The sequence below is a fragment of the Boleophthalmus pectinirostris genome, unplaced genomic scaffold (genome assembly GCF_026225935.1).
Source record: "Boleophthalmus pectinirostris isolate CB_2022bp ecotype Guang Dong unplaced genomic scaffold, ASM2622593v1 HiC_scaffold_20, whole genome shotgun sequence".
Classification (NCBI taxonomy): domain Eukaryota; kingdom Metazoa; phylum Chordata; class Actinopteri; order Gobiiformes; family Gobiidae; genus Boleophthalmus; species Boleophthalmus pectinirostris.
The window spans coordinates 10,680,902-10,751,601 of record NW_026571153.1 but is presented as its reverse complement, the minus strand read 5'-3'; the positions used below and the strand labels follow the sequence as shown (position 1 = coordinate 10,751,601).

The 70,700-nt window shown below is 39.9% G+C and overlaps 5 protein-coding genes across 7 annotated transcripts; 3 read left to right on the top strand and 2 right to left on the bottom strand.

Annotated features, from left to right (window-relative positions):
- Positions 1 to 738: 738 nt before the first annotated feature.
- Positions 739 to 3,593, top strand: nat16 (N-acetyltransferase 16). The gene is made up of 4 exons (XM_020936518.2): positions 739 to 954; positions 2,143 to 2,367; positions 2,603 to 2,946; positions 3,365 to 3,593. The coding sequence occupies exons 1-4, from the start codon at positions 739 to 741 to the stop codon at positions 3,591 to 3,593; spliced, it is 1,014 nt and encodes a 337-aa protein (XP_020792177.1).
- Positions 3,594 to 10,801: 7,208 nt separating this feature from the next.
- acox3 (acyl-CoA oxidase 3, pristanoyl) lies at positions 10,802 to 26,721 on the top strand. Of its 3 annotated transcripts, none has more exons than XM_055156601.1 (19): positions 10,802 to 11,219; positions 11,767 to 11,907; positions 12,540 to 12,637; positions 12,704 to 12,839; positions 12,951 to 13,025; positions 13,523 to 13,612; positions 14,355 to 14,498; positions 14,635 to 14,723; positions 18,410 to 18,506; positions 18,604 to 18,786; positions 18,895 to 19,017; positions 19,238 to 19,358; positions 19,498 to 19,620; positions 20,303 to 20,416; positions 20,500 to 20,612; positions 21,699 to 21,873; positions 22,694 to 22,761; positions 23,970 to 24,056; positions 25,629 to 26,721. In XM_055156601.1, exons 1-19 carry the CDS (start codon positions 11,217 to 11,219, stop codon positions 25,746 to 25,748), a joined length of 2,100 nt encoding a protein of 699 aa, XP_055012576.1. In that variant the 5' UTR covers positions 10,802 to 11,216; the 3' UTR covers positions 25,749 to 26,721. The 3 variants fall into 3 exon arrangements, with proteins under 3 accessions (XP_055012576.1, XP_055012577.1, XP_055012575.1); XM_055156600.1 differs by having other exon boundaries at positions 10,803 to 11,156; XM_055156602.1 differs by lacking the exons at positions 22,694 to 22,761; positions 23,970 to 24,056; positions 25,629 to 26,721 and having other exon boundaries at positions 10,802 to 11,156; positions 20,303 to 20,412; positions 21,699 to 21,871.
- A 5,107-nt stretch (positions 26,722 to 31,828) lies between these two features.
- On the bottom strand, positions 31,829 to 48,512 carry htra3b (HtrA serine peptidase 3b). The gene is made up of 10 exons (XM_020936457.2): positions 47,887 to 48,512; positions 39,959 to 40,058; positions 38,236 to 38,368; positions 37,140 to 37,229; positions 33,727 to 33,921; positions 33,619 to 33,651; positions 33,414 to 33,528; positions 33,274 to 33,331; positions 32,774 to 32,869; positions 31,829 to 32,694 (listed from the first exon to the last, which is right to left on the bottom strand). The coding sequence occupies exons 1-10, from the start codon at positions 48,335 to 48,337 to the stop codon at positions 32,526 to 32,528; spliced, it is 1,440 nt and encodes a 479-aa protein (XP_020792116.1). The 5' UTR covers positions 48,338 to 48,512; the 3' UTR covers positions 31,829 to 32,525.
- Positions 48,513 to 51,873: 3,361 nt separating this feature from the next.
- Positions 51,874 to 63,059, bottom strand: LOC110170734 (SH3 domain and tetratricopeptide repeat-containing protein 1). The gene is made up of 19 exons (XM_020936426.2): positions 62,889 to 63,059; positions 62,293 to 62,364; positions 61,597 to 61,727; positions 61,027 to 61,132; positions 60,659 to 60,799; positions 60,354 to 60,552; positions 60,151 to 60,227; positions 59,851 to 60,043; positions 59,656 to 59,780; positions 59,328 to 59,360; positions 57,919 to 59,253; positions 57,652 to 57,792; positions 56,082 to 56,303; positions 55,517 to 55,697; positions 53,846 to 53,996; positions 53,647 to 53,769; positions 53,419 to 53,569; positions 52,721 to 52,917; positions 51,874 to 52,226 (listed from the first exon to the last, which is right to left on the bottom strand). The coding sequence occupies exons 1-19, from the start codon at positions 63,010 to 63,012 to the stop codon at positions 51,972 to 51,974; spliced, it is 3,957 nt and encodes a 1,318-aa protein (XP_020792085.2). The 5' UTR covers positions 63,013 to 63,059; the 3' UTR covers positions 51,874 to 51,971.
- A 1,680-nt stretch (positions 63,060 to 64,739) lies between these two features.
- Positions 64,740 to 67,194, top strand: znf16l (zinc finger protein 16 like). Its single transcript, XM_020936425.2, has 3 exons — positions 64,740 to 65,562; positions 65,648 to 65,839; positions 65,930 to 67,194. Exons 1-3 carry the CDS (start codon positions 64,851 to 64,853, stop codon positions 66,733 to 66,735), a joined length of 1,710 nt encoding a protein of 569 aa, XP_020792084.1. The 5' UTR covers positions 64,740 to 64,850; the 3' UTR covers positions 66,736 to 67,194.
- The last annotated feature ends 3,506 nt before the right edge of the window (positions 67,195 to 70,700 follow it).

The window sequence follows — 70,700 nt, the reverse complement described above, 5'->3', positions numbered from 1 at the left end:
ACAGTTTAGCATTACTGCTGTTGTAGCATTGCTTAAAAGTTTATCTGACCCCCTACCTACTGAAAACGCCAGGCCAAGATTAATTGGAAAATGAAACTTAAGACAAAGCAGCTAAAAAGACACCTATCTGGTTGCACAACAGCATAATGCTGACTCTACAGGGACATCCACTCATTCATTGCAACACCTCAAGTTACATTTGTTGCACTTTCTGGACCGACCCCAGTGTGGACTAAGTTTTGGTCTGGGACATCGCCCCAGTGTTTACATCACCAGCCGCCACTGCAAACACAACTCAGTAATGCTGTATGAGCAATTTGACATTGTATTAATTATCAAAATCTATAACAATATAATAATAATAATTACATCACCACTTTTTGTTGAATGTATTTGATTGTCCAGGCCCTAAAAAGACTTGTATTGACAACAGTGTCCACACAGGGATCATGACTGTGACCATTGTGACCGTACAGCTGTACAGCTGACACTGGTTTTCTGTTTCTTGATCTCTCTTTGTGACATGAACTATTAAATATGTGCACCTGATGTAAGAAAATGATTCATGTGTTCCATACGGATAGAGTGTTCTGAATCATGAGCCAAACCATTGACAAATGTGTAAAGAGTCAAACACAGAGGTTTTGCAAACGGTGTAATAGGTCATATAGCCTGCCCAGTGGTGTAGAGTTTGTATAATAATCAGATTGTGCTTTATATCCCATCAGTTGGATAAAGATGAAGATTGACACAAGCCTGAGCATGCCGCAGCTGCCCGAGGCACTGTCTCACACTGGGCTGCAGTTCACTGTAGCCACAGAAGAGGACTTTGAGGACATCATGGCTATGAGCCAGGACATCTATGGAGGTCTGGATTACCTGCCCACACGATACACCAGCTGGCTGCAGGAGACCAATCGCATCGTAATCCTGGCCCGCAAGCACGGGAAAGTGGTGAGTTACTCACATTAGAGAGATAACCTTACAGGTGTATCCCTGTGACCTTCAGGAACAGCTTTGTCTGAAATCTTCCTGAGAAGGACACATACGTAGAGTACGTGTACATGCACATCAGTATCCCAGTTATTAGCCATATCCGGTTATGGCAGTATTTGGGATATGTTGTTTACATGCGCCCTGAGAAACCGGGATTCTCATATCCCTGTATACACAATCAAATGTAGTATCCTGTTTTTTTTTTTACATAATCTTATAAATGCGCAAGAGCAAAAATTATGGATGAAAGGAAGCATAATTGCCACCATGACTAGGACCATCTGATCAGTAAGATTAGGAAGGAGTAAGGAAAGGAAACATTATGCTTCCTATCATGGCTCCTTTAGCACCTGGTTAGATATGGAAAAGTGCTCAGATATTCAACTGTTAGGATATGAATCACAAACACCACAAACAGGACAAGTTAAAAAACAGATTTGAAATGCTGCCATCAACTACCATTAATGGAATCTTGGAATGTTAAACTGATGAAAATGTAAAGCATGTCATAAAAATATCGTTTCTTGTTTATAACACCTGGATTGTGTCTTGACACGACACAACTGTTAAAATAATTGACAGATTTACAGTTATGTACGGTAATAACTGCTTCTCACTCATCACTAAACCAACAACAATAAAAACAAGCACAGCTATAATAATATTTGGGATACTGAAACTGGGATACAGTGTATACATGCACCATGATGAAAACCAGGATGTTCAAAAACCCGATCATAACCGGGATACTGATGTGCACGTGACGCACTCATATCAAGAATGATATAACTAAAGTTTTTAGTGGGGTTTGAGATGGAATGGTGACTCTTTTATCCAATTATTAAATTGTTGATAAGTTCACAAAATTTTCTCATGGGGATCAATATGAAAGTATAGGCTACATTAACATAAAAGAGGTATAGGTCAACACAACTTTTCATAAAATTATATCTGTGAAATATAATTTATATTTTACCTTTGTAACATGAGCCTTTCTTCAGGTTGAATAAAAACAAATTGCAGAGATAAAACTGGCAGACAACTGATTGACGGAGTTTACATGGATTAATTGTAGCATAGTAAGAAATGTTTTATTTGTCAGAACTGAGTATGAGACATAATGATGTGTGTGTTGGTCTGTGGCAGATCGCCCTGGAGTCCGTATGTGTGATCGATGGAGGGGAGACAGTGCTGGTGGAAGGGCTGCGGGTGGCCCCTCAGGAGCGAGGCAAAGGGGTGGCAGGAGTCCTGCTGCGCTTCTGCTCAGAGCTGGTCAAATCCAGGTTTCCTGAAGTGAAAGTAACCCGTCTGACCCGGGATGACCAGCTGGGGCCTAAAGACTACCAGAAGTATCGCATCATCACCAAACAGGTTTTTATCGTAGTCACCACATCAGCACACATGACGATATAAAACATGTTGCTTATAGTACAAGAACACAAGGCCTGAGTGAACACAGACTCTGAGCAAGGCCTCTATAGGCTTCAAGGTGTGACCTTATGTACATCCCTCATTATAAGACAGACATTTGATAAGACATTTGAGGTGAATATAGTTATAGGAAGACAACATGGTTGCTAACATTGTGTTTACTTGATCTGCACAGGGGATTCTGCTGGTGCGCTTCAGGGCTGAGGATCTGAAACAGCGTCTGTCAGAGTTGGGTGTTGGTGAAGACCTGCACTACCCTGTCATCAACTCCTCTCAGCACGCAGCCCCTCTGCGCTTGGACCACCCCACCATCCAGCGCCTGTTCCTGGGTACAGACCTGATGCAGCCCATTCTGCCTAATGCCACCATCATCCAGGACTGGCAGCCCTTCAAGCTTCTATCCAGCAACATGGCCATCCTGTTCAAGAAAGACATCGACTGGATGGTGGACGACCTGAGCAACCCCAGTGTGGCCAGCCTGTGCACCTTCCCCTTCAGTGTGCCCATAGGAGACGACTGGTAACTCATGTCCTGTTTCACTATATTTAACTGTCAGTGTTTACATTATATTATGGAAGTTTCACCCATAAAACTATTGCCTAGGAGGTTAAATACCAGTTCACATAAAGCAGCTATGCCCATTATTGATGTGTGACAAGCCAATCGCTCACCAACTGGGCTGTGCAATTAATAGAATTTGTATTGAATTATAGGGAGGGCCAATAACAGCCTTTCCAGCTGCATAGTCAGATTACGTAAGAGTAACCAAAGCTCTCCTGGTAAATGAAAGAATTGCATGCTTTCAGGTGACAATATCAGTGCTTTGACAATAAATTTATATTATGTAATATGTAATCCCCAACAATACAATAGCAAACCAACCTGTCACTGAAAAGCAGACTCTCAGGCGTACTATAAAACCACTGTGTGTGTGCAGGTACTACCTGAACATCGACATGTTTGGCAAAGACGTGGGCCTGGTGCGGCAGCAGTTCCTGGGTCACCTCCAGAGGCACACCTCTTCTCTGAAGGGTCATGTGATGTGCCAGATGTTCCTGGAGCCGCAGCTGTGGGAGAGCATGGCCCACTTCTGTCAGCACACTCTGGGCGTGGAGCTGGTCAAGGAGTACAGGGAGCAGTGTGTGGTGGAGGCCGACATAATCTAGTAGTAATAGTAGTTGTTGTAGTAAGCAAACACAGGCCTCATACATACATACTATATACACACAAGTCTTAGAAACTAACACTTGAAGAATCCAGAAACATTCAGTATATTAAGAGCAACAGACTTAAGTGACCCTTTGGGAGCTCCCTCCTTCATTACAGTTAAGGGTTCTGGCATTTAGAAAGTCATTTAGTTTATTCAAAGGAAGCTCCAAAACCCTAACAGATATAGTAATTACTTTAGCCAGAACATGTTTTTGAGTTAGTAGTTGTTAACACTCACCATAGCTATTTTTAGATGACCTTAAACAGACTGTTTAAAAGAAAGTGGATATAGTCTGCTGTGCACACCACTCTACTTGACTCATGTCAGTCTGATAAGAATTAAAACAAGCATGTGAAATGAGGGGCCATGGAGGGGCATTACAAAGGGTCATTTAGATACACATATTCTCTTAGTTTTCCATTGCCACTGGTGATATCTGATGCTTCCAGTGTTGAGTCTAACTTGTACTTGACAGAGCATAAACCCTCATTTAGGCAGGATCCTGGTCAGTTATACCATTTACATATGAGGTTATGTGTGTCTTCGGATTGTCCTATATGACATGGACCTAAGTGATGGCTTCAGAGAAGCACTGTCCACCATCCAAAAGTTACAAATTTTTGGTTCAAGCATAACTCCTGGAGAATTTGATTCTATATTGGGCATGTGTTATTTTTGTAAATATGAAAATGAAATATGTAAACAAGCAGAGTTGGGATTTAAATTCTGCACAACTGTAAAGGCACTTTATTAAAACCTCATGTAACAAGGAAAGCCAACAGTATAGTCTTCAGTCACACATTCCATTATTCCATTATCAAGATGATTCCATTGCAACACTGTCAACTACACCACTCAAGCATATGGCAGATACATGCACCGTCACACCATGGCTGACTATCCTTGGTCTAACCTGTATGTCTTTTTCTTTGTTTGTACATAATATGTGTTTTAAATTAACATTTTTACATTTATGCTTTTAACTTATACTAATGTAAGTGTGATGTAGGCACAACTTTTGTAGACACCTGCAAAAGCAAACTTCTTATGCTTATAATATTAGGACTACTGACTAAATGTAAATACAAACAAAATTTAATGCAATCATTATTAGATTACAGTATACAGCTCTTTTTTTTCTTTTTTTCTTTTTTTTTTTTTTTTTTTAAGTAACAGAACTTGAATTAATAGCTGCTTATGACTTTCCTCTAAAGGAGAGGCATTCTTACCTTACCTGAAACCCTAGAGCTAGAGATAGACAATTATACAGTAAGCACAAGAGGAGCTTTTTGTAACAGTATCTCAAACACACTTCTCAGTTTTACTGAATATTTAACAGACAGTGTGCTCATATAGCAGATGTAACCTGACATGAGCTTGTGAACAGAAGTCGGCCTCTTGCCTTGGTTAATCTTTTGACGACCCGTATGCAAATCCGATGATATAATGTCCCATAATGGCGCAGGGAAACTAACAAAGAGCAGGACCTTGTTTCTAACCAAAGAGAGCGTCTAAGTTAGTCATTAAAAAGGGATTTTAAAATATTTTTAATACCATCTGGCCAACAATTAGAGTAACATCAGTCCAAAAAAGAAATTGGCCACAGCTCATGTAGGGCTACTATATAGATTTTAAACTTGATTGCCTTTCATTAATGACCGTGTCAAGTGCCCATGCAGTTACACAGCACACTGATTACAGCGCTCGATTTCAAATACATCCTCTGGCAAGTAATTGGTCAAAATATTATTATATTTATTGCTTTACTTGTATTGTTTTTATTCATCGAACTTAAAATCATTGATGCTGCTGCAGCCCAAGAGTACAATGTAAAAATTAAAAAATTAAATAAACCACTGTTTCTACTTCTTTGTCCACTTAACTTGTATTAAAATCATAACTGTTCACTGTATGTTACTGTAAGCTGGTCTTGTACTGACCCAGTGCAGAGGACGTATTTGATTATTGGGCCGTCATAAACACACATTCCACATCTTTCTAAATCCCAGGGTGAATCTTCTCAGATGTTTCTTACAAAGGACATTTTAAACCTCATATAAAAAAACAAAACAAAGTGCACAACATTTTCAAATTTGGTTTGTGGGACCTCAGTTTGAAAAAAGTGCCAAATGTTCTGAATGCTCTTGTGTTATTTTCTACCCAGTCTCCGGGGCCAATATTCCAAAATCCTTGTTTTATTACGCGTTTTCTAAGATTGTTGAAAATACAACATCGAGCCTATTTCAAATCCATGCCTGGCATTAGCATGCATGCTTTTTTGTAAAAACTGATTTCACATCCATATATAGGCAGTCTATAATGTTATGATCCAAATGCATGCACTGACTGAATACTGAATTGTAATTGAACAAAAATGAAATAAGCAAGTGTCCCTTTAAATCATGGTCTTTGTGGACCATGTTTTCTGAACAAGAGCACCAGCAAATCACTGGGAAAAGGGTAACACAAAAGCAACAGCAACTACCAACCCAAGAAGAAGAATGATCACAAACACTGTGGGACAGTGTCCTTTGCTTTATCCCCATTAATGTGACTCAAAAGTTGTATGAAAATATACTCAAGTAGGACTGATTGAGTGTGGGGAATGCAGCATGCACTTTAGTTGTCTTTGGCAATAATAGTATAAGCTAACATCTTCTGGTTATTAACCCATGTTTTTTAGATAACATCTCAATCATAAGTACTAGATAGTTTGCTACAGTAGTTTTTAATGCAGTAATTGTCGCATTTTGTGGGACGTTGTAAGCATTTTCCAACGTTTTTCCATAAAGAACTGCAGAGCCAGTAAACAGCTGAGTTAAGACCATGCAAAATAGATAAGAGTTAGTGGAATAGTCTCAAAAGACATGCCTATTTTAATATGCACCTGTGTATACATTGAGTGTTTTTGTGTGTAACCTCTTCTTCATTACTGTCAATGTCCTGAGCCTCCAGCAGGAGCAATGTGAACAAAACCTCTCTGCTACTTCAGTGTTCAGTAAAGATATAAAGCAGCTTCTGTCCCCTTCGTTCTTTCTCTGAATCCTGGTTGAAGCATTGGCTTAGTAAGTCTGATTGTGATCTAGAATGCTCTATATTAAAACTGAAGGTCATTAAAACAATGATCACGTACACACACACACACAGACACACACATACACACACACACACACACACACACACAGACAGACACGTAGTACAGGTTTATGACTTTTCAGAAAACGAACAAACAAACAAAAAACAAACAAACCCAAAACTATTAAATAGCCTATCCTATAAAACAATCAAGTGGGACTTAGTAAAGAAAACCTTCATTCTGTCCTTATCAACTTATTTAAAAATAAGGGACTGAGACTCAAAAGTGAAATCAAAGGCAAATTAAATTTAAATTTATTAGAAATTTCAATAAATCACAAATCTGGTCACAGTCATCAAAAAGGAACACACAGTAAAAAAAAAAAAAAAAAAAAAAAGCAATGTATTTTGTAACCGGGGATTTCTGTTTGTTCTGTGTTTGAATAGCGTGAATCCGGAGGTCTGGTTCTTGTATTCCTTCTCCAGCAGATGGCGCCACTGCTCTGAGCAACGCGGAGTACTTGGATCTTAGGTTTCCTTTGTAAAACTCAGCCAAAAGTCAAAAATCCAAAAGCAGCCAGATTTCCCCACATTTCATAATTTTGTTTGAGAAAGATGTTTTTTTCTTTCTAAATTCTACACACATTACACATTCAACATTACAACATTTACCAATTTACAGAATAGTTTACAGATGTACTTTTTATTCTAGCGGTAAAACCTGTAAAACCTGGAGCAGGAAAATATCCCTGTAAGATCATGTCGGTCACAAACCCAGCGGTAAAGGGTCAGAACTATTAATAAGATTTCACTTTTGTGCACAAATCCCATTAAAAAAAAGTTTCTTTGCAATAATGACTTTAGAATCCTATTTTTTGTTGTTTCCTCCTGTTTTTTCTTAACAACACATGTCTCTCTGTCCTTTAGTGTTCAGTCCAGGGCTGTTGGTGCAGTTTGTGTTCAGGATCCTTCACTTCTGTTCTGTCCTGTTTTAATATTTTAGTGCTTTGACTTAATAGTGTCTTTGGTTCTGAAATTGTTACACTTCAGTGTGTATCTTTTCTTTGGAATGGGTCCATATCTGAATTCCTCCAATGTTACAACAATTCTCATTCATTTCACATTTTTGATTATAGCCTTTGAAAATGTTCTTTCTTGATAAATTCAACAATTTGTCTCTTGAGGTTTTTACATTCTTGGGTCCATTTGTGGCTTTGTATTCAGATAGAGCCAGGGCAAAACCCTGAAAACTCAAGAGCTAGACAGTTACATATTACAATTGTGTTTATCTTAGCAGTACACAACTAAAGGTAGCATGGTTTAGCTTAGCAATATTAAACATTACAAAATTAAACAGGAACAACCTGTGAAACGGTTTGGATTAGAATGTTTAGGTTAGACATCATCCTTAAACCTGAAAACTGAAGAGTTAGTAACATGACAGTCATCACATTTTAGCTTTAGCTGTTTTCAAATAAAATAAACTAACATCTGCTACAGTTGTCACAGATGATTTTCATGTCTCACAATTGCAAGAAATGAAGTAGATTTATCTTAGATTAACTATGAACTAATTAACAATGGTAATAATAAAACTGAGACCTGTAGAAGGGTTACCACACAAGGACACCACACAAACCTGCAAACACAAAGGAAAAGCTAAAACAAATTACAAACTACAAGTGTATTTCAGCAGAACAGTTTTATATTCACCTTTGGGTCTTTGAGGGAAAGCTGATGGATGTTCAGCCCAAAACACACAGTTCAGGTAAACTCTTCTAGTAAGGTGGTCTGAGTGCATAACAATTTTCCTTAATTATGCACTTGTTTCAGTTTTATTATTACCAACCAAACTGGGAGTATTTCAGTTTTTGAATTAGAAAATCTGGTCACACTAGTTAGTTTATGCACACCAAATGCAATGCAAGCACCCAAAACCCACTGCCACCTGTGTAAATTAAACATTAAAATCTAGTCCACATTTAGTCCAGATCAACCCACTTTGTGACTTTGTTTCGATATTATACAAGGGTCAGTGTCAGTCATGTCTGACATGTTAATGAATACAGGTTTTATCATCTGAGGGGATCTTAGGGGGTAACTATTCCTTACATGGCTGGTGTTTCTGAAAAACTATAGAGGATTTTCAGACAACATGAGATCTCGGTCTATTTCAAACCTATGAACACTCTAAGAAAGAGACTGGTCCACCCAAAGGACAAAACACCGAGCCACAAACAAAGCAATGTGGTCTACTCCATTCAGTGCAGTGAAGAGTGCAGTGAACACTACATTGGAGAAACTAAACAGCTACTTCACAAGAGGATGTACCTACACAGACGAGAGAGCAGCAGTGGACCTCAGTCTGCTGTACATCTCCACTTAAAAGCCATGGACCACTCCTTTGAGGAAAGCGAGGTACAGATTTTAGCCAGAGAAAAGAATTGGTTTGAGAGGGGAGTGAAAGAAGCCATTTTTGTTAAGAAAGAGAATCCTTCTCTAAACAGAAATGGAGGCCTCAGACACCATCTGTCTCCTATTTACAACTCCATCCTCAAACCTAAATCAAAACAAACAAGAGAACAACAGGTGTAGCCAGGTCAGGTCCAGAGGTGTGGAAGCTCCATTATGACCATGAATTGTTATGCTAATTAGACCCCACACCCTGTACAGGTCAAAAGGCCTAACTAACGAACAGAAACTGTAAACAAGTAGGTGTGTTTGTTTCAGTTAGTTAGCTCCTCCCTGCAGACATAAGGAAGTGTCCACCAGCATTCTGACCAGAACTGAAGAAGCAGCTCAGATAAGCTGCAAAACGTCTTCAAACCAACTAACTTTTGTCCAGTCGGTAAACTGAATTTTCTCCTCACCATGGATTCTACCTGGACGACTGAGGGATTCTTCACACTTCTTAAGAAAATGTAATCAGTCGGAAAACAGCAGTGGTGGAGGGCGACAGTAGAAAAGTAAAAGTACTGTACTTAAGTATATTTTTAGTTATCCATACTTTTCTTAAGTTAATTTAAAAGAGAATGGTGTTTACTTTTTCTTGACTATACCTTTTAAGGACGGTATCTGTACTTTCTACCCCATTATTCTGAACTGCACCAAAAAGCAGCAAGCACATTTCTCTATGGCAGGCATGTCCAAACTATGGCCCGTGGGACAAATGCGGCCCTCAGACAATTTTTTCTTGGCCCTCAGGCTTCCAAGAGAATTGCCCCAAATTACCTTGCATTAATGATAAAATTAACTTTTTACTGCAAGTTTTTTGAAAATCTACCTTGATAAAGCCATTATTGAATATTTAGTGTGTGGTTTTAAGGATCTTAGCGTGAATAAAGGACTGATAGCTCATTCTAACGTGTTAAACATGCACATATTTCAATTATTCACTGTACTGAGCACCGGTCTACGGCCCTCGATCAGCCCTCTGCTTCATCTGTGTTTAGATATGTGGCCCTTGATGAATAAAGTTTGGACACCCCTGCTCTATGGTGTGTTGAGACCTGTTTAAATGGCTGAGAAGTTATCTTTGAGGCTGTCCATGGTGACTTCCTGCCACACGAGTTTGAATTCAAGTCTGAGCAAACATTAAAACAACATCTAAAATTGAGGAGAAAATCTGCTGCTGAGTTCTTTAAAAATCTAACCTTACGTTGTGTTGTAATTCTTAAAATAATCGGAGGGGGCAGCAATAAGCCACAAGGCATGTAGTGTGCCGAAAGCCAAGAAGAAGATAAAGAAGAAGACGGACGTAGCACATGGATCTATACGTAGCACCCAAGCCCCCAGGTTCCAAAATGGCCGTCCATTCAAGTCAATGGGCTGAGCTCAATGGCGCATGATCCCAGCTTAGCCTAGCATGGCTAGGTACTTCCGGTGGCCGTGGGCCGACCGAGCATGCGCAGTAGTGCTCTTTTCTCCCACGGGCACACGCGAACGCATGCAACCACACGCACGGAGCGCGGGCTCGTGTATCACGTGATCGCTTTGACCAATCAGAGCGAGAGGAACAAGAGCGGAGCAGTGCGTAGCCGAAGCTAACGATTATAAAGCGTTTTTTTAGACAACTCAAGGATTTTGAGCGAGAAAAAGTTTATGATCTAAAAATAGGTAAAAATCGCCAACAAATCCGATAATTTTGAAAGCTGTAGGTGACCTGTCAGACGAACACGAGCAGTTTGTGATTATATTGCGCTCTATGATAAAAATCTTGTCTCGGCCCACGGGACTTTTTCTGCTGAAGTTCCAGTGAGTGACCACTACGTCAACTGGAGGCAGCTACAAGCTAGCAATACTGTATCCAGTTATTTTAATAGATCCATGGTAGCACCGTGGGACTGAACGTGGCGTCATCACGTCGGTGCCAAAGGACAAACATGTATCACAGGGATCTACAATAAAAAAAAGATTAACTAACTAAAAGTGGCGCGGCTCCATGGTAAGGATGCGAGCATACGCTTTGTCATTTCATTCATAAACAAACGTTTTGGAAAGGAAAATGGTTAGTAAAAAACGACAGTTATTTTTGTAAAACTGACTAGCTAAATCTTTGGAAGCCAGTTTAGATTTATGAAAACGGTGAACAAATGTGCAATGTCTGAGGGTTGTTATAGTCGACTTTATTAGTAGTATTTTTTCTGATGACAATTAAAAGTGCGCTCAGATCGGTTCAGATTTACACCTTAACTGCTAACGCAACTAGACTGAACTTTGCACAAATTTGACACCACCAGCAAAACTAATAAAATTAAATAAGAAATTAATACGATGTTCATAAACAATGGATTATATTTAATTACATTAGCACGTCACGATCACTGCTTTTTCTGTTGGCCCCTTTTGCCTGCCATGGGTAAAGTTCAATGTCCGTCAGATGAACTGAAGTGAACTTTGTCCTAACAGCATTTCACCTTTTAATTAATTACCGGTGTCCGGATTGGATTGTACTGTTGCTTAAACTCAGATGGGGCATAATAAAATCCACAATAGGCCACTTATGTTAAAGTAATGTATTCAGGCTCTGTTTAATATTGCTGTTATACTTTTAGTCCCTTCTAACCTCTTCCAAGATGAGTGCTGCAGTGTCGGACCTCCCCAGTGGCCCGCTGGACATCTACAGGAGCAAAGCCTCATTCAACTGGAAGGACATGGTGCACTTTATAGAAGGAGACGACATTATCATTTTAAAGGTACATCTATGGGTTATTCTGTAATTAGGAGTATATTTCATGTCTACTCACTATACTTATCAGTTGCACAATTATTTCCTCAAAGCAATGATAATTTTTACATTGGACCATCAGCCCCTCTTGGGACAAAATTAGGGGGCCTGACAGCATTATTGATTTTTGCAGAATCTGTCAATTTATATTGTAAAAATAGCATTTTTTGCTTGTCTGCTTTTCAAATTTCAAAGTTAATCACTAAATTTATAAGCACCAAAATCCATATCTGAGTAGAAAATTTTGTCTTATATAACATCCTAAATGTTAGAAAAGACTGATTTAAATGCTTTAAAACTTTTGTGCCCATTATTTGTATATTGAATACTTTCATATATGCTCTTCCAAAATTTTTTGTCAACTGGCTAACGCCTTGGATAATGCCTCATAAAACTGCAATGGTTCACTCTACAGTCACAAACTGTGAAGGCTCAGTGTTTGTGCAGTGAGATATTAAAAGAGACTGCACAGGTTTGACTTGCTTCTTTGAAAGAATCATCCTGTTTTTGCGGCAAACCCAGCTTGAGAACTTTTCAAATGTCAACTGGATAATGCACATATTTTTGTAGAATTACCCTGAATTTTGTTCTGTTTTGCAGCAAAAGGTGTTTCAAACTTTAGAAAATGACCCTTTGTTTGCTCGTTGTCCTGGAGAAGATTTGCCTGTGGAGAGGATGAGAGAGCTTGCATTTCTCAGGTATAAACAGCTAACTACATTTAGCTAATTATAAAAGGGCAGTTCAACTAAAATTCACATTTACAGAGTAAAGCAGCTTTTCCGCTATGACTTACTGCCTGAGGATGAGTTTTATGCCAACCCATTTAAATATGTTATCCTGAATGACTGCCTTGGCATGTACGACTGGGGTGTGTCTGCCAAGTTCTTCCTCAACAAAGGGGTACGTTTCCCATATTTAAATTCACTCACTGGCAAAATGTACCAAGACAATTAAGTCATAATAATGTTGTCTAAAGTGTCTAAGTGACTTTAATATGAAGTGTCTTTACAGATGTTTTATAACACCATTGCGAGTACTGGATCTGAAAGACACAGCAATTATTTGGAGTCTATTAACAACATGATGGTAAGTGTGGATTGTAGTAGTGTTAAAGAGGGAGTAATGGATATTAAAGACTGCAATTGAGAGTTCTAAGTTAAAGCAGGACTCACGTTGCCTTTTTGAGTGTTTTTAGCTAGCTTGATTTAACAGATATTTATAGTGTATTTATACTCAGCACATGCTTTTACTGGGCGACAATAGCTCAGCTGGTAGTGTTTGTCCACTGATCCAAATATTGGCAATTTGAATCTCACTCTTGACACAAAACATCACTGACAGAGCAGTCATCCAGTTACCCGTATGTTGGCGGTGTGATTCCAGCTCTCACAGATGAATACTGTCATGTCCTTAGGCAGGACACTTCACCCACCTCGCCCCTCCATTGTCTGCGTACACCAGTGTATGAATGTGTGTGTGAATGGGTGAGTGGTTCCTTGAAGTAAATTGCTTTTGAGTGCCTTCAAGGTGGAAAAGTGCTATATAAAACTCACAGTTTGACCAGTTGACTTTCTGTGTTGTAGATCTTTGGGTGCTTTGCTCTGACTGAACTGAGTCATGGCAGTAACACTAGAGCCATGAGGACCACAGCCACATATGACCGCAACACTCAGGTAAGTACAAGGATTGCCCTAGGTTATTTATTAATCCTACTATACCTCCCTCTTGAACTGCCATCTTATCATGACTTAATCATGGTTGGTTTCCAAAATAAACAAACAGGTATTAGGTCACGGGGCAGACTAAGAGCAGTTCACAATACCCTTATGAATAGATCAAAATCAAGGATCATGATGTCCAGGTGGGCCCCACCAGCCAGGCCTTAGATTAGAGCTCAATGGCGAGTACCTGGTGGTTGGGCCCTTTCCCACAGAGCCCAGTTGGGCTCAGCCCAAAAGGATGATGTGGGTCTGTGCTGAAGTGGCTGGGATGAAAATCAGCGTCTAAATTTGAGGCCATGGTTCTCGACCAGAAAAAGGTGCCTTGCCCTCCGCAGGTGGGTGGAGAGTCCCTGCCTCAAGTGGAGGAGTTCAAGTATCTCTGGGTCTTGTTGGGGGAAGGATGGAGCATGAGATTGACTGGTGAATCGGTGTAGGTCACTGAAGGAGCTGAGGAGGAGGAGGCAAAGCTCTCGATTTACCTGTCAATCTACATTCCTACCTTCACCAGTGTCTGGAGATGACCCAGGGCACGCTTGAGAGAGTATGTCTTTCGGCTGGCCTGGGAACGCCTTGGGATGCCCCCTAAACAGCTGGAGAAACTGTGTGCAGAAAAGGAAGTGTGGGCCTCCCTGCTCAGACTGCTGCCTCCGTGACCCAGCCCTAGATAACATGGAAGATGTGAATGTGTTTGTAGGAGTTTGTGATCAATTCTCCGGACTTTGAGGCGGCCAAGTTCTGGGTAGGGAACCTTGGAAAGACAGCGACCCATGCCGTGGTGTACGCTCAACTCTACACTCCTGATCAGGTGTGCCACGGACTGCACTCCTTCATCGTCCCGGTATGTCATTATACAATTTAAAGATTTTTTTTTTTTATGATGACATTGACATACTATGTATTCCTTGGCATATTAAATGTAAAAATCATGCATCATACATCTTACTTCAAGTGTCTCCTGTATTATGTTCTTGCAGGTGAGGGATCCCAAGACGCTGCTGGCCCTTCCAGGTGTGATGGTGGGAGACATAGGCAAAAAGCTGGGCCAGAATGGGTTAGATAACGGGTATGTAACAGCATCGTGGAGAACAGTCGTTTACATGTTTTGTAATTGTTATTTTTGTCTTTTGTTTTTTGTTTGTTATATGAAACACACTGCAGAGTAATACATTTTAAGTGCCCGTTGAGGTGTTTACGTTCAGTCTTTATAAGTGCGTCAATTCAGGTGTAGGTGGAGCCTACAATACAACCTAAAATACAATCAAGCGTGGAGTAATTTACATTTTGCTGCAATCTATTTTACTATTGTGAAAATGATCATATTAGTGCCTTCAAATGTAAAAAAAAACACATCTTTTTTTTCTTTATTTTGACCTATTGTTTTGTGAAATATCTTAAAAGGTTCGTGGGAAGTAGTCACAACCAGGCAATCACTATTTCACATCAATCAATGCCAGCACACAATGAAGCTAGAGTGAACGTGTCTGTCTATTCCCCGCTTAACATTGTTACAACAAGCTAGAATAAATGTGCCTGTTTATTCCCCGCTCAACATTGTTACAAAGAAGCTAGAACAAATGTGTCCGTTTACTCCCCGCTTAACATTGCTACACACACAATGAGGCTAGAATAAATGGTATCGTACCAGACCCGCTTTTGACGAGGGCATGGTGGAAAGGGTGGAAAGTTAACCGTCCAGTGTACTTTAGTTTTAGTCAATCCAGTTGCCAAAGGTTGGCAGGTGCCGGGAATCGGCACTACTTGTGCTGGGTCCGGTCGAGAAGTGGCTGGCACCACTTCTATTTTCATCCCATATATTGTTCTGTTCGCAATGGCGGAAGCATTGACCAACCAGACCGCCATGTCAGATTCAGATACGGTTATGTTCCATTCAGTGCCGTTATGCCGCTCCACACATTGTCTTACAGTCAGATTGTATAAACACAACGATACATTGCTGGAGATATGTATTATGCAGTCCGGGCTTACGACTGGTATCACATGACCTCTTTGTCGATAACTGAATAGCGTGCAGTTAGTCCGTACTCGGGTGGTGATACACGCACAGTTCGCCTCGCAGGTGAAGTTATCTTGTATCCTTATCAGGGTGGCATTTTTCCAGCCAAATCGAAATTCTTTAATTTTATGCAATTGATGTCCCATTACTTCTCCTTTAACGTATGGGATCATAGCCATCCCAGCCATGCAGCGATGTCACCCAGGCACATGGCCCATGAGCCTGCACCACAGTGTCCGAGGAGGGCCATACCTCCGCCGGGGTCGGCAGCCACGTGCTGGTCGTCTGCCAATCAACAGGGTCCACCAGGGCATCCCTGTTAACATAAAGCACTTCAGAACATGTTAACCTATTGCCTGGGGTAGCATTTGTCCCCAGGCACATTTACCCAGTGTTCTTATCCTGGGTACATTACGGTAACTATTTTGTCATTTTTTTTGTCAATTTCTGCCGCTTTAGGAGGCCCCTGAGGCTGTTTTACCCATACTTTAGCCCCAGTCTTATCAGTTGAGCCAAATCCTCCCTCTCCCCGCCCTGTCAAGTGCGTGGGAGGTTGGATTTCAACTGGAGTGGACATGTCACAAGGTTTTATTAACAACTGAGCAATTTTGTCTCCTTTGTTAATTACAAATGGTTCAGATTTAATATTTTGAGCGTTTTGTAGAAGAGAGACAGTGTCCATTAATACCAAATCTAGATTCGCACCGCTTCAAGCAGGTGCTGTTTCCAATTGGACAGTGAGTTATCAACTGACAATTTTTTCAAGGTTCCTTTCAACAACCCATTCATTCTCTCAATCAAACCAGCCGCTTGGGGATGATATGGCACATGATATACTGTTCAATCAATTGCAAACATTTAAACGTCGAGTTTTGGTTAGCAAATTTACACGGGTGTACTACAACTACGCCTGAATAAGTGCCTACAGCGGTAATTGAGTTTCGCCAGTGCAGTTCCACCGGCACATGAGGGCGGGCGTCGTCTAACGACCATCTCATTCCCCTTATGCCCAGGGCCTGGCCACCTCCCTAATCTTAATAGCCTCTACGCACGTCCTCCAGATCAGGATACAATCCTGGCTTCCACTGTTTTCTGATTTTTCTCTGCTCCCTACGTTGCTTATCCAATAAGGGACGCATTTGATCAGGCACCACTTGCTGCACCTTACGGCGCCTGATCACTGGGCGAGCTACTGCCCCTCCGGGTGCAGGCTCATCATCACTCCAGATATTACCATCCCAGGTTTCTGGGTCCCAGTCCTCAGCCTCAACTTTTGCAATAAAAGCGCGGACCTGGGGCCGTGTCACATCGCGAGGCGTCTTACGCCTGGCCTGTCTATTCTGTTTAGAAACTCTTCCTACAGCTTTCTCTGCCATTCGGGCGAGTCTTTCTACTTGTGACTCTAGCTCCGCATTTCTCTCCTGTAAATACCGCGCGTACTGCGCCTGCTGTTTCCATGCATGTGCGCAAATCCACATGCGCCTTCGTACTCCGGCCAGTGGAGCCCTTTTGTCAGGAATCACCCCCTGCAAGGTAGTCAACACAGCCTGGACATCCCCGGTCTGTACACCAGGTCCCCAGTCACCAGGGGTCCCCCCCTGGTCCAACAAACATGTATACACGGGCTGCCACAGCCCGGTCCAACCCGTCCCCAGCTGCGGGGCGGTCTCCTCAGGCATTTTCTTGTTTCGTGAAAACATAGTGAATCTTCCCCTTTAATTTAGGATCCTGCCGACAACGCCAAAAATGTTTTGTGAAATATCTTAAAAGGTTCGTGGGAAGTAGTCACAACCAGGCAATCACTATTTCACATCAATCAATGCCAGCACACAATGAAGCTAGAGTGAACGTGTCTGTCTATTCCCCGCTTAACATTGTTACAACAAGCTAGAATAAATGTGCCTGTTTATTCCCCGCTCAACATTGTTACAAAGAAGCTAGAACAAATGTGTCCGTTTACTCCCCGCTTAACATTGCTACACACACAATGAGGCTAGAATAAATGTGTCCGTTTATTCCCCGCTCAACATTGCAATCATCACACAATGAGGCTAGAATAAATATGTCCGTTTATTCCCCGCTCAACATTGTTACAATCATATCAATCAATCAATGGGTTTAAGCATCAATCATCACACAAACTGGCACATAAGAAAATCAAACTCACCGTTGACACTGGGCTGGAGAGCCAACAACCCACGGCAGAGTGGCTTAAACCCGGCTGGGCGTTCGTACGCAACCCGCAGCAGACTCTAAAGTGGGTGCTTTCCCTCCGCCTCTATATATTCTCTTCATGCACCTGTGCGTGCAGAGAGGGCCAGTCTCCACCGCGCACACATACATGGAGGCGCATTCCTGTCCCATGTCCAGTCTTTTGAAACTGGCAATGGGGCAGGGTGCCCTGTTTTTCGTAAACACAGTGTCCTTGGCACAATCCCCACTAGAAGATAGCGAGTTGTATAAGCATAATATTGACTTCGTGCAGGCATGCAGGCCTAGTGAATTGATCTCAGGACCATCTTATATGTTCCCACTACACCTATTTAATATGCTTCCAACTCTAGATGTAATAGATCCATGCAACCAGCAAGTGGCAGTACAATACCATAAAGAAGCCTCTTTGCCTGTATGCGTGTCTATATCAATGTATATCATGAATGTGTTAGTATAGATGTATATGTAAACCACAACAACCCTATCGTCTTTGGTTTGTATATCATAATATTTTTTTGCAGATTTGCCATGTTCCATAACGTGAGGATTCCACGGGAGAACCTGCTGAACTCAACAGGAGATGTGACTCCTGAAGGCCATTATGTGACGCCATTTAAGGTTTGAATTTTGGCCACATGAATATCTTTGTAACTTAAACAATTAACTAGCATATTATCCTACTGATTGTTGTATAAAATTATATGAATTCCCTTAGAACCCTAACAAGCGCTTCGGAGCATCTTTAGGTGCTCTCTCAGGGGGCAGAGTGTCCATCACCAGAATGGCTGCTGTAAACCTGAATTTGGCCCTGGTCATTGCCATTCGATTCTCCGCCACAAGGAGGCAGTTCGGACCAAAAGACACAGAGGAGATCCCTGTTCTCGAATATCAGCTACAGGTTTGCATATACTCTCAATTGGTGTTCTTATTAGTCTTGAGTTAAATTTGAATGAAAAGATGTTTACCCGACCATAATCTATCTTAATAATGTGGTTGTTTTCTAAAGCAATGGCGTCTGATCCCGTACCTGGCAGCGGCTTATGCTCTGGAGAACTTTACCAAAAGTTTCTACATGAACTATGTGGAGTTCCAGATTGGACTGCTTCAAAAGGACAAGAGCGAGAGACAGGTCAGAACTTGTTTGTAGCTTCGTTAACATTGATTGCGACTTTATCATTTACGCCTTCCATTGTAATCACTTTAAAGAAATGGCCACATGTTTTTTAAGTTCAGTAAAAGTGCATCCTATTTGAATATATATTTGAATCTATCAGTACTGTAGCAGCAACTTCTCCACTCTTCTATGGAGAGTTTGGGCAAGTGGACATGGCTTTTGTTGTGTGTTGCAGTCGGAGCTGGGCAGGGAGATCCATGCCATGTCCTGTGCCAGTAAACCTCTGGGCTCATGGACCGCACAGAGGGGCATCCAGGAGTGTCGAGAGGCCTGCGGCGGGCACGGCTACCTTGCCAGTCAGTAACACACACACACTCAAACTGAACAAACTTAGAACAAACCTATAGATGTGCTACAGTATACAAATGGCTGACTGTATTTTTATTATTACCACGTGCACTTTTTCACATGATCACCTGGACATGTGCTCCACAGTGAACCGCCTGGGAGACCTGAGGAGTGACAATGACCCAAACTGCACGTATGAGGGGGACAACAACGTCCTACTGCAGCAGACCAGCACCTACCTGCTCAGCTGGCTCAACCACAAACAACACAGTGAGTCCATACTTCAGTGTTTCTGGGGACCCATATTTTAAAAGTCCCAAACCTTTGCGACCCAAGTCAATAGACATTATTCGTAAATCACAAAATAAAGGTGGATTTGGCCATTATTGAACATTAATGAGGATATTTTATTGCTGACTGAGTGATCGTGTCTCTCTGAACAATAGGTATTACTCAGGTTTTAAACAATGAAAAACAGTAATTGAACAGCAATAAAAGAATCCACAAGTGCCTATTTGGACATTAAATGTAGCCCATTTCTTTTTCTTTTCAGCATTCAATTGAATCAGCAAAATTGGAACAAACAGTCAATAAAATAATTACAAAAAGATTAGAAATTATACCAAACATGCCTTAACATTTCATATCGTGACAAGGTGACCCCAAAAAAATCTACTGCGACCAACAATATGCCATTGTGGTTTTCCGATTCTAGACTCCGATGGCAAACTCAAGTTACAACGTTGTCTCATAAGAAATATCTAAGCGGCTAATTCACAAATGTTGAACCTGGTCATTTTTATTAACAACAAAACTTAAAACTCGTCGTATTCCAACCAAAATTTGCGTCTTACCATGATTAGTTTTAGCGATTCACATCTGTATATATATTCTAGGCCTTTAAAACTTGTCATGTGTTCAACAAATTGATTAAATGTGCTTAATGTTACAGAGAGTGGTCGTATTGAGTCTCCTCTTCACACTGTGGACTTCCTCAATGATTTCCATCAAATCTTGGAAACCAGGTTCACTGCCTCAACAAAAGAAGAGTGCATGGATTCTGTGGGTAGGATTGCATCTCACTACTACTACTGCAAGTGTATAGAAACTCATTTACATTATCTGAATGTGTTTATCTTCCCCCTTCAGTGTCTGTGGCAGCCTACAAATGGTTGGTATGTTTTCTGTTGGACGAGAGCAACAAGAGGCTACAGCAGCAAAGGAGCAAGGAGGGCGAGTTTGAAGCTCGCAACAACAGTCAAGTAAGACACTGAATGATTTGGGCAGAGCCTGGAGGTAGAATAGTTGTGTATGTCTTTCACGCAGACTTGTCTAATGTCCACATCTGTTTGGAATTAATGAGTCACTGCTGAGGCCTGTGGTGTTTGCGGGAATAGCGTCAAACTAAATTTAATTAGTTTCAATAACTTTGTTTTGACCATAGACAAAGCAAGCATATTTCATGACTGTTTTGATAATAGCTAAGATAATGTGACTGGCAAATTACAGGATTCTTACGTTTATTCTCATGGTTTACGGTCTGTTGCATGCAGATTGTTGTGGTATGACACTGGCTATGTTTACATGTACACCAAAAATATGATCATTATCAGATTTTCTGGATTTATCAGATTGAAATGTCATGTAAACAGTTACATCCAAGTGAGTAATCTGATTTCTTTCTTATGGTTCATACCTGTGCAGGTTTTGACAAGGAAAATTATGGGTAAACTCATGAGGCAGAGACAAAAATGAAAGAGATAGGATCAAAAGAGTTATAGTCAAATTAATTGTACTTTGTCTTCCTAATACAAGTAATTACTCTAAAGATCGAATGATTAACTGATACCTGTCATCAGAGGTTTTTGAACGTCAGATTTCTTTTGTGCATGTAAACACTACATAAATCTGTTCTAATATTAGATTGTTTTATAATTCTGTATAAAGTAATAGTTGTGTAATCCAGTGAAGTAGACAAAAGGGGTCTCAGTGTGCCCAAGCCCTACCCAAACCCTGGGAAAAGGAGAGGAAACTGGGAAAACTGGACTGCACACTTAGAAACTAGAGGATTTCCTAACAAAGCCATACAGAATTCCTACCCTTTTCATATATGCCTCAATGGCTATGTTTACATGCATTTCTGATTTTAAGATTATTTAAATGACCTGCAAACCGCAAAATCTGATGTGAGTAATAAGGAGAGACCGTGATCAGAAAGAGATTAGATCATTTTGCTGTTTATGACATTTTAATAGCTCCAGAAGTCTGTTAATAATCAGATTTTGGGCTTGTATGTAACTGCTACCAGTGACTGTTGTTAATGTCTGGTCCCTCTGTGTTTATATTAGGTGTACTACTGCCGCTCCCTGTCCATGGCCTACATCGAGCTGACCTGTCTGCAGAGGTTTGACGAGCTGACCAGGGCAGAGGACACGCCGGCTGGGCTCAGGGCAGTTCTGCAGAAGCTGTGTGGACTTTACGGACTCTGGAGCGTCAGCAACCACATGGCCACGCTGTACCAGGGTCAGAACTCAACACACGCATTACAGTTGTTAGGTTTCATATAGATGGAGGGGCAACTAAAGTGAATATTGTTTCAACTACAGGTTTTTTTTGTAATGTATGAAATGGACAGAAGAGTGAAAGCCAAAAAACCTACAAGTGTCACACATTTATGGGAACTTCTGCAACACACTTGGAAAGAATTTTCTGAAGAATATTTGATTTCTGTAGTAAAAAGAATGAGCCACGAATGTGTTCAGCTGTTATATCTGCCAAAGGTGGACACTTTCATGAATCAAAAGTTTAGAATACGTTTTGGTCAACAGTAAACAGTAAAAAACTGGAAAAAGTGTGATGTTTTAAAACTTTTGACCAGTAGTGTATGTTTATTTTGTAATTCCAAGTGTAAATGGGCTGGTCACAGTCAACTAAAGGGTTGTATGTGGCCCAGGAATTATACAATGCCCAGGTCTGGTCTTGGGTCTAGTCAGTAATAGAAATGATCAGGTTCCGTATTTGGGAATTTACGTTTCTGATATTTCAAGGCAAAGTACAATGTAATTAAAAGGAAAAACTGGCGCTTGCCCCCACATTATAGTACTTTCACATTATAGTGTACTGTATTTGAGACACTATGGCGACAGACTCCAGGCGTAAGGACAGATAGCCACATAGTTTTTTGGATTGCCATGGAAATGTATTATCTAAAGAATGCTGACGACTCCATATGGCGCCCTATGAAATACAGGATTAAAACTATGCTCACTGCACCAGGGTCAGGACTCGAGTATTATATTATACTACGATACAGTTCAGTTCACTCACTTGTATTCTTCTACAGGGGGTTACTTCAGTGGACGACAACCAGCAGAGATGATCCAGAACGCCATTCTGTCTCTTTGTGCACAGGTAAAGGGAACCTATGTCAAGATGCAAGAATACAGTTTTTCTGCACTGCTCTCAATCTGTGTATCATTCGTTCATTCATTTTTCAAACTAAAACCAAAAATAAGAAAACAAAAACAAAAAAAACCCCCACAATTTTCTTCATTATTTGTCTCCAAAACCAAAATGAAAAAACTGATAATGATTCATTTGTTCAGTTTTCGATTTTGGGTTTAAATGAATACGTTTCCGTGACTTAAACTACAATGCAGGACTGATGCCAGGACTGACCCAGGACTGACCCAGGACTGATCCCAGGACTGAACCAGGACTGAACCAGGACTGAACCAGGACTGAACCAGGACTGAACCAGGACTAAACCAGGACTGAACCGGTCTCAGTCTTGGTCTCAGTCTTGGTCTCAGTCTTGGTCTCAGTCCTGGTCTCAGTCCTGGTCCTGGTCTGATACTGGTCTCAGTCCTGGCCCTGATCCCAGTCTCAGCTCCTGTCTCAGTCCTGGTCTCGTCCCAGTCTGGTTCCAGTCCTGGTCTCAGTCCTGATCACCAACAGTCTACGCGGGCGCACCTCCGGGCCCGTCCCAACACTCAATCCTGGTTCAGTCCTGATTTAGTCCTGGTTTAGTCCTGGTTCATTCCATATGCAGTGCAAAAGTCCGGCATCACAGTTTAAGTCACGGAAATGGGAAACCATTATCTGCTTTTTCCAGTATTCATTTATCTGTTTTTTTTTTTTTTATTTTGGTTTTGGAGACAAATAATGAAGAAAATTGTTGTTTTTTTCGTTTTCTTATTTTTGGTTTTATTTTGAAAAACAACTGAACGAATAATTCATGAATTGCCCTTGTCTCTGTGTGCCCATATCAAACTATCTTTACTTTAAATGGACGTGTGGTATTTGACTGAAATACATCACCAAGATGCTTCAAATCACTGCCCTTCAGTCACTACTCTTTTATAAATGATTATACAAGCATCTCATTCCTTCTTGTCTGATGTTTAATATTAGCCATACCAATCTAAATAGTTTTGTTCCCACAACCTTCACTTGTAACATTCTTTATTTTCTCCACTTCCAAAACAAGCAACGTAGCCTCGAAGAACTGGCTCTTGTGTCCAATTTGTCATTTGACCTCCATTATCGATGGATCAATTCTACATACATCAGAATATTACTCTCAGGGTTTAATGTGTTCTGTTTTTCATCAATTATAGCTTAAAGATGACTCGGTGGCCTTGGTTGACGTTTTGGCGCCTCCAGATTTCATCCTAAACTCTCCCATTGGATGTGCAGACGGTCAGGTGAGGACATACTACTTATTACCACAGGAAAAAACGTATAAAAATATAAAATTGACTACTACTTCACAACTATTTCTGCTGCGACCCCACCCATACACAAATGTGATAAATGGCCCCTTGAGGTAGCATCTGACTCAGTGGGGCTCGGCCTAATTACTGGAAGAATACTGAGGTCTATATCTCTTTTTCCTGGAACACAGGCAGTCTACATGCAAAATAATGAATGTTGTTTGACAGTGACTGGTGATGACGGCGTCTGAGTACTTGCGTTTTTACGTCACGAGGCTTATTGGGTGTTTTTTGTTGAGCAATACAGACGTCAGAAAGAATGAAGTGTGTATAAACCTGCTCTCATCCTACTAATGTGAAGTGCGTTTGATATTTCTTGCTACTGACATCTCATTCATAAATAAACCAAACAACAAAATATTTATACTGTGAAGATATTTGTCACACACTGGTAAGTCTGCCCACCGTTCAGAGTGTACTGCATTAGCTGAGGACCGGTGAATGATATAAGATCAACAAAAGTCTCTGCAGTGGGCCTCTACACTCAGAGAATATCTCTGCATGCTTTAAAATGTTTTAAATAATGACTTAACCCAGTTTAGGCTTTTAAAAAGTTTTAATACACAAAGAGTGCCTTGGCTTCTCTTTTTTTCTTGCAGATATTTACTCCTAGCCACTAAATTACCACTGAATATTGACTAACAAAAACATTTTGGCATTTTCAAATTTTTCTTTCCCAGTCCTGCTCTAGTCCTAGTCTGATTGATCAGTCTGTTTCACTTTGTGGAACCTGTCTGACCTCGCAGCATTAGGATTCGTTCTCTCGAGAGTAAGCGGGTACTTTTTTTCATTTTTCAATCAATCGCTGCTATTTGGTCATGACATATGTAATGTGCTGCTAGCGAGGGTAACTGGTATATTAAGCTTTTCCCAAATCCCATAGGAAGAAGGGCAATAACGTCTTTCTCCTTGAGAAAATTCACCAAACATTCTCTTTGTTCCGGCTTTAAATCCTTGACCTTGGGAATTATTGCCAACATAGAATGTATGACTCTTCGCTGACTGGCTGGTGCCAGGACTTGCACTTCTGGGGTTTTTGCAAACCGTCTAGTGTATTTCGACTCTTGACCTAGTTGCTGGAGAGAAATGAAATTGAGCGGAGGCACTAGGTGGCACCAGCCTGGCTCCTCTAGTCCTGATTAGTTCAAGATATGGTAGGCCAAAAAATCTGAAATAAATCAATCAATCGATACTCGCACTAGCTCTTTTATTAGTAACTGGTAGCTCTGTTTGAACAATGAGCGCTTACATCATTTTATTTAGTTAAAGTTTGTTCATCTTTATATAAATCAGCCAAGAGAGACTTCAACAAATGGTGTAAGCTGAAGACAGTATTAAAATGAATTAAGTCTATGAACTTCTGCCCCCTATTTTTTTAATACATTGAACTTCCAAACCCTCAGGCAGATTAGGCCTGTGGGGAGAGGCTCTCATGGACATAATACTGTCTTTAATGAAATCAAAACACTGTAATGAGCCATGTGTTATCATTTGTATCTCCAGCTGTACAAGAACCTGTGGTCCACGATGATGCAGGGCCCCGAGGTGCTGCAGAGGCCGTCCTGGTGGAAGGAGTTCTGCTCAAACAAGCCTGAGGTTGGCTCTCTCCAGGCCAAGCTGTAGTACACGGACTAGAACCAGCACCAAGGGAGAAAGGAACTACATCAGGATTAAATGTGCTCAGCTAATATTGGTAAACCTAATAGTAACTTTTAACTTGATTTGAATTTTAATAGTCATGCTGCTACTTTCTAGAAAAGGTTATCATGATAAGCCTATAAGATCCTCTTCATTAATGAAAAAAAGACAGAAAGCACAACTCTAAACTACCATAACTTTAGAAAGAAGCCAATATTAGTTGAGTTTTCTGCTTGTGTCTTCTACATAGTTATAATCTGATACCCTTGGATGTTATAATTTGGACATTTAAAATTTAAATATTGATCTAAAATGTCTTCAGAATAAGCACTTAAAGATAACGGAAAGAAAACATTGTGCCTTAGATTTGCCTTTGTGTCATGGATCAGCTTTAATAACACATATGAAATAAAGATATAACAATCCTACCTCAATTAAAATTAAATCAAATTAAATTGCAGTTGTGTCTATGCAGCTAACAACAGATTAATGCCGTTTGAGCTTTCGATGTAGATCATGTAAATTGTAGTTTATATTATGTCAAATTGATGTTGATGATTTACATGTCTGCGTATTTAGAAAACAGCGGTGTCGAACTAAATGTGTCTGCCTTCTCTTCAAAAACTTTAAAGAGACATGACCAGAGGAAAAATGGTCAACATCCTTTTGAAATATAAAAGTCCAGCGGTGGTGTTGCAGTCATAGAAGTCAGAGTCTTGTTAAAGCTAAATATATCACATTGTTTGAAGCTGCGTGATCAAACACAAATGGAAAAAATAGATTCATTCCTGTACATAAGAATGTAGTGTACATACTATACATATACAACTCTGAATACTAAGAAACGTTTAAGAAAATAAATGCTTCTGATAATTGTTGTGTATAACCTTGTGATTAATTAACAAGTTTATAAAGCTGCTTTTACTTTGTGCCTCAATAAAGATTTTATAATTTGTCACAGTTTGGAAAGTTTATTAACAAGTCTGGGATTCACTTTGTACTTTACAATAAAACAATGCACCATAAATGACACCCACACACAAAAGAGTAATAAGAATCCAAATATTGACGTTTTCTTTGAGCCCTATTTGCTGATAAATTAATCAACCAATCAGGAACATTTACAATTATTTCGGTCACAGGTATATTCTGACACAGACAGTCTTATTTAACATACACAGATTGAAAAAGTGTAGGCTGAAGATTGAGCTTATTATGCCTACATTAAATTTTTTTTGTCATAGAATCATCTTGACACCAGTTCATATAAATACATAATATATATAATATATAAATACAGCAAGAGGAGACAAATAAGTAACAGTACAGCGAAGTACTACAGCACAAACTAAGCGTCATAATTCATGTATCTGCCCAGAGTTTTAACATTTAAACATTTACTTTTTTTAAATAAAATGGAGTAGAGTGGTGCACAATATTCTGATGAGGTTCATTTGATTTGGTCTACCGATAATTTATGTTATAGGTTCTTTTTTCGGACCAATAGTTTATTTTTATATCGACTGGGACGGAGCAAACATCATTGGGACAGAGGAAAACAAAAAACACTGCTGGATTAAAGAGGCAATCGAAATACAGAAACATGTCCACCGAACTATAAACTGGGACAAAGGGGCTTTTTTACTCTCACACACCTGGGATACTGTCCTGAGGAAGTCAGACTGCAGATGGCGCTGTCGTCCTGCCTCCACCGGTAGGAAGACAGCGCCAAAACCTGTATAAATCAGCTGACGGGCACATCACAGCAACATCACTTGATCACTCTGAGAGCGACCACTAGTGAGCAGTCGAAACATCGTCAGGTATGAAAACAAACTCTTGGTCTGAAAAAAGAACCTAATAACAGAGTGGTGCACAGTTTTAGGTCTTCTGTACATTGTCCCAGAGGTCCACCCATTTAACAGATTTACAAAGTTTCATGTTTGTTCTGATTTTCTTTTTGATAAACATGGCCGTACCTCTGAGCTCATATTGGCTATTTCGGAATTTTAACATATTCTGTAATGATTTTGTCAAGAGATAGTTGTTTATTTGAACATGATTTTCAAAGTGTAAAGGCCGACTAAAAATTTCAGAGTTTGAAGGTTTATAAATAACGCACTGTTTGGTTCATTATAATTTGATAATGTGATTGCTCTTATTGCCTTTTTTGGCAGAGGTAAAGATTGGATTTGTATTGTCTTATATGTATTGCGCCAAATCTCAATACAGTAGGTTATGTACAGAGGCGGAGTTAGCAATTTAGGGGCCCTAGGTGAACTTGAAATTGGGGCCCTCATCATAATGCTGTGGGGTTTTTTTTGTTTTTGTTTTTTAAGATATTTATTGTCTATTTTCCCCCATCGTCCTTGAGACACGCACATCTCTATTTGAATTAGATTAAATTAGATTGGAAAACTTAGGCAGCCTATTAGATAAACAAGAGGGGAATACTTTGACAGTTAAAATAGATTTGACAATCAGATTGTGATCAGATTTTGATTTAGATTTTTTATTTTATTTTTTTGAGTTTTCCTTTTTAAAAATAAACTACTCTCATTCAATGTCATATTGAGAGAAAATTAAATTGCTCTGAGGCCTTGGTCATTAGTGACACTGAGGGCAGTTGGTTGGGGGCCCCTCCAGATTGGGGGCCCTATTGTTGCCTAATGGTAGAGCCGCCTCTGGTTATGTAGGGCATTACCAGTGAGTTGTATATAATAAAAAGACTGTTTTTATTTAGGATATAGTTATATTTATATATAATTACAAATAGATTAAAATTTTTACTCACAGTGGCAACAGTATAAAAGTTTCCTGTTGTATGGTGGAAGTTTTGTCCACTCAGCAGGGCTACGTCTGCGTCTGCCTGACACATACTGTGGGCTGGTCTGTGATCACACTGTCTTTAATGAAAAACCGCAGCACTGTGAGCGGGACTTTCCCTCTCTGCGGGGCACAGGACACAAATAACTGTATAATACCACCTTAAACATCTCCACATTCTTCCAGACCAGCGCAGACTGAGGTTAGCCACCACCACTGACAGTAAATGAGAGCAGACTGTGCAGTGGCCAATTCTAACCAAGATACTTAACTGTGAGACACGTTTGACCTTGAGTTTTAGAAATAATAACGCACTGGATTTATGTAACACATTTCAAGATGATATAGTCACAAATGCCCTGGGACAGACCAATGTAAGCGGCTGAAAATCTGCGCCATCAGCTCCTCTAATCACTATCGATCACTGACAGACACTGCATTTATACATAGGCAGGGTATGGGGAGTGTCTTGCCTAAGGACACAATGACAGCAAGCGCTACAAAAATCACCACCACCCCAATGTCTCCTGTCCAAATCCTAACCAGGCCCAAACTCTGCTTTGCTTCAGATATCAGATCAGAAGTTGGAACGCCTTATTTGACTTCATACTTTCTGATTTCATTTCAGTAATTTAGTTCAGTTCAGCGTGGAATCCTAAAACAGCACATACTTTTTGTGCTAAGTTCAAGCCCTTCTCTTCTGTTGTGCTGATTTTGGAACTAACGAATCCTACATTTCCTCTTGATAATTTTATTCGGCAATTCAAATATTCAGATAATGCCATATTTGGAGCAGGCCTGTCAAAATGACTTGCATTCTGCCATTACGGTCCATGTGGAACAGTTCTGTCTGAGCGTGTGCAAGAGAAACTAGGTCAGTGTTACATCACGCACATAAATATACACATCGTTTCAACATTCAGAGTTTAAAGACTTAATAAAGACAAAAGGCACGGCTAAGATCAGGAAAATTCCATAAACATAATATCTTAGACGGTTTGGAGATGGGTGGATCTATTTTTAGTTGAGCATTAGACAGTTTTGTAAGTTCTTATTAAACCAGTTTTACTGCAATAAAAAAGTACTAGATGTGACACTGGTCGGGCAGCAGTGGGTCAGTGGTGGAGCGTTCGTCAACTTAACTAAAGGCTGGTTGGAAGTTTAATTCCCGTAGTAATAATAGTAGTAGGAGTTGTAGTAGTAGTAGTAGTAGTAGTAGTGGTAGGAGTTGTAGGAGCTGTAATAGTAATAAGAGTAGTAGTTGTAGTTGTGGTTGTTGTAGTAGTTGTAGTTGTAGTAGTAGTTGTAGTTGTTGTAGTAGGATTAGTAGGAGTTGTAGTAGTAGGAGGAGTAGTGGTAGGAGTTGTAGTAATAGGAGTAGTCTTAGAAGTTGTGGTTGTTGTTGTAGTAGTTCTTGTAGTTGTAGTAGGAGTAGTAGTTGTAGTTGTGGTTGTTGTAGTAGCAGTTGTTGTACTAGCTGTAGTTGTAGTTGTAGTAGTTGTTGTAGAAGTAGTAGGAGTTGTAGTAGTACTAGTAGTAGGGGTTGTAGTAGTTGTTGTAGCTGATGTAGTAGTAGTAGTAGTAGTAGTAGTAGTAGTAGTAGTAGTAGTTGTTGTTGTTGTAGTTGTTGTAGTTGTTGTAGTTGTAGTTGTTGTAGTTGTTGTATGAGTTGTATGAGTTATAGTAGTAGTAAGAGTTGTAGTAGGAGTTGTAGTAGTTGTTGTAGCTGATGTAGTAGTAGTAGTAGTAGTAGTAGTAGTAGTTGTTGTAGTTGTTGTAGTTGTAGTTGTTGTAGTTGTAGTTGTTGTAGTTGTAGTTGTTGTAGTTGTAGTTGTTGTAGTTGTTGTATGAGTTGTATGAGTTATAGTAGTTGTAAGAGTTGTAGTAGGAGTTGTAGTAGTTGTAGTTGTTGATGTAGTTGTTGGTGTAGTTGTTGTTGAAGGAGTTGTAGAAGTTATAGTAGTAGTAAGAGTTGCAGTAGGAGTTGTGGTAGTAATTGTGGTTGTTGTACCAGTAGTAGTAGTTGTAGTTTATTCTATTATTTTGCAGCCCAACAAAGCAAAACATAGACTACAACCCCATGGCTCATGACCGAAAGAGTTTAGGCTGAAGTAAAAAGTACTTATAACTCCAAACCCTTTAAAGAATTATAGAATTCTAAGAAACAAAAGCAGCATATGAAAAGCAATTTTGCATTTACAATTTCACTTACGACTTACTCTATCAGTGCAAACTTCTGTTGTGTTCTTGAGCAAGACACTCCACAATGCGCATTTGCAAGAGTTCACATCCAGTTTTTTGCTTTGGTTTTAACATTCATCAGCTTATCTAAAGGTTTGTAGTGTAATTGTTGATACGCTTTTGTTGTGTCCTTGAGCAAGACACCAACCCTAGTGTTATTGTGCAACATTTCATAACTAATCTTATGTTGCTCTTTGATGTTTCAATGTCCCAACCAAAATCAACATATGTCACACTTCTTGCTTCAACTATGGAGTACTATTACTTTTACACTGTGTACAAACTCTTGGGTAAAACTAAATATTTCTAGAAAAATTATCCCAAATTTGACTATTTTTGCAAACTTATTAAATTCTCCTTTGGTGTTTCCTGGATTATAACTCTTATAGTGCTAATTGATGGTGCTTACTCTAAACATCTTGTGTTTCTTGGAGCTTTCATGACCTCAGTGTTTCCTAGAGCCACTGTGGGGAGGAGGGGGATTAACCGTCCACCACAAAACCAAAAGTAGCAGAAAATGTCCTCCATGTGTCTGCACTGAACCCAAACACACAGCTCCATTCAGGAATCTTTAAGTACAGACACCTATTCCCACAAGAGGCTCTTCCCACTGGTGCTCATGAATCTGGATGTAAACGATGTCTACAAAATAATCTTTCTTTTCTATGTTGTATCTCTCCATGATAATTTTAATGTGTACAGAATAGCAGAATTTGCATCTCTCATAAAATTTTGTATCGCATGAATTTCCAAACCCATATGTAAAAGTCTGTAAACATTTAAGTGTGGCTGTAAAAACTTAAATGCACACAGATGGGTGTAGGTTTTAAGATTATTTACATCAGACTAGGCAAAAAATATTACATGTGTTGATATTCAAGTGTTAACTGTTTATTGGACAAAAACATACAACAGTACGTCAAACATTTGTCAAAAAAAACAACAAACAAAAAACTAAACAAACTAAACAAAAAACAAGGGATACACAGTCCCTGTCACTAAAGGACTCTTTAATAAGCCCCAGGCCAGCTTAGCTACAAAAGACCTCATCCTCTTAAGAACCTCACTTTACTCAACATGAGCCAAACCCATTACTCCTCTGTAGCCTGCATAAGAACATGTGCAGCGATATTCAGTTGATTGTTATGATGAAATTAGTATTTAGCATCAGTGAGTTGTTCACACTGTTGTCAGTCAGATAAATGACATGCATGTTTAGTTAGACCGGAGGCAGTAGACACAGTACAGTCAAATGATAACTGCTCTTGCTCTTGTCATGGCTGCAACAGCTGCTCACTTGTGGCACATGCTTAAACTGGTCAAGAGCTAGTCACTAATACAGTAATATGGTCATTAATATACTAACATGGTCATTAATATACTACTATAAAAGAAGAAGTGCCAATTAAGAAGATGTTGCATCTCCAGGATGCTCCCAGTACATGACACACTCTCTTTGCTCTCACTGTTTGTTCTAAAGAACAAATAACAAACTAGACCAAACGTCTAAAGTACAGTATATTGTGTAAGAATCTTGCTGGTGTGTCCCTCTTGTCTTCTGGTTAGAAGGAGGTTGTCCCAAGTACCATCAGCTGTCCACTGTCCTGAATTGTCCAGCATCAGTCCCCAGTGGGACAGTCCAGTTTTAAGACCACTGGTCTAAGCACAGTCATTTAAGGTTCACGTACATTTGGGTTATTGCATGATCACATCAGGCTCAATATTAAACAGGAGGTCGTCATTGCCCCTCCGCACCTCCAGTAGCAGAGCTGTCTCCTCCTGCAGCGCCCCCTGTAGGTCAGCTGTTTTCATCAGGGGTTTACCATTGAGTTTGACCAGGATGTCTCCATCTTTAATGCCCCCTCTGCATAAGACAAGAAAGAGTGAGATCTCCACGATGAAACCACACAGACACTGTCAAATAAAGTGAGACTTAAACCTACTTCTGAGCCGGAGAGTGAGGAACCACCTCGTGCACGTAGATCCCACTGGAGACATCAGGGAAGTCTGGGTTCTGCTGTTTCAGCTCTTCTATCAGCCTGACAAAGACAACACAGACTTTATTTATTATTCTTCTCCACAAAAAAGGACTTCGGCAATGAAATAAATATTTAATATCTAAATTTTCCCAAGCCTGTGAGTGATTAGGCTTGTGTTAGGAGGCAAAGAAAGCAGCTCATGAAAATATGCAAAGACTATATCTTAAATGTAACAATGATTTGGAAAAATTTAAAACAATGTTTATTGTTGAAAAGTGTCCCATTCGTTTTCTTTTCATTTATCTGATAATCCCCCTGTGGACATCCCCGGTTTTTGACCACCCACAAAGACACAGCCACCTTTAATTATGGATGAAAAACAGTATATCACTCTATATTTTCATTCTAAATAACCTCAGAATATTGGGCTTTTTTCACAGGAGAAAAGGTTATCTGTGACTTACGTGGGTGTGATGGTCAGCATCCGTATGCCGATGAACCTCTTCTTAATCAGCCTTGTGTCTGAAACAAAAGGTGAGCTGTTCAGTCTCTGTGGGTCTATCTGCAGATTTAAAAAAGATATAAAAAATCAAAAAGACTTCACCTTTGCTGAATTTGTCCATGGAATCATTGAGGAACCGTGTGATCCTGTCTGAGGGGATGGCAAAGGATATCCCTGCGGCTACTTTTAATGTGTTGATGCCAATAACTTCTCCATCCTGAAACAAAAGAGCATACTTATGTTCAAAATAAAACATTTAACGTAGGATCAATATACAACAATGTAAATATACTGAACAGAATCTTACCAGATTAACGAGAGGTCCTCCAGAATTGCCGTACTGTAAACAGAACACACAACAGTCAGCAGGATGGATCAAACTGGATTTATGTTACATTTTGAGTTGTTAGTTTACATTGATAATCGCGTCAGTCTGGATGTAGTCCATATCCGAGTCCCTCAGGCCCAGCTCTTTGCCGTCCCTCTGTGCTGTGCTCACGATGCCGGTGGTCACTGTGTTCTGGAGGGCGAAGGGGCTGCCGATGGCCACCACGAACTCCCCAGGCCTCAAGTCAGCACTGTGGCCCAGGAAGAGCACTGGCAGCTTGGTCTGGAGTACAAGGCAGATAGATGTTAATTATATGTTGATTAAAGTCACATAAAGGCAAAGCTGAGTTAAGATGGCTTTTAAGATGTCCTCAGATTTCAACCAGCATTTTAATAGATGTATAGTGGAGATTGGAATGGTGGCATTGTGTCTTTGGCCAATCCAGTTTACCTACATGTGTGTATGAAAGTGATAGTCGGTAGTGGGCATAGATTTTTAAGGCAATACTACATAAATATTCATATAATTTGGACAACGTGCACTATAATTTTTTTGGTGGAGGACCTGCCTTCCATTGTCTGGACTGTGCCTCAATTAAATACATTAACTACTGTATGTTGCATGGGCTGGAAAAAATCATTATAATGATTATTTTGGTCAATATTGAAATCATCATTAATAAAAGGATTATTTTTTTTAGTTACACGATGCCTTTATTCAGCATTTCTCTCTCTCAGAAACAAAAAATACAAAAACGCTTTGTATTGAAAATAAATATAGGTTACAAATATGTACCTTAGATGTATAAAACATAAAATGTATAAAATATACTTTGAACATGACATAGAAAATCATAAATGTATCTAAAATAAACTATATATCTAGATGTTCTACAATCTCTATATTTAAAAACTAAAATAAATACACTATCAGTCAAAAGTTTTAGAACACCACAATTTTTCCAGTTTTTTAATGTTTACTGTTTAGGGTTGACCAAAACGTATTCTAAACTTTAGATTCATCAAAGTGTAATCCTTTAGCAGATATAACAGCTGAACACACTCGTGGCTCATTCTTTTAACAATAGAAATCAAATATTCTTCAGAAAGTTCTTCCCAAGTCTGTTGCAGAAGTTCCCATAAATGTGTGACACTTGTAGGTTTCTTGGCTTTCACTCTTCTGTCCAGTTCATCCCAAACCAGCTCGATGGGGTTTAAGTCTGGAGACTGTGCTGGACACTTCACGTTTTCAATCTTTACCATCTTGTTCTTTTTTCCTGAGGTATTTTTGGCAGAGCTTGAACTTGTGTTGTCGTTTCAACTTGATTATATGAGTTTGGAGATCGTGTGACTCACAAATTGAAATTGCGATAAAAATTTGATTGATTGCACTGCCTTAATTCAATTCCAGACATTTTATCCGCCAAAACAGCACCTTGAAAAATCTGCATTCTGGGATGTCTCTGAGCAAACTTGACCTTGTGCCGTCTCCACTAAACATTCTGCCATACACATTTCAGACAAATAAGAGCACCTTTATGGAGACAAGCAGGTGGCAGAAAAGTTGCTTTAAAACAGTTTGCTTTTTAAAATTTTACCACAGTGAAATATCTTAGTTTGCACGCTGTTAGTAAATAATCTTGATCAGAATGAGACACGCTGTGAATGTTGGGAGTGTCCTGACTAGAAACACATGCTTCTCTTCTGTCATTTCTTTGGTGGAGCAGAGATTGGACCTGTTATTCTTTCTTTCTCTTTTTCTTTCTTTTTCTTCTCCCTGCCCTGTTCTGGCCCAAGTCTCCTGGTTGCTCCAACACACCAGGGTCAGCCTGGGGTCGCACTACGTCCCTGCCATTGTTGTCTTTAACCAACGGTGTGAAGCTGCAGCTGTGGACAGGCCAAAGAAATGTGGTTCTCATTTGGCAGAAGTGACGTGCCTTTAGTCATATCTCTACATTACATTTGTTTTCGCTTTGGGGGAGTATCCTGCTCAAGCTGTTCCTTTGACGCACTAGATCTTTGTTAAACTCGTTTTCCTTGGACATCATTGACGGTGAAGAGCGCACTAGTCAAATAAACAGTCAAAATAGTAAATCATTTTAACTGTGTGCAGTGGACTTGGACTTGAAACTTGGCTTTCATTTCATTTTATGCTCTTTAATCATACATCTAAAGTGTAAGAAGTCAGTAAACAGGAATTAAAATATTTTTCTATAACTGAATATACCTATAATACATAAAGCATGAAGAAAGATTTAAAGGTTCTGATTTCGTTCCATGTATTTACACAGAAAGTCTTGGCCCAGTCCAGATATATTGTAAAAGCAGCTCTTGAGGTCAAAATAAATCAGCTGTGTACTGTCTGCATCTAATTATAATGCATAATCCAGTCCAGGAACCAGGAAGAGTGTGCTTGAATGCAACCTAACTAGGGTGACCAGAATTTCAGAATAAAAAACTGGGACATCCTTGTTTTTTTGGTGAATAAAATTGTGAAGCGAGTGCATAAATAAGGAAAATTTATGTTATTAGGATTTTTAAACCTGTATAAATCAGCTCACCAGACACGTCACAGCAACGTCAAGTGACCACTCTGAGGTATGTATGTCAGGTATGTAAACAAACTCTGGGTCTGAAAAAAGAACCTAATAACATAAATAATCGGAAGACCAAATGAACCTCATTGGACTATTAAGGAAAATTGTTAAGCAGAGACCATTCATGACAAATGTGTATCTAATGTGAGTCTGTATAGTCACATTTTCTTTTTGTTTTGGTCATTTAAGCAGATTTTTTGTATTTTACATAAACAAATTACAATTTATTCCTCTCTTTACTCTTGGCAAGTATCAAATAGGTCAAAAATAGGGACACCTGGAATATTTCTTACATAAAAATGGGACAATTCAGTGGTTTTGGGTGGGTTGGATAAATCCACTGGGCTCAAAACTGGGACTGTCCCAGAAAAATAAAGACATCTGGTCATCCTAACCCTAACAGCAAACTCTGCTCTGGCCACGGAAAGTTGCAAAAAGCACTTTTAAACTCACTGCAGTGAATAATTAGGATTCCTGGAATGCATAAGTCAATTTGGACCACTTCAAAACATTTAAAATGAAGTGTTTTCACCAGTGAAAATCAACAAGACATTTCAGGCTTAGTAGAAAACAATTTGTTCATCATGTATCTTTGCTCATTTTTATTAAGGCTGTTAACATTGTAATTATTTTAGGGTGTTACCAATAGCCTACAGTCTATTGTTGATTTCGAGGTTTATGATTACCCTTGGGTACTAATAAAAAAATCTTAAAACCTTAAACTGTACTGTTTTTGTGCAACTAATTTGGGTCATGTTTATTTAATGCATTCCTCATTTTGTGGTGAACTTTACTGGATTTCAAAACTATTTACTACTTTTCCATCACAAACACCATCTTGTTTATTAGAAGAACCGGGTCTTTGCGGTCGCTGAGGAATGTTATGTATAGCACAGTCACTTACCTGCGGGTTAATTTTGATGGTGGCGATGTCCGATTTCTTGTCGATGTCTTTGATACTGGCTTCGAATACGTCCCCATTTTGCATTTGGACCTATAGGGTAAAGCACGTACACTGTAGTCTTAGGTTTACTTGCAGAACATTACATTAGTGATACTTATACTGCTGCAAGGATATACTGTATGTCATGAGTATAGAAAATATTATACAAAAAGCCATGAGGTCAGAAAGCGAAGGGCCCATGAGACGGTCAGAGTAGTCCTCTTTCCTGTTGCAACACTTCATTACAGAGGGTGATCTCAAGAGTGTTTTCTTTGCTCTTCCAGGGTAATATTATACTCCAAGGAAAACTTGATGATACATTTCAAGCTGTTCTCCATCTTACTGTCTAGTTAAGCATTGTTTTGTACTATGTTGATATTAAGGATTATCTTAAGTCATCAGCTGCTTTCACTTTGTGGAAACCGTCTGACCTCATTTTTATTTAACCATTTGCTGCTATTTGGTTGTGACGTATGTAGTGTGGAATATTAAGCTTCTTCCAAATCTCGTAGGAAGAAGGGCAATAACGTCTTTCCCCTTGATAAAATTCACCAAACATTCTCTTTGTTCCGGCTTTTAATCTTTGATCTCGGGAATCGTTGCCAACACAGAATGTATGTCTCTTCGCTGATTGGCTGGTGTCTGAACTCACATTTCCGGGGTTTTTGCAAACCGTCTAGTGTATTATAATTCCTGACCTAGTCACTGGAGAGAAATGAAATTGAGCAGAAGTACGAGGTGGCGCTAGCCTGGCTTATTAAGGGTATGCTAAAATATCTAAATATTGCTATATGTAGAACTAAATTTGGTGATTCAGTATGGATATTGTGGGCTGCTAAATCTAGATATCATCAGTAAGTATTTTTTGGTAAATAAATAAATTTGACATGTTCACTGATTATTAAAATGACAGATTAAGTTTTCTAGATGTAGTGGTTTAAGAAATACTGAAAATGTATTTGGTTATTTAAAAATTTGCGAATTATGATTTGTGTATTGTATTGAATGCTGAGGGACCCTGTGATTCCCAGACTTCGTTGATATTTGGGCCAAGTACCTTGAGGTGTTGCTGACCGGAGACTTGAGTGTTGCTGGACACTACATGGGCGTTGGTGACGATCAGACCGTTTTCAGACATCACAAACCCAGAGCCGCTGGCCAGAGGGATGGTCCGACCAAACAGAGGGTGTCTGGAAAAACAAGACAAGAAAAATATGGTAACATTCTGGCTGTGAAACAAAGCACAGAAAGTTGAGCTGGCTGAGCAGAGGGCAGGGTTGAGACATGGCTAGAAAAAAGGTTGTTGAGTGTAAAAGCGAATGGTGCATGTGAAGTTTTCCATCGATTCTGCAGGTTTTCTGTCTGATGAAGTAAGTGCTGTAACATAACCATGGATACAATGTGCATCAAGTATAAGTCTGATAAAAATATTTTGTAACCCTGGAGGAACATTCACATTTACCTCAATAGAGACGGATATAATTCACAAATGTATCCACATTCCCAGTTTGTCCCAGTAATTAGGCTACAAAAATGGCTGTATATTTACAAAACTACGCCACAAATGATTTAAGAGCCCAGATAAACATTTTTTACAAATCAAAGTAAGCATGTAATTAGAACACTTTACTAAAACTTGACATGGGTTTTTGTGGTAATATTGGTATTGGCAAAATAGGTTATCAGCCTCAGCAGCATGATATGCATGAAAAACATGACATATATTGGTATTGTCTCAAGATAACAATAGGGATGTAACAATAACCGAAACATCGTGATATCGCGTTCTCAAAAGTCTCACAATAATATCGTGGGCTGTCACAATATATTAAATCACAAGTTCCTTTGCTTAAATGCATGGTTTTACAGTAGCAACAGTTTATAAACATAGAGAACTACATATCCCATAATTCGTTTCAGCGCAGACAACATGAAGAAATATGTTTTTTACTTGAATTGTTGGGATTATTACTATAATAATACAAGTAATAATTCACACCAAAATCTTGTCAAGGTATTTTAAAAGCAAGAAAGTGTCCCATCTTTAATTATTAACCTTTTCAAAATATCCCATTAAATATCATATCGTGAGATTCATATCTTGATAATATTACTGTGAAATTTGGATATCGTTACATCCCTAGAATATGACAACAAATGTTGTACCAAATAACTGCTCAAAGCATTTTATAATGTCAGTCTTGTTATTATGTATAATATCGTAATATTGTGAGTCTCCCAACCATATCGTGAGCTTTCCCACAATATCACAATATATATCGTACCATGAGGTTCATACCGTGACAATATCATATTATGAGACCTGGATATCGTTGCACCCCTAGATAACAATAACCGAAATATCATGATATCGTATCGTAAAAGGGCTCTCAGTAATATCGTGGGCTGTCACAATATTTCGAATCACAAGTTAATTTGCTTAAATGCATTGTTTTATAGTAGTAACAGCTAAGAAACACAGAGAATTACATGTCCCATGATTCATTTCAGTGCAGATAACATGAAGAAATAGTTTTTTTAAACTTTATTTCCTGGGATTATGACAGTATTGGTTTGAATTGAGTCTTGTTAGGATACTTATTGCTTTTAAAATACCTTATCTACAATAGCTTCTCCAAAATACCGCAGTAAGTATTGTACTGTGAGATGCATATTGTGATAATATTGTATCATGAGATTTGGATATCTTTACATCCCTAGTATTGGAGTATCCCTAGAAATATAAGAATGTGGTGTTTGTATACAGAGAGTGAACCTACTTCAGAAAAAGCTCTATGTGCACCACAGCAGGAGCGATCTTCTCCACAACATCAGCGATGAAGTTGAACTTGTAGCGAGGACTGGCCACATGAGAGGGACCTATACTGGCAGAAAGAATAATGCATTTTAGTAACTCATAACTGTCGCTCCAAACTGGTTGTTAAAACTGCAAAAATGTCAGCCAAAAGGTTTAGTGGCCCTTTCCTAGAGTCTACCCACCCTGTCGTCTAAAATGAATTAAAACACTTTGGCCAAATAGTTATTCAGCAACCCACATCCATTACAGACTAGACAAAAGGGGTCATAAAGTACATCTGAATAAGATGGTGAAAAATGAAGGGTCTTTGATGTAAATATAAAAAATAGAAATCTACAGAGCCTCCTGCCAACAGTTTGAACAGTAAATCCTGCATGAAAGAATCCATAAGAGGTAACATAAGGTAGTCATAAGGAAGACATACGTTGGCAAAAGAGTTAAGGTGAAATATGTTCCTGGCGAATTCCCAAGAAAATTTAATAACCCAAAATGAGATCATGTTACGACAAATGATAATGAATTTATGAGCCCATTCCAGTCCATTTTATTTAATGAGTATTCCTCAGTCTTGGGCTATAAAAGTTGGAGTATAAATAATTGGCAACATATCATGAGTAAATGGTGCGTATTATAAGCTCAAAACTGATACTTCTTAATAAAACATTAAGGGAACTAACATGGATCCCTGTGGAACCCCATACCAGACCTTGAAATATCTGTGATTTTGTACAAACCCACATCAGTCGCAGTCATAAAAATCATACAGAAAAAGGGTTGGGTCTGAAATATGATGGCCCAAAATGTAAAAATGTGCTTGTAAGGCCTGTAATAAAGCCTTTGATGCCATCTCTAAAGCTGCTCCTCTGATTGCTCAGCCAAACTCCTTGAGGAAAATGTGGTTTGTTATTTTAGTCTAAACGTTTCTCAAATAACAGGCAAAGTGCAACTGAGTGCAGAGGCCAGTGGGTCCTGCTGATACTGTGTCCTCAGAAAGCCGAACCCTCGCAGATATACTAATGTTAGCTTTAGCTGTAAAACCGTGGAAGTTATTGGAATTGATATGGTGTAAATGCAAAGTTATTTCAATGGGGCAAAACACGGAATGATACTGAATACACAAACTCTTACAGTACGGAATCACTTTGCCAGTTTTATTAGCTCTGAAATATTATTACTATAATTTCAGGATTTAAAACAATTCACACAACTTAATGTCAGTTTATTTTTTTAGTTTAGGGCTGTCAAAAACTCAAGACCTCTATTCTAGGAGTGTAATGGTACATGTATTCGTGCCGAACTGTTTCCATGTAGGATGTTTGGTTCAATGCAGGGCAGTGCACAAGTGAGTTCGCGCAATTTGTGTGTTTACATTCCACCACTACATGTGCAGCAACATGGAAGACTCAGCTCTTTAAAACTCACTCGGCTCTTTAATATTCACTCGTCTATAATTGGTGAGGCAGTGTTTCCTGCAGTGCTTTATAGTTAGCGCGACCGCCTTGCCAACAATTGTCCCCCGCCTTGACTACATCCCTCTGAACCCAGTGAATCCTTGCAAAACTACGGTTGTCGCGCCGCGGTCTCTTGCCTTTTGCCAGCACTGAATCTCCCCTACGATATACCAAGTAATGCCAAACTAGTACTACTACTTGAAACAAAATACAAACTTGAACAAATATTACATTGATATTGAACAAAATCACGTATAAATAGGACAGAATGTTTCCTGAATAGTTTTATCTATAGATCTATCAGAACTTGTCTGAAACCACATAGTACAATTAAAGCAACTACTGTTATTTTGAGGTTGAATATATTATAACGTATATATTCTATTGTGTAAAAATTTATTGTTTGTATTATTATTACAGCATTGAAATTTGTATCTTTTTTCTTGTATATCTGTGAAACCTCTGTAATCCAATCCGTGCATCAGTCGTTCATTTGTTCATTCACATCAAAAATAAGAAAACGAAAAAACAACTATTTTCTTCATTATTTGTCTCCAAATCCAAAATGAAAAAACGGATAATGATTCATTTTTTCAGCTTTCAATTTTGTGGTTAAATTAATAATGGAAAAAATGGATAATGGCCGTTTCCCGTTTCTGTGACTTAAACTGTGGGTCTTTTGTGCAGCATACGGACTGAACCAGGACTGAAACTGGATTAAAACAGGGCTGATCCCAGGACTGAACCAGGACTAAACCAAGTCTAAATCAGGAGTCAACCAAGAATAAACCAGGTCTAAACCAAGTTTAAACCTAAACCAGGACTGAACCGGGACTGAGTATCAGAACAGGCCCGGAGATGTGCCTCCTTACACTGTCGGGTGATCAGGACTGAGACCGGGACCAGACCAGGACTGAGACCAGGATTGAGACCAGGACTGAGAACAGGACTGAGACCAGGACCAGACCAGGATTGAAACCGGGATCAGACCTGGACCAGACCGCGTTTGAGACCAGTTTAGTCCTGGTTCAGTCCTGGTTTAGACCTGGTTTAGACCTGGTTTAGTCCTGTTTTAGTCCTGGTTCAGTCCGTATGCGACACAAAAACGGGAAAAGGACATTATCAGTTTTTTCCATTACTCATTTAAACATAAAATCCAAAACAAAAAAAAATAATTATTATCCATTTTCTCATTTTGGGTTTCGTGACAAATAATAAAGAAAATATTTGTTTTTTCATTTTCTTATTTTTGATTTTATTTTGAAAAACGAATGAACAAATGATACATGGATTTACATGGATTCTCCGTGAACATATGCAGTATATTTCTGACTGACAGTTTGATAGATAGTACAGACTTCTACTGCACTGATGTTAAACCCATCACGTCTTTCCTCTCCACACATGTCCTTCTCTACACAGTGATTTCTATCTGCAGAGGAAACAGGAAGTCCCAGCAGCCCGCACTATTTATGCTTTGAACAAAACCCATGTATTTTGCCTGGGCTGCAGTGATGGTGGCTGGCACACATGCAGCGAATTCAGTGGACCATTACCTCCTCGAGGGTGGGGCTGGTTTAAAAATACATGGCAGACTGACCCACAAATGCCTCCTCCCAAATTTGTTGTGGCAAATCATCCGTCATGTCCACTGAGATTAGAGTGTATGTTGGCTTTTTCTGTAACTCTGGCGTAAACATGGCGCCACTCGTGCACATGCAGCTGAAGATTGGGAAGATAAAGGGTTCAAAACCAAGAGAACGCTGCTGCAAAATACTAACGCTTAACTCTTATTTTTTGCTGTTTATAGGCTAAAATTGTAAAAAAAATAATAATATAAACAGCCTATTAAAGTTCAAATGAATTAAAAGAAAAACTACCCAATTATTTGTATATGTAGAACACAGTTTGTGGTGTTGACGTGATATTTATTATGCCCGAAGGTGAACAGATGTCCCTATTTACACGAGACAGTCCCAGTTTTGAGCCCTGTGTCCCCTGTCCCAGCAGATTTACACAAAACCAGTGATTTGTCCCAGTTTTATACAAAAAAATTCCCAGGTGTCCCAATTTTTGACCAATCTGATCCCTGCCAACAGGAAAGAGAGACATAAATTGTCATTTGTTTTGGTAAAATACAGAAAAGCTGCTTAAAAACGACAAAAACACGAAGAAAATATGACTATACTGAGTGCTGAGTGTGAAGCAGTTTTCTTTAATTACGCGTTGGTTTCACAATTTTATTATTACCAACCACCACAAAATAGAGATGACCCAGTTTTTTTATTTTGAAAACAGGTCACTCTAATTATGCCTCACAATTGTCTAGTATCGTTCTCTAGTATTGATTTTATCTGTGTAGTTTTGTTGTCAGTGTCCTCAACCTGCAGCTGCCTGTCCCTCACTGTCTTATCTGTAAATATTTATTAATTTCAGCACGACTCGGTAAAAAACTCATAGAGATAAAGTTGTACAGGAAGAATTGAAGCTAACAGTGAGGTTCTCGGGCGCTATAGGCTCAAACCAAGAAGACGTTTGGAAACATGCGATGACAACTTCCAGTGTAGTTACTGACACTGGGCTTGATGACCCACTGTGATAAAACTGACTGAAGTAAATGTGATCAGTGGTAAAATGAAGACTGGATACATATGTGCTGTTTGGAATCATCTTGAATCTGGCACCTCATCTCTTCAAATCACATGTACCCAATGCGCTCAGAGTTGTGTGTCAGTCGGGAAATGATGACAAACTGAGGTATGGTTATATTTGTTGATTACCCAAACAAAATGGAATGCGACAATGACATGTAGATGAAGAAAACTGGGCCATTTTCTAATTTTTCCTACATTTTGTCAGACTTACTACCATGAACAGAACCCGCCATAAGTTGTAATCATATGTTCCGGGGATGTAACAATAACTGAAATATCGTGATATCGTATTGTCAAAAGTCTCACATAATACCGTGGGTTGTCACAATATATTGAATTACAAGTTCCTTTGCTTAAATTCATTGTTTTATAGTAGCAATAGCTAATAAACATAGGGAATTACATATGCCATGATTCATTTCAGCGCAGACAACATGAAGAAACATGTTTTTACTTGAATTCTTTGGATTATGACGCTAATAAATCACACCAAAATCTTCTCAGGGTATTTTAAAAGCAAAAAAGTATCCTATCTACAATTATATCAGCGTCTCCAAAATATCGCAATAAATATTGTACCGTGAGATGCATAGAGACATTTGGATATTGTTACATCCCTAGTGTGTTTCCAAACGTCTTCCTGGTTTGTGACGTAAGCGTGAATAGAGCCTACTGTGCACAGAGCCTATTGTATTGAAAACAGGAAAAATAAACCTCTGCCAATTATAAAAGGTTCCTCTCCCACAATAATACAGTGTGTACGTTGGGCACTGGGTCTTCTATACTAGTTCAAAGGCTAATGCTCTGTCAATTGTTTTACAACTTTTTAATTTCCAACTTCCAAGTCAATGGAGCAGATTGGTAGTCACATTTCAGCTAGTCCATCCCATGGCAGCTGTGACTATAGATTGTACCTCACTATGCACTGTGGCAAATGAATGAACAATGGCCTACTGTAAAGAGTGATAATTTTCAAAATGATAAACTGGGACACACCCGGGTTGGGATGGTTGGTGTAAATAAAATAGTGAAAAGAGCATGTAAAAGAGCAATTGTGCATTCTTTTTCAGTCATAATAATCTGAAGGGCTTCTGTTGCTGCACTTTTTTTGCTTTATGGTCATTCGCAAACACGTTTTTTGATATTTTGGTAAGACAAATGTCGATTTATGCTCCTCTTCACTGTTGGCAAGGACCAGATTAGTCAAAAATTGTGATAGTCCTGTTTTAGTCCTGGTTTAGAGTTGGTGTAGTCCTGGTTTAGTCTTAATTTAGGGCTGGTTTAGATTAAATTGGTCAAAAATAGGGACATTTCTTGTATAAAACTGGGACAAATCACTGGTTTTCAATAAATCTGATAGAACAATGGACACAGAGCTCAAAAAAGTTAAATAAGTTTTCTTCTTCCCACTCCTTTTTGGGCCAATTTATTTATTTATTGTTATTTCTGCTATGATTTCATGAATATTACATCTTCTGTTGTAAAAGAATGTACTTTTCTTACTTGCCCCAAATAAATACATAAATAATAATAATAGGGATGTCTGGTCACTCTACTACCATAGCGATTTTGACATTTATTGAAGAACAGTATGGGTATAACCAAAAGTATCTTATAGGCTATTTGCTGTATTTTGTCTCTCAGTGTAAGTGCCCATTAGTTGAGATACTTTTGTAGTTTTTCTTCACTTCAGTCTGATCGTGCCTCCAAGGAATGCTCCATCATACAGGAAGTCATTTGTTAAAGTTCCGACAGCCACTTTCTTTTTCCTCCAGACGACCCTACGACCTTTTCATGTTAATACGTTCTCACATTAGCATCATTTGGCCTGTTACATTCCCGCTTTATCCCTCAGCACCGTGATAGTATAGTTCGCCTACTTATTCTCTGAGTCGCAGTGATCCGCGGCGTGCACTGGAATGACCCGCTCTGGGCTGCAGTCTGGATAAACACTTCTAAACTCTAAACTGTTCCACTTTTACAGACGCCAGTAAAGTTCGTGCCACACAGACGAGCCAAACACAGGTGATGTTTTGGAGCCGGAACCTGTGATTTCTAATGGACAGAAAGTGTACTTTGTAAACAGGACAAGAGCTACTGTTTTGTAACGCAGGAGAATTACAACTTTGGTCTTTTTTCATAAATGTAAGAGGCTCGATTCCAGAGATGCGTAGCACTATAGTAGTCATATTTACATACTTTACATTTTAGAGACTATACTTTTCAGAGTAGCTACTTTTTTAGCAACATACTTTTACTTTTTTAATAAGTTATACAAGTTTTAGTTAATGTTCCCATCCAAGCTTTTGTGTTCCTTGCACTGCTCCTTTAGATTTAGATTTTGTTTTTCTCATTTTTGTGTTTTTGCTTTGAAAAGAGCAGATTTTGTGCATTATTTAGTGTTTTTGTTCTTCAAATTACATCAACTTCAAACCATAAATCAGATGTTACTTGCAGATTGTTACGCTTTAAGTTACTCTTACTTGAGCAACTTTTCCCTTTTACTTTTTTCTTGGAACCCTACTTCAGACTTCTACTTGAGTGATTATTTTGAAGTAACACTTACTTTACTAATTTTTTTGGCTACTCTAGCCACCTTTGTTCAAATGCGCCAATAAATTACTCACTTGTCCTGCTCAAAACGACTTCTGAGGTAATATTTGCTTTATATTGTAGTCTATTATATTTGACCTATTAACTTTTTCTTTTACAAAATCTTTACAGTCTTTGTGCATTATTAAAGATATCTTGATTTAGCTCTTTGGAGAAAATTCAAAGTCTGCTGAAAATATGAATTAATTGGCAAGGACCTACAGTTTTCTCATCCAGGATTTGGGGTTTAAGCCAGGTACTGCTTCCACAGCCCACGGTCTTTTATATTTAGTTTTGTCTGCAACTATTAAACAGGAAACAAGCATAATGTCTCTGAAGCCGTCTGCTTATGTCACCCTTTTACAACAAGCTGTGCCCAAATTTGGCACCAACATAAACACTGCCCAGACGACTCAACACATCATTTGAAGCGAGTCAGAACAACATTTATTTATAGCCAGTGCAGGTTATTGAGCATGGAGCTTGGTAATAACTGTTCTTAGAAATGGCAGATGACGACTCATTCTTCCCACTTGCCCTCTGACCCCTTGTATTTGTGACTCGTTCTGCCCCTCACTGCTACATCACTTAAATGTCCAGATGCCTTTAAACACATCTGCTCTGCTGCTTTTCTTTCTTTAACCACTGTTTGGTTTAAGAGCTGGGCTTTTGAACCCTTCACTAAACAACAGTCCTGTAAAGTGGAGCAGGTGCAGGTATCAGAGCTTTACTAGGATTCAAATAACGAGGTGCTACTGCTGGGCAGTTTACTGTACACCTGCAAGTACAGTAGAGGGTAATGTTTACAAGCTGAAAGTGTCACCTTTGGTGCTATGAAAGAGTAAGTTGTAACATTTCAAAACTGCTCCCCTGCAGGTGTTCAGTCTGTAAACAAATTACTGGACAAGAGCTCTGGTAAATTCTGGGTAAAGACATTAAAAGTAAAACTGTACAATATGTTTCAAGATTCCAAACTTGAATAAGAATTGTCAAACTTGGGATAGTGATTAAAAAATCTTTATGATATTGAGTGTGAACAGTGAAATATTTGAATGAAAAATCTCGTGGTAATTGCACAGAGGATTGGAATGACTCATAAACTCCCCGTGACCCAGTAACACACTAAACTTTTCTTTTGCAAGCGTCTAGTGAACTGAAGTTTGTCAGAGAAAGTGAGCGTGCACAGCTCGTACCTGTAGCGGAGTCGCACGGTCCCTTCTGCACCAGGCTGATGGACAGCAGACCCTGCTGTAGCGCGGTCCTGCTCGCCGCCTTCAGCTGGCACACGTTGCCGTACGTCTTGCCGTCGCTGCCACACACCTCGTAGTTGAGCTTGCACTGACAGACGCCCTTGGAAAGGCGCATTCCGGCCGGGTGCTTGCACTCGAGCCCCTCACCACACGGCAGGTCGTCTTTGCGCCCGCACGGCTCCCCCTCCGCCAGCGCGCACACCAGGCAGCAGTTGCAGCGGTCTGGCACGTACCCTCCGGGGCAGCTGGGGCTCGGGCAGCTGCTCACGTCACAGCGCGCGGGGCACTTGGCTTTGGGGTCCGCATTGGCACCGTTTTTGAGGTAAAGAAAGACAGCGAGCACAAATAAATGCATTTTTGAAGAATTCCACAGACAGATCAAGCAGCGCATCATAGACCCAGCTCTGTTGCGCTCATCACCGCGCGTTAACTGGAATAAAATAGCAGCAAGTGACCGTAATCCCTGAGATAAACTTGTAGCATGCAGTCAATGTGTAACTAAGCTAGAAGACAGTGCGTAAAAGCCCTAAAGCATGAAGCTCGCAGAGGCCAGTGTTCAGTGCACACAGCGTGTCACCCTGAGCCGGTGTGCGCAGAAGAGGGGAGCGCTCGGGTCCTGTTTTGGAGCTGGAGGCGGGCCGCTGTTACTGAGTCTGACCTCACGCTTTATCACAGCGAGTCACGTGTCTCCTAAACGACTCCAGATCCAGAGCAAACTATAAACACAACTTACATCTGTACATTTACGGAGTGTGCAGACACAGCGTCTTTGGCCTGCGTTTCTTCCATCGTTTTGATTAATTGCCAATGCTGTGTTACTTGGATATAACCAGGCTGTATGCACATGTCTCATGCTGTTGTCACTAGTGTCCAGTCTCTCTAACCCAGAACCAGCTGATTAGACTGCACGTGCGCTTTCAGAGTTTATTCAGTGACGCCACAGGTCAGAACATGAGCACCCATAGGAGAACTATTATGTATCATGTGGAATTTATCAGTTCATAACCTTAACCTTAGTGCCAAAATATCACTGTAGCTACACTACTTTGAATTACATGTGCATTTTAAGATTTTTCTAAAACAGTTCTGTCAGTTTTAAGTGCTTGTATTGATGCAGCTGATCACTTGTAAAGGGCTGGGCATAACACAAATGTGCCCCTTGGCTGCAGCTGAAACCATGTGGTTGCCTCTAGATGCATTGCACCTGTGAGAGGAAATACTTAGTCCAGAGTCTTAAGAAAGGAACTGTCCATCTGAATGTGCTTAAATAGACCTGGAACATTTGGACAGAAACTGAGAGTGGAAACATGTCCATAGTATGGCTCATAAAGGAGAGATGGGTGTGAATGTTTTGATGTGGCCAGCACATGTGGACTTTAACTAGACCAAACTGTCCAAAAGATAAACCTTTGTTCTGCAGACACCACTGATACGCAGGATGCAAATCAAAATAAAACATTTACAAAAATACTGGTACCAAGTTTATTTAAGAGGGATCCAACACCTTTTAACAGCTATGTGGTTGTTAAATACCACTAGGCTTGTAAGTTTAGAAAAGATTTAGCACTAGTGTAGTTCCTCATAATAATTCACTCAGCTTCTCAGTTTGCAGATGTCATGTTGGTGCAGTTATATCTTGAGGAAATGCCCAGATTAAAACCATATTGTATGAAGCTTTAGGATTCCTAATCTCTTTTCTAACAAAGCAGAACAACAGTCAGTGGCGTGCAGCAGTGCACAGGCCATGCTCAGTTTGTTTTTGCTTCTTTCCCAAACATGAAGTCATCCGTTCTTTGCACCAGACCAGGAACACGATTGTCCCTGTAAGGGCAGTTGGAGACAGGCAGACCATGGCCTCACACTCTCACCACAGCTGGACTGAAGTTTATATTAGTTCTCTCAAAGCAAATCTAAAAGGCTCAAAAACAAGATAGCCACTGTGTTGTAGGACACTGATGGATGTTCTGCTCCAAGGACAGTAAATTCCACACACGACTCCCCCCAGCTGACATCAGCACAAAACTGTCTGCAGTTCAGCTAAAGAAGCAATTTCTCCCTCTGATATATGGGAAACAACAAACAAAAAAATATTATTCAGTGTGCAAAAGACAGACAAACACACATGTATTTAATAGTAGGCCCTATGTGTGTATATGTTTTTGTCACATACATAGTACAGGCCTGCCAGTTCTCCAGTCCCACTGAGGTCTATTAACATTACAAGCAAACTTTATTTTACTGATGGTTGGAAGTGAAAAACAAGTGGTGCAGTAAAAAGTATCATTTTCTTGAGTTCAACATGAGCTCATGTTGGAAATATGCTCTTTTTTGTGCGTTCTGACTCTGCACTGTGCACAGACAGTGAGGCCCCTCCCAGCACCCATGGGACCCAGATGTTGGGATGCAGGAGAAGGGAGAGCACGGTCAGATGGAGGTGTGTTTGGGGCAACCGGCTGACACGTGTTGCCCACATAGGTCATGTGTGCTTTGACAAGAGGCCCGGAGCTCACCGCTACATACACTATTGCTCCAGTTAATAGAAAAGTATGACCAGTACTTACAGAAACATTTATGTAGCAGTTACTATGTTTCCTGTTTCCTCTGAATGACAGAAGTAGTTTTGGCAGGAAGATGAGTGAAAAGTTTAAGAACTATGCAAAAATCATTCTTAGTGTAAAATACTGGAAAAATACATGAGAGGAAAAAATGCTTAATACACAGGAAAAAATGTTAATGTTGCCATCTGTTGGTTGTGTTGAGAACATCCAACACAACCTGATCTGATCTGTATTTGAATAAATGCAAGTCAGCAAAGTTTAAAACCATACAGTGAAACCTTCCAGGATAAACAATAACATCTCTACAGAAACAATCACCCACCAGAAAGGTTATATAGTGACTTATCGTGAGGTCAATGAACAAAACAGCTTTTGGTAAAAAAATTTTTTACCAGCAATAATAACAGTTGTAGCTGGGAGCAAAAAAAAATATATTCACTTGGCATAAACATGGCACCTAACAATCAAATGAACACAATATAATAAAAGTATAGATGGAATCATTTGAACTATTTTTGTCTTGACTCAGCACCTACATTGACAATTGGAATTTTAATATCTACAGGCCTGCACATTGCCACCATGAGTCCCCTGACAGCAGTAAATGTGGAAAAATGTCTGGCGGAGAGATGTGTGGTTTGTTCACAGCAGCTCGGCGCTCCTGTCATTTCAGCTTTGCACCTGGAACAATATTTAGCATGAACATCCTCTCCTGGGAATATTCAGACATCTGCACCTGTCATTCCTCCATAAGGCTTTTATATACTCTACTGACTTCAATATATGCTACCTACAAAAACAGCTCCTACAACATGTACTGGTAAGATACGCTCACACTATTACAACTGCAGTATAACTGTATAACTACAGATGACATCTTAAAATAAATGGGCAAGGCTGAGTAAGGGATTTGTCAGGGTCACATTTGATTATTTTATGACCAGATATGGATTTCCACTGGCAATGTTGAAAGCAAAAGGCCATATAAAAGTCATAGACCAGCAATAAAAATGAAAAGCTATATAAAATAGAAAACATAGCACCATACAGTAGCCTAAAATATAATTATATTTTATTAATTATATTCATACTTAGATTGCAGTTTATTTAGGCCATGCTGATTCTCAAACAAGGAAATACAATCATATTTTGTGCGTAAATCAATCAATTTTATATTATTATTATTATTTTATTTATAAAATAGAATGAACAAAATTTCCTAAAATATATTAAAATAAATCACATATTTTAGACAAAGAGGATGAAATTTAAAATATCATTCATTCAGCTAATCCTTGTTTTGCCCAAAAATACAATTCTTACTAATAGAAATACAAAAGTTTCAGAATGATGAAAAATTAAGACTGTTGAGATTAAATTATATCTTTTCAAAAGGAAAAAGCCCTCAAATGTTGCACACAACATGAAGTTGAAACCCATGAACAAACAGTGGCCTATCTAATCAGTTGTCTATTCAAGTCCATTTGGTTTGGCCTGTGTTTTTGTACTGTACTGTTCAGGTGATATGTTGACTCTCCTGATGTTGAGCTCTGCAGCCAGGCCTCTGGCTCTCTGGTAGAACAGCAGGGAGCGCTCTCGGTCCATCAGGAAGTTGTGGTAAATGGTGGCCAGCTGCGTGCACAACTGCAGCTGGGACTTCTTATTACCCAGGTCCAAAGCAGCGGCCAGAGCCAAGTGGTAGTAACCCGCAGCATCAAATGGATCCTACAGAGACAGCACAGTATTTGTACTAAAATGTAGCTTTAAAAAGAAAATATTGCATTGTACTCTCAGTAATGCAGTATAAATTCAGCTTTAGATTTGAAAAAATTGTGGATAATAGGTAAAGTAATTAGACTGATCAACCTCTCAACCAATCAACTCTCAAGCTACATACATACGGTCTCCTCTACTATTACCTTTCACTTGCCTCATCTTATTACTACATTATCTTCACCGCAGCAGCAGAATTTTCAGCAACCTCAGATATGGCATCTCCTCCTCATTCCTACACCTCTGGCTTTAGGCACCCAATTTTTAAACTAATTATAGCCCTGCCTATCAAATCAAATCAAAGTAAAAATAGCCCTGCCTATCTGTCTCCCTTTAGTTGAAATACTAATACATGTATTAAATATAAAAAATAATACCACTACTATATTATAATTATACACAAGGACGATTTGTACAAAGTATTTTTGGTTTACATGGGGCTTCACCTTGACATCATAGAATATAATGTCCCCAAGTGTCTGGTAGACTCTGACATAGTACAGGGTCTCTTCGTCAAACTGCAGGGGGCTGGGGCACAGGGCCAGGGTCTTCAGGTAGAAGTGCTCTGCCAGTTCTGACTGCTGCAGACTGTGGTACAGAGCTGCCAGTCGATGGTAGGCCACACGCTCACTCAGACACTCACCTCAACACAAAAAACAACACACTATAAGCTACTTCTGACAGAAATAGAGACAACTTAAGCTGTCAAATGCAATTAAGACAGAAAATCATACCCAGAGTTGTGTTTTTTGAGCATGTTTGAGTAACCCTGCATATTTAGACCAATGTTTTTACACCATCTACTGAACTTTCTACATGAAATACAAAGGCTTAGATGAACAAAAGGAAGAAAGTATTCAGTAATCAGTAAAGAAAAACGCAAAAAAGGTAATTTTATCTTCACTATTGCCACATACGGGCACCAGCCTTAGCTACATGAAGGGTAAAAACATGAATATTAGAACTAGAATGTATTTATTGCAGGTCTAGATGGTCCTAAATGTGATAAAAGTGGCTGTGATAAAAGGATCAGTGCCTTGGTGAAGATTCTTGCCCTTGAATATCACCGTTCTTACAAGTACATATTTGTTTACAGAGATGAGATGTAAATTAATTTGTGATTCCCACAAACATTCTGACTTACCTAATGAAATACTTATGTCCAGTGCAGTTTGAGCATACTCCACAGCGTCCCCATGCATCTTCAGGTTTAACATTAGCTCTGTTAGTTTATTACAGAGCCTCAGCTTGATGTGGACACTGCTGGTCTTTGTCGCTATAGGCAGAGCACGGTCCTGAGAGATAAACATAAACGTTTCATAACACACTCATGATGAATTAAGTTGAATTAAGTTTATAAAAGAGCATTTACCCTATAGAAAGTGATCGCCTTGTCTCTGTCCTGCTCACTGTTGAAGAAAATATCTCCAGCTGCTTCAAGGAGACTGAGGATGGACTTGGTGTCTCCGGTGCTCAGAGACACATCTTGAGCTGCCTGTCAACACCAAACACAGGTATAAATAAATTTACTTACTAACTACATTTCATTGCTCTGGAGTCTGACCTCTAACCTGTATGTAGAGGTCCACCAGTTCAGTCTGACCCAGCAGGTGGTATATCTTTCCAGCTTGGAGCCAGCCATAGGCCTCCTTCTCCTTTAAACCCAAATCGATGAACATGCCCAAGCTACTTTTGGTGTAGTCTAGAGCTGCCTGGTATGCCCTGGAACATATTGACTGACCAATGAATCACAAAGAAGACATTATATTTTTCTCAGGTACTTAGTTTTATAACTAAGTCTATAAGTCTATAACTGTGTGGAGTACATTTGTTTCATTCTAAACCGCAATATTGATCTTAAATGGCTTAATAATAACAGCATTTGTGTCCTCGAGATTAGGTCTGTTTACCTGCATGAGCAAGAAGGAACCTACCTTGCTGCAGATGGTAAGGCTTCTGACCTGCACCAGTAGGAGAGTACATATCACTCCGATCTTAAAATCTTTACATTGGCTCTCTGTTCTTTTTTTCGTGTTCACTTTAAAATTCTGGTGCTGACCTTTAGGGCCCTACATGGCCAGGCTCCTGCCTGTATCTCAGATCTGATAAAGCCGTAAACCTCTGCCCGTAGCCTGAGGTCTACCAACCAAAACTTGCTAATGGTCCCTCAGATAAGCTTTAAAATGTGAGGTAACAGATCCTTTCAAGCCCTCTCCCCTAAACTCTGGAATGAATTGTCTCCTTACCTACGCTCTCTAGATCAATGTTTCCCAAAGACTGGGTAGCGACCCTCAGGTGGGTCGCAAGAGAGATCGCCTTGTCACGATCTGCATGTAGGTCTGCAATATACAGTTCTGACACTGATCTGCGTATCTCCTTTTTTATTGACTATTTTGTTCTGATATTGCTGGTTCAATTGAATGTTGAAAATAAAAAGAAATGGGCTACATTTAATGTCCAAATAGGCAACTTATGGATCCTTTTATTGCTGCTCCAGTGGCTGTTTTTTATTGTTTAAAACTTGAGTAATATGGTTCAGAGAGACACGATCACTCAAAATATCCTCATTAATGTTCAATTATGGTCAAATCCACCTTTATTTTGTGATTTACAAATAATGTCTACTGACTTGGGTTGCGACGGTTTGTGACTTTTAAAATGTGGGTCCCCAGAAAAAAAGTTTTGGAAACACTGATCTAGATAGTGCTGATGCTTTTAAAGAGCAACTAAAAATGTTTCTCTTTGAACAAGTGTTCCCGGCCCCTTAGGTTTTAGAGCTGCTATGACTGATTTTATTATGAATGTATCTTATGCTGTTTTTTATCCTTTGTATGTGAAGCACTTTGTGACCTACTTCTGTGAAAAGTGCTATATATATATAAACTTTACTTACTTACTTACTAATATTAGAAATATGACCATAGACTTCCTGTTCAAAACTGCAGAACTGAGAGGTGACATTTTAGAAACCTTAATGCATCACACAAAGTCATAACTGGTCAAACAATAGCAACTTAGTACAGAAAAAGTGGGTGGGGATATGTGGTAGGTGAAAACAAGAATTTTCTGAGCACTCAAGCCTCTAATGTAAAACAATACAGGATTACTCAGACATGCATGAAAAAAATCAAAAAGCAGCTTTGAGTAAGCTTATGATGAAGGAACACTGTTATTACACAAAAACAGCTTGGTAAGGTTGATTTCACATAAGACTCAAGAGTTAAGTTAAAGTGTGGTCTTACTTGTGGGTGCCGAGGCTTAGGTAGAGGTGACTGAGGGACTCCATGGCGAAGGCGGTCTGGTGCCTGTCCCCTGTCCTCTGCAGCAGCTGGAGGTGGTGCAGACTGTAGATGATGCACTGAGTCTGGTCTGGACTCTCTGAGCTGTACAGGCCACACAGCTGAGAGGTCGCCTGAAGCTCACCTGAAATCAGTAATGCTTAATATGTAGCTAAGGACATAAGAATATGAACTACTTTAAAGATGCACTATGAAACTTTAAGGTTGGGGGGTCCGTCACCTTCTTGTTTCTATGGATATGTCACTGCTCTGCCTGGAATGTTTTGGTTAATTTACAATTAAATTATCTCGTAGGAGTTTGAAGTGGTGGATGGGAGGTGCCAAATTAACATTAACACCAACACGTTTCGACTACTTAGTCTTCTTCTGATGAAGACTAAGTAGTCGAAATGCATTGGTATGACTATTAACAGATATAAGTTTGTTTGAAATGTACTGTTTTGTTTCAACAGAATATAATCAATTTCATTTCATTAAAACAAAATGAAAACACAGCTGTTGCACTCACAGTCCAAAAGGTTCGCACTGATCGACAGAAGCAGGGCCCACTCGTAGCATCCTTTCCCATAATGCATCTGTCCTTGCTTCACATAGAGCTTCCCCAGCTCCAGCAGAACTGTGATGAAGCTCTCTTCATGTCCATCAATGTCCAGCTCAGAGAAGATCTGCACGGCCTCCATCAGGTTTCTCTGGGCCAGACCTGTGGCTCCGGCCTTCAGACACAGCAGTCCTTACACAAGAGACAAATCATACTAATACTACTCAAATGGCATCCACTACTGCATCACGACTACTGTATTTTACAACTACATAAATGCACATTTTCTGGTGGTCTTCTACCTGAATGTCTCCTTGGGGATGTTATTGGTTTGTGTGAGATGTTCCACAGTAGGGCATTAGGCAAGTACATTGGAAAAACAAACATTGGTAATAGAAGTGGCTGTTTCTCCACTCAGCTGACCTGTTGGTGTCGCCTACCCACTGCACAAAGAAACACTGAACCAACGTCTTTTTAAGGTAATTTTTGTACATCCAATCTGAAGGTGCAGACTGTCTTCCAGACGTCCAGTATTGACGTTCCCAGGACCTCCAGATCAGGTCTAATTCTAGTCCAAATGAGGTCATTGTCAACATCTTTTCTATGATAATAATGATAATGTGCTATATGGCTCTTTTCTGGGCACTCAGAGATGCTTTACAGAGCATTATTCATTCATTGGCCCCTTCCACCACCATCACTCACACACATACCCCCCCCACACACACACCACTTTAATACTAGGCAATGTGGGTGAAGTGCCTTGCCAAAGGAAACAACAACAGTTTTTGCAACTGGCGCTCCACTGTGGCACCTGACTTTCCCAGTGGTCTCCCATCCAAGTACTAACCAGGTCTGGCCAATCTGATGGGATCAGGCTTTATAACAAGCCCATATGCCTATGCTAAATTTAAACCCATTTTAGACCGTTTTTGTAGTTCTGTGGCTCTGTGCAGAACTGTGATGCCATTTCAGATGGTGGCAAAATGTTCCAATTAATTTTGTCTCAGCAGCAGAAAATTGGAAACACATACAAAGGTGTAAAGCATTTCCAGTTCAATCTGCTTCTGAGTCTTACAAAGTTACAGCAAAATGGCAGGATACAGTTAACAGGTTCTCCACCTTCAAACTTCAAATGTCAAACTTAAAATTCACCAACTTTTCCCTGACTAATACACAGAATTTCCATGACCATTAATAACATAATTTTCCTGTGCCTGTGTTAGACATCTCCTTGTTGTCCAAAAAAGTCACCTAGTCTGCGGTTCAAAAGTGGGGTCATAGTTAAATATAAATATAATTTTTCTTTTTCCTGCACCGACATGATCTGTATGTCCTTAAGATGTCTAATGTTTAGTGGGTACTACTGCATAGGGATAAATAAGTGTAATGACAAAAGTAATTCCAAAGCAATGACACCTCCATGGAGAGAAGCAGATAGGAAACTGTCCACCACGTCTTTCAAGAATGTGGTAAAGCCAGAAGATACAGAAGATAGTAGATTATATTGTATTGTTAGTAGATTATATTATATTGTTACCTAGGTTAGCTTGAACCACTGCCCAGTTTGGGAGGTCTTCATACTCCTGGCAGATATCTATAGCAGCCTGGTAGTTGTCTACTGCCCTCCGCAGGTCCCCCATGGAACAGAGGGCCACCCCACACAGATTTAACACTTCACCTGACAAAACATGAATAGAACCATCAATAACATTAAGCTCATAGTGAGTCACAATGTCTAATCATGTGTGGCCAGTAGATTACACATAGAAAATACAGGTCATTTTGGTTATATAAATCCACTTGCCTTCTTGTGGAGATGTGCAGTCCTCCGGCATGATAGACTGAACTAATTCCAGAATATCCAACGCAACATCAGGCTGACGTTTTTCAATATGAAGCCACGCCAGCCAGATGAGGGCGCTGTTCACTCGTGAGGTGGGGAGTGAATGTGATGAGGGACTGGTTTCTAGAAGTTCATGCATATAACAAATGGCTTGGTCCAACATCTGATGCTTGCTAAACATCTCGCTCAGGCAAACGGTGAGATGATGGCTTAACGTGTGGTGTCGCACGTTTTGTTTTTCCTGCAGCTCGGTCAAGGACAGGACCTCGTGTAGGTAAGGAGCAAGATGACAGGGCAGAGATGGCTCCTGTTGTGGTGCAAAATGGCTTATAAGTTGTACAATGCAACTCAGACTGTCTGTGAGTGTTGTTGAAGGGTCTAAAGAGGTTCTCCGGAAAGAACATGAGCTGAGGTTATTGAGTTCAAGTTCATTGTACAATCCTCCCAGTGTCAAATAGCCGCCACTTGGAGAGATGCTACTGATTGGAGTATCCTCACAGGAAAACACCAGCAGTCTTTCAATATAAGGAATAACTTCATCTTTTTCCTTACGCATCCAGTAATGTTTAGCTAACAGATAACTTGCTCGTGCCTCGGCTTGTTTGTTCTTTGAGAGTATGGCTTTTTTCAGGATATGCTTCAAAATGGTATCTTCCTCTACAATTTCCAGACAAAATGAAAAACCCATTAGCAGAGCAACAAGTCTTTCTGTCATTGGGAAAAAGCTGTCTGTGTTTTTCTGTAAAAGATAGATTCTAGCAAGGTTGTAGTAAATGTTAGTTAACAGCCTGAAATCCGTAAAACCCTCTCGAGGGAGGCTCAGGGCTTCTTCAAAGTAGACCCGCGCCTGGCTAAATTTAGAGCGACCAACGCAAAGTTTGCCTAAAAGGAAACAAGTACGGGTTTGCGACCAAACAAGGCGCTTCTTCCTGGCGGTTTCTCTGGCAACACTCAAAAAGTTTGTTAGCTGGTCTTCATCGGAGTGACCAGTGAAAGTGGTAGAACACAGTTGGTCAGGCGTGAGGCGGTAAAGAGCACCATAGTCCACATTGTAGTTTGGATTTTCTAGAAATGTAAACAGTGGCATGAGATCTTCTGTGTGGTTCTTTCCCTCTACTATGTGGGGAACGAAGAAACGTGGGCACGATGAATCTGGGGTCTCTGACGGCGAGGCAGGATCAGTTGGACTGGGTTTTTCTTTTGAGCTTCGAGAGAATGTTGGCTCAGGAGAAAGAACTCTTTGGATATGCAGCTTTAATTCTTCAAGCTCTGCATCCTCTTTCTTCACAAAGTTGGCTAAAGAATAGAATAAATTACACACACATGTAGGTATAGTTGATTATGTAAAAATTACTGGATGAAATACTCACTTTTCTTTCGTTGGTCTTCACTGGACATCTTATCTGCATCAGAACACATGTATTAGCATCAATATCTATACCTGAATGTATATTTGGTCATATTTATTGGGTACTGTGTATTGGGTAAGTATTTGGTTTAAGGGGATATAGAAATTGCCTAATCTATGTTGAGTTTAGCCAGTGGACCAGACATATGAGCATCTGGGACAGAATTATTCATAGTCCACTAGAGTGTTGTGTAGTGACATGTTATATAATAATAGGAGTGGATAGTTCGACACCACATGACCAAGTTTGAGCTGGTAGTGCATACGAATCTGTCAAAGGTGTGTCATACCAAGTTTATAAGAATGACTGAGACTGTGTTTTTTCTTCAATAAGTCCAATGTTTCTTCTATAACTTTGTCCTCTTGTAGCCGGACAAACACTCTGTCTTCTCCATCCAGAAAAAAATCCTCCGAGCTGCACAACAAATACTACAAGTTTAAGATGTATGACCAGGTTAAAGAAAAAGCAGAGCTGATGCACCTACTTGTAGGTATCCTCAGGTTTGACCATGTTGGTCTTCACCAGACCCACTTCTCCTGTGCTCTCCTTCCTCCCAACAAACCAATCAAAACACGACACCAGGAGTCCCACAATGATGATGCGATCATTGTGTGCGATGCTCAGCTCATCTGGCCCATCTGCGTCGTACTCTTCTGTGGCCAGACAGGAACCGCGGGCTAAATAAAGGAATGGACAATCATAAACAAATTTACCTAAGTGTTGAATTATTTTTGTTTGTGTTCTGGCAATGAATTATTAAAGTCATTACTTTTCCTGAACTCACCAAACTGCAAAGGGAATTTGCACAAGGGTTTCCCATCACCAACTAAAATGCTTTCTGGACAGGATTTTAAAAACCATCTAAAACAAAAGTCATTACAAAGGTCAGATTTTTTTTGCTGCTATGCCACAATACGAAATGATCTAATGGGTTGGACAATATAGGGCTCAAGGAGGTAAAGAATGTTAAAGTGAAGCGATACCCACTGGTAGAAGGCCGGGACTGGCTCCAGGGAGGGTTTGGGGGCAGTGCCTCGAGCTCCATCTGCCAGGCAGTGCACACTCCATCCTGAGCCCAGGAAGGGGGGCTCGAACTGGGCTATGTCCCCCTGCTCCAGGTACAGGTCTCCTCCAGAGGTGGAACTGTCAAACATCTGGTTAGCACTGCAGCTGGCAAAAAATGAGCCTGGGGAGAGGGAGAAAGGGAAAACAGGCATCATGATTTTACCCAGAAATAGATGCTGATGTTTGTTGAAATGTTATCACACAATGCACACATACAGGTGACATACCCTCGTGCATAAGGATGCCTTTGTAAATCAGGTTTAAAGTGTCTTGTTGAAAAGTAATCTCAGCAGACACATCCTTCTCCACAGACTGCAGCCAAAGCTTTGGGTCAAACAGCACATTTTCCAAACAGTGACCCAAGAAACCTGCAGTCAAAATGATCATGGATGGAATAACACAGCAAATGTAAGTTATGACAAAGAGGGTGATAGCTTCAGCTTAAGACTGACATTGCATCAATCTGTGAACAAAGATTATTATGATTAAGTTTAATGTAAACACATGAAGTCCTGCTTTATCTGGGAGGCGCCCTTGTGTTGCAGTTCACTCAGTCCATATTCTGCTTCCGCTTACATACTTTGGGTGAACATACCTATGGTGTAATATGTGCTGAATTTCCATATTTCCTCAAATGTTTTAAAGGTTACAAAAATAACCTTGTCTTCAGGCTCGATGGAGAGCAGATGGGCCGACAGCTCCTGCACACACACATGTGTCTGTGACCCTGATGTACTCCACATGTACATTCTATCTACACATGTTGTTATATCTGTAGTGATACTTTGCAGTGACATCATGCTGGGGGTGTTCTGCATGTATATCTATGTTGGAATGTTCAGCAGTTGCCATGGAGACACAATGCACACATTAGCAAAAATAGCCTGATGAAAACAAAATAAACTCAAGAAAAATATGAAATGAATTTAAATAAATCAGGAGTCAGATTAACAGCACAGATCATCTCGCTTGTTGTAGTTAGCTAAATCTGTCTTTCAGGTCAGATTGTGTTAAAATGAAGCTCAGATTAAATTCTAACTTCAGTAACAGAGATTTAGACAAAGCAGTGCCTACAGTTAACATCACACCCCCAAGGGAATGTTGATGCCATCAGCTGCAAAGTATCAGTACAGTAAGTTTGTTAATATCTGTACACAGACTGTACCATGAACAGAGCTGTGACCTCTCCACTGTGGGCCTGCAGCACTCGCAGTTTCCCCCTCAGCATTTCCTGAAGCTCCTCTTCAGCAGGAAGACGCTCTGGACCCCTGACCATGTCCAGCAGCAGCGGCAGAGCTGGACACATGCAGCCACATATCAGGACCATTTGTAATGACACATGTGAATATCAAACCAGTTATACTCTGGTAACTGCTGAGCCCACTATGACACCTCTATCACCCATAATTTCCAACAATTATAAAGAACTATTAACACATCAGCCAAAATAGTATTGTATTTTTGAGACCCTGTGTCTTTTCCATAATGTTTACAGTCATCTTTAACTACAGAAGTGACACTAGTGGGATCATCTTGTCCCACAGACAAACTGCGCTCTGGTTTTACTGCATGGCCCTTGGTCCAACCTGTTGTAAAAATAGTAAAAATACAGCAGAGTTGTCACATGTCTACTCAAAAGTATCCAGTGAGATGCTTTGATACTATGACACAGATTAATAAATGACTTTTAGACGTTCAAGGAGTAAAGTCACCACATGACCCTCAGGTGACATTTACGAGTTGTGACATTCTAAGTAAAGTTTTATACCCTTTATTGTACTATTGTATGAGTACAATGGAATTAGTATTGCTATGAATATAAAGCAAAGTTGCACAAATCAAAGTTGCAAAGTGCATGTACCTGTGGGGGTGTTGTCCTCATACATAGACAGAGATCTTTTTAGACTTGGAACATCTCTGGAATGGCTACGCACTGTAAAAGCACAGAATGTCATATTTTTAACAAATGAAAGAAAGAATTTCTGTATGTTATATAGGCTGTTATTTTCAGAACCAGAAATGCGTCAAATTGTAGGTCTATGTTGTTATTGTAGCAGCAGTGGCAGTGGTAAAAAGAAATGCAGACTGCCAAATGTTTACATAGCCTTAACCTTCAGATCTAGGAGACTATACACAAACTGATAGGCCTATTACAGTGGTGTAATGTTTAAATAACCTAATAATTAAACATTCTGACCTAAGTCACTTCTGCGCTGCTGACACACTTTGACTGGTCTAGTAGTAGGTCATTAGTGAACATCTCAGAGTCGTTTGACATAAAATAACTTCAATATGCCTATAAGCTTCATGCAACCTAAAACACTGTCATTTAAAGTGAAGAGCAGCGGCCAAGGCAATAGTATTTTATTATATGTGCAAATTACACGGTTCATTTACTAAGTGATGTGTGAAGAAAAACAAAACACTGAGCTTATGTTTAATATTCATGAGTCTTACCCACGGTCCCGCTCCTGGAGGTTCTGCCCGACTGCTCCCGCTGTTGTTGTCCGTCTCCGGAGCTCCTCCTGCGGCTGCTGCGGCTGCGGCTGCTGCCCGTCCCCCGGCGCGGACCCGTGGACATGTCCGCGTTCACAGGTGTGGCTGTGGGAGAGCAGAAGGCAGATTCACCGCTGCATGACTCCGGTCGTGAATGACTGACTTGGTCACTCCTCCGTCCCGTCACAGAGGGTCAAACTCCAGGCGACATACACAGAGCTTTGTGACTAAAACTGTGTAAACAATATGACCTCAGGAGACCTAACTTTGGCACAGTCTGCTCACAACGACAAGAAAACTCTTTTCTCTGCCAACTTTAATCTTAGTTATATAAATTAATTGTTGGTAATTATCAAAAGAAAGACAGAGACAGGTTTACTGCTCAAGGTGCACAGTTGCCAACACTTTTTCTACGAGGAGAAGCAGCTAAAATAATTCATTAATAATAATGATATGTATTTCTTGTGTTTTGTGTCATGTATTTTATTTCAGCATTTTATTAAACTATAAACAGAATTTATATAGGGAGTAAAGTAGGAACTGCTCAAGTGAAATTGTGAGCTCAGTTTTGTTGATTCCCTGAACACAGCCTAGTAGTCCCTGGCATGGTGTTTTATAATGATATACTTTATTAGAATCAGAAGAGGTTCGAGGTTTTGTTCAGTGTTGTAAAGTTAGTGACTGTGCCTTGTCTTTACTTTTTCTGTGAATTTCCCTCAAATATCCCAGGAACACACTCAGCACTTCCTGTCCTCCATCTGCTCCTGTCAGCGTCAGCTCTAAAGAAAGGCTTTAAGAACAGGCAGACCAAAGCGGACAACATAAAGATCAAAGTGCAAGCAAAATGTAGTCTGTCTGTCTATAGGCTACTTCTATAAATACATTTGAGGGCAGCATGTGGACAGTGGACTTACATTCATTTCATCTGACCACACAAGAAAATGTCTTATGACTGTATTAGCCTATACCCCAACTCAATAGAAATAACATAAAACATACTGAATAACAATAAATTAAAACCATATGTATACACTGTTTAAAAAGCTAACTTAATACCGGAAATAAATTACTAAAGTACATAACAGGGCTTCAAGTGTAATCAGTAGTAAAAAATAAACACACTTAGACTTAGACAAACTTTATTGATCCACAAGGGAAATTATTTGGACAGAGTAGCTCACACATCACAAGATAATATAATACAAGAGAAAACATATAAATGGTAATAATAAATTCTAAATAAGACATACAGGTGTCAAATATGACATAATTATATAAATGTAAATGTACAAGTCAAAATAAAATAGAAAAATAAGTAATAAAATATAACATTTCAGCTTTATATAAGAGGTCATAGGAAAACAGTGACATGATTATTGGCAAGACATAGGATTAGCTGATATACAGTTGTAGGGAGTATTATCTGTGACACAAGGGTGAGTTCTTGTACAGTTGTATGGAGTATGGTATGAATGTAGTCCCGTATCTCTCACTGTTTGAGCGGAGCTGTATATAAATAAATAAATAAATAAACAAATAAATACATAAAAAGTAGAAATATAAGAATAATAAAAAGTAGAAGTCCATTGTATTAGTTAATTATATCATATCTGTTATTTCTTTTGACTTTTAAAAAAATATATTTTATTTAATTTCTTTTGACTCGTTGCTGCACTCTAGTGGTAATAATGACGCATAGCCATATCAAACACACTTTCCTGTCTAAGCTTCGCCTTCTTTCAAAATAAAAGTATTATGTACATTTAATCAGGTTGGTTCGATTGCAATATTGCCACTATGGATTTATTTTGAAGGTAAACAATAAGCACATCCGGTGTAACTGTCTCCCTTTAATTATTAGCCGTTGTGTAGCGAGCTCACCAAAGTCTACACAAAACACATTTCTAGTGTCAAAAAGAGTCCATGATTCGCAAAAGAAACCTGAGTTTGGTTGATAATAGTCTCTGTCCGGAGCCCATGGAGCCTCCCGGGTCTGTAGTCCGCACAGACGAGGATTTACTGGAGCCCGATGATGAGCTGCTGTGCTCGGTCAGCGACATCACGGAGCACCTCGGCCGAAACATCACCATGGTGCTGGACACGGCGCTCTCCGAGATCCGCCAAATGATCACCATCAGAATCCGCGTCCTGAAGATGGAGCTGCGGGAGAAGAGCCAGGAGGTCGAGGTGTTAAAGGCGAGACTGTGCACGGGGCAGGGGGACACTATGCCCGGGGGCGGTGGGTCTACAGTGGATCCGTCTACAGATCTGATAAAGCACGAATCCGGGTCCAAGAATAGCAACGGCACCGAGACCAGGAGAGCCAAAGTGCTGCCCGGGGTCAAGAAGGAGAACATAGACGCCATATGCGACTATCTGATGAAAGACAAGAACTCCCGAGGATCTGGAGACATGGAGACGGAGCAGAGCCAGTGCAGCACCGACAGACCTGCCCGAACCGAGTCTGACCCGCCCCTCAGCATGTGGTCCGACCCCGGGGTGGCTGGTGACGACTCAGGTCATGAAGAGTCCGAGTCCACCGCAGAGGACCTCTTCAGCATGCTGCCCTCAGGAAGCAAACGCATGTACGATTACGAGTGGATAGCCCCGGTAGACTACTCCACTGACCTCAAAGGTAACGAAGTCATCCCCCTATGTTATACACCACACACTATGATATGCATTCAGTTGAAAGATGTCCTCTGACCATTTGTGTGCAGTTATGAAGGACCCTGAGTGTGAGGATGGACATGCTGCAGAGGAGAGTGAGAAGGAGCTGAGGCGGGATGGGGGCAGTCTGGCCCAGGAGCCACTGTTGAATGATCAGCAACCAGAGTTCTCCATGGAGCATCCCAGTTCTCCAGGGGAAGCTGGAGGTCCTGTGCAGAGCAGCATGAGCAGACAGGACTCTGGTAATATTGCAGATGTGTATACTTTTGACACATTGCACTACATTTTATAAATGTGTAAAAATAAATGTGTACTTGTGTGTGTTTTTGCAGTACGTGCCTTCCCGACACACTCCTTCATCTGCTCACTCTGTGCAACCTTTTGTCCTGGACCTGCATTCCTGGAGGAGCACATTAAACTGATACACCCGGACTCAGTGGAGGCTCAAGCACTGGAGGCGCTGCAGTCCACAGCAGCAGGCTCTGGGCTGGGAGACAATGGCACAGAGCTAAGCCAGGGGCCCGGGGCTCAAAGAGAGGCCGGCCCTTCACCAGAGGCAACTAAACCTCAGCGGCGGTGCTTTGGGGTTAAGAAGGAGGTCAGGATCGAGGGGGGTTACCAGTGTGGAGAGTGTGGACGCTGCTTTAACTACCTGGGGAACCTGCGGCAGCACCAGCGCATCCACACTGGAGAAAAGCCCTTTGTGTGTCCTGAGTGTGGAGAGCGCTTCAGACATGCAGCCCGCCTCAAGAGCCATAGGCTGGTGCACAGCGGTAATGAGAGCCCCTTCCCCTGCCCCCAGTGTGGGAAGGGCTTCTCTGTGCTATCAGGCCTGAAGAGGCACCAGCGTGTACACACAGGAGAGAGCCCCTACGCTTGTCCGCAGTGTGGCCGCCGCTTCAAAGAGCTGGGCAATCTGTACACTCACCAGAGGATCCACAGCGGGGCCACGCCGTACTGCTGCCAGCAATGTGGGAGGAGCTTCAGGCACCTGGGAACCTACAAGAGCCACCGTTGTATCCCTGGGCTCCTAGACTTGCCCACCGTGCCCCTGAACACAGCCAGGTCAGAGCACAGTCGGTCTATGGACTCACACAGTGAGCAGACAGAGCACACAGGCCTAGCACAGAGCACCTGAACACTGGCCTAACAGTCAAACTTCACCTCTGTTCAAACTATTATTCTGCACAGGTGCCCTGCCCAAACCCTGGAGCGAAAATGGCTCTGTTCAGAAATCTGCTCCGTGTGAAATCATGAAGCACTTTAAACCCAAATCACTCACTTTAAAATCTTTGATCTCTCAGTCTTTTTCTATTCTTGCCCAAAGTGGACATCTGAACGTTTCAAAGGAACGTTCTTAAATAATTTATTTGTTCGTTCAATCTTATTGTAATCACTTTATATGCGTGACATGTTACAAAATAATCACTCCAAAAGGAAAGAAAAACTCTGCCCTTGAGTTTTTAACTGGTACTGACCTTTTATGAAGTAACACATATTAAACTGATTGTTAATGTGTACTGGTTTCAAATGGAAAAGTCCAAGCACCTAACAACCTGTGATCTAATAAATACTGAACAATGATTGACAATGATAATGCAGTTGTTGCCTTCATTGTAACTTATAAATTATATTAGATTTAATGGATATGCTTGTCAACGCTCTAATAATGAAAATAATTAGTCTTAGGTGTACTGCATAAGAAATCTCTTCCCAATTTGATGCATATTTTATGCTTTTGTTCCTATAGCTGCTGCTCTATGCCCACCACAAAATGGGTGTAGGGTCTTACCCAGTGACACTAATAAACACAATAATAAACTGGTGAGATTTGAACCACCAACTCCCCAGGTGGTGGGTGAATCATACTTAACTCTCTGCATCATATGATGAGAATGGCAATTTTGATATTAAAACATGTCTGAATTTTTGGGAGGTGCATTATTCACAGTGACCCTGAACGATACTGCATCTTAATTATTATTGACAGATAGGCCCAAAGCCTTATAAAGTACACATAAAGTACATGTTATTGTAGGTTCAAGTGGTATAGAGTGGTACAGTAATGGTATGAGCACTTATTTTCTGTATACACATTGAGAAGAAAATGCATTATCTATTCAGTGACTGTACATACAGTCTCAGCTCCACAGTGATGTATATTGTAGGGTATAATTTTATTCATGCTACTTCTTAAGCCATTTCAGACATTTGGACTTAAAAGAGACATTTTCTGTTAAGTGTCAAATTGCGGACATGGGATTCAGACAACAGAAGAAACCACAAAGAGAAGTCCGTTTTGAAGTTAACCTCAGGAGGTGGAAAAGGGAATTCAAAGGCCCCCTGCTGTCTGTACTGCTACTGGATTACAGTAGGGGACGCTGGTGCTCTGTTCACCTCTGAGACCATGTGAAGGAAGTCTGTCACCTACAAAGCTCCATCTTTTATGGTTTGAATAACAGAAAGAAAATATCTCACATGAGTCTATACTATAACTCAGCTAAACAAGCATCCGTGCGCATTTTGTTATTTACAATTAGAAAAAAGTGCTAACAGAAACATTTTATCTCCAGTCCAAGTCAATATTGCCCCCATTTTTGTTTCTCTGAGTTTAGAACAATGAAGTAATCATGTAGTCCTGTTCAAGAGCTGTGGCCTTGGTTTAGACCTGGAGTAGTCCTGGTTTAGATCTGGTTCTAGTACTTGGAAGGCTAATTATTTTGAGTTTGAGTATCAGTAAAACAGCATCTCAAAATGTGCAATATACAGTTAAGGTACATTATTATCAATATACAAATTACCCTATATAATTTCTAATATATATGCATATTTCCTGACATGACTTTTGACATGACTGTTAATGCTTTGCCTGGAAAATCCCACATTATGAAAAGGGTCACATGTCATTTATAGCCTCTGACACACTATGGTTTACGACATGCAGGAAGCTTTGGTGATGGCTGCAAACAAAATCTCTTTATCCTCCAATCCTGGTCTGACAGGACGTTTGTATGAGACATTTACGGTCCCTGTGCCTGTCACTTCTCCATCTGTGCTGTATTGATTGGACTTGCAGAGAGGAGGACATGGGGGTGTGATAATGGAGGTACCTGCAGATGTGGAACTAATCAGGTGATCAGAGCACACGTGTGGCGTGCAGCTGAATACTAACGTCATCCTGCTTTCAAAATGAGAGAAAATATTGTCTTACACACATACAGTAAAGGTGTCCTGGTCGTCTGTCTGCTTGTCTCCATGGGGGTCTTTTTGCTTTGCCTTGAAAGTTCCACAGTATGAAGGGCGATCAGATGTCCCTGTTTACCCGGGAAAATCCCTGTGTTCCCTGTCCCAGCAGATTTATACAAAACCACTGATTTGTCCCAGTTTTATACAAAAAAAATGTCCCAACAGTCCCTATTTTTGACCCTTCCAACAGTAAAGAGAGGCATAAATTGTTATTTGTTTTGGCAAAATACAGAAAAGCTGCTTAAAAATGACCAAAACACAAAGAAAACGTGACTATACTGACTCACATTAGTGCAGAGTGCAGGACAATTTTCCTTAATTACGCACTCGTTTCACAAGTCTTATTATTACCAACCACCACAAACCAGGGATGAAAATCTGGTCACCCTAATAGTATGACATTAAGTGAACTTGCATTTAGCCAATTACAAGTGTTTTTATTGCTCAAAATATTGAAAATCAGACATTCTTACTGTGAGCGGGCTTACCCCTTCACAGATCTGACCTATATGTTGGTTTGATGGTGTGATGTGCTTGTCTACATGAAAATATGTTTAATGTCATACTGTGGGTCATTTCAGATAAATCAATAATATTTCAGGACAAGCAAGTGGCAGAAAAGTTACTATGTCTTATAGTACTATAGCAAGGACAATTCACATTATAGTAGGGTGACCAGATGTCCCTGTTTACTCGGGACAGTCCCAGTTTTGAGCCCTGTGTCACCTGTCCCTGCAGATTTATACAAAACCATTGATTTGTCCCAGTTTTATACAAGAAATGTCCCAGGTGTTCCTATTTTTGATCACTTTGACCCTTCCAACAGTAAAGAGAAGCATACATTGTCATTTGTTGTGGTAAAATACAGAAAAGCTGCTTAAAAATGACAAAAACACAAAGAGAATGTGACTATACTGACTCACATTAGTGCCGAAAAGCATAACAATTTTCCTTAATTACACACTTGTTTCACAATTTTATTATTACCAACCAAGCAAACCACAAACCAGGGATGTTCCAGTTTTTTATTTTGAAAATCTGATCACCCTAACAGTCTCCAACCTGTAGTTCTTCACCCCATTCTAAGTAGCTCGCCAAGGCATTTCTGAATTATACGTGTTGTGCTGAATAAGTAAAATTTGATTAATTACCATTGTTGAGCTATCATTTTAATGCACAGTTTTGCGCACAAATAAATGAAAGAGTGGTTTATATTTTATCAGCATCTAACTGTCCCCTATTTAAGGCTGTGGCTCTTATATATACTCAATTTCTTGCAGCTGTTAAAATAAGTCGCTCTTTGGCATGTTTGTTTTTATAAAGGTAGCGCACCAGAGGAAAAAGGTTGGAGATCTTTGCATTGAGCTAACTTTCATTTAGCCAATTACAAGTCTTTTTTTTTTTTTTAACTCAAAAATACGGTGAAAATCATGCATTCTTACTCTAACCTGCATCTTGGTTTGATGGTGTAATTTGCTTGTCTACATGGAGATAGATATGTTTAATGCCATACTGTGGGATATTTCAATTAAATCAATAATATCTCGGGACAAGCAAGTGACAGACTCTCCACGAGAAAAGTTACTATGTTTTAGTGGTTTTGCATTAAAGGCATCTCACAGCTTGTTGACAACATAGTCTTTATTTGAGAAACCTCACAAAAGTGACTAGAGAACTGAACCTTCGACCCCCCGTATAAGAGGCTTGGGAAGTCAACCTTATAGCGAGAAGAAGTCACATTATACCCTTTACTGTCCATGGAGTTTATTTCAATAGAGGAAATATTATATAACAGTATTTCTGTGCACATAAATGTAAAACCCTCTCAGATCTTGCAGGGTTTTGACTCTGGGTTGC

Excerpts from the sequence above, each read along its gene's own strand:
- nat16 (XM_020936518.2), top strand. The coding sequence starts at position 739 with ATGAAGATTGACACAAGCCTGAGCATGCCGCAGCTGCCCGAGGCACTG. Across the intron at positions 955-2,142 it reads CCCGCAAGCACGGGAAAGTG|ATCGCCCTGGAGTCCGTATG; the intron begins GTGAGTTACTCA and ends GGTCTGTGGCAG. Across the intron at positions 2,368-2,602 it reads ATCGCATCATCACCAAACAG|GGGATTCTGCTGGTGCGCTT; the intron begins GTTTTTATCGTA and ends TGATCTGCACAG.
- acox3 (XM_055156601.1), top strand. Across the intron at positions 19,018-19,237 it reads AGGACAAGAGCGAGAGACAG|TCGGAGCTGGGCAGGGAGAT; the intron begins GTCAGAACTTGT and ends TGTGTGTTGCAG. Across the intron at positions 20,613-21,698 it reads AAGCTCGCAACAACAGTCAA|GTGTACTACTGCCGCTCCCT; the intron begins GTAAGACACTGA and ends TGTTTATATTAG.
- htra3b (XM_020936457.2), bottom strand. The coding sequence starts at position 48,337 with ATGATGCGCTGCTTGATCTGTCTGTGGAATTCTTCAAAAATGCATTTA. Across the intron at positions 33,529-33,618 it reads GAGGACCTCTCGTTAATCTG|GATGGAGAAGTTATTGGCAT; the intron begins GTAAGATTCTGT and ends CTTTTGTTTCAG. Across the intron at positions 32,695-32,773 it reads CCTCACTCTCCGGCTCAGAA|AGGGGGCATTAAAGATGGAG; the intron begins GTAGGTTTAAGT and ends TGTCTTATGCAG.
- LOC110170734 (XM_020936426.2), bottom strand. The coding sequence starts at position 63,012 with ATGTCCACGGGTCCGCGCCGGGGGACGGGCAGCAGCCGCAGCCGCAGC. Across the intron at positions 56,304-57,651 it reads AGTGGTTCAAGCTAACCTAG|GACTGCTGTGTCTGAAGGCC; the intron begins GTAACAATATAA and ends CTCTTGTGTAAG. Across the intron at positions 55,698-56,081 it reads CAGTGCGAACCTTTTGGACT|GTGAGCTTCAGGCGACCTCT; the intron begins GTGAGTGCAACA and ends TACTGATTTCAG.
- znf16l (XM_020936425.2), top strand. The coding sequence starts at position 64,851 with ATGATTCGCAAAAGAAACCTGAGTTTGGTTGATAATAGTCTCTGTCCG. Across the intron at positions 65,563-65,647 it reads CTACTCCACTGACCTCAAAG|TTATGAAGGACCCTGAGTGT; the intron begins GTAACGAAGTCA and ends ATTTGTGTGCAG. Across the intron at positions 65,840-65,929 it reads CATGAGCAGACAGGACTCTG|TACGTGCCTTCCCGACACAC; the intron begins GTAATATTGCAG and ends GTGTTTTTGCAG.